Genomic DNA, 72,089 nt, shown 5'->3' on the forward strand with positions numbered 1-72,089 from the left:
AAAAGTATTTATTAGGATAGTCAGAAACTTCAAAATAGATATTACTGCCAATGCTGTCTTCAGTGTTGTCCAAATGTTTCACCTTGTCAAGCAATTTTCCTTTCATTTTTGTTTTAGTAAGCAGTTAAACAGTAAGTGAATAACGGCTTTTTAAAATATATTTGTTTGTCTTAGGTCTCTAGACCTTTTCCAGTTAATGAAAGTCTAGATCATGCAGTGAATTAATGAGTAGAAAAAAAAGAAACCAACCTCCACCTCCGCACACTGTTATCCTGCAGGCGAAGCCAGCCTGAAGGATATTAATTTCAACTAGCTTTGGGTTAAGTTTATAATTTCTAGTTGTAAAATTTAAACTGTAGTAAGTAAAATGATTTTAATGTGAGTTCTGAACATGGTGCACTTGCATGCCAAACCTTTATTTGAACACAGGTGATCACATTTTGCTCACCGTCGTAGCACTGAGGTGCTTAATAGATATGGTCCCCAAATTTTGTGTATCATTTTGCTTTGCCTTTTTTTACTATTGTCTAATTTATGTTCCCAAACTCATATTTAAAAACTCATTAACTTTTCTGTCTGTGCTATCCCTAATCCTTTAGTTCCCATGTACTGTAAGTGAATTAAAATGGATTCAGTTTTTTCTTTTTCATTCTATCTGTGGCTATTTTTTTATCTTTAGATCTGTGTTGTGATTAGTGAGTCTAAGCTTACTCATTTCTCTTGTTCTTCCCACTATGATACATCTCTAATTTGATCCATATGCCAGTTTTCCCACTTTTAGACTACTGTTTCTGTAAAAGTACATCTTAACACTCTTGCTTATTTTTGCATATGCTACTGTATCCACGTTATCCAAGAATAAACTATGCCCATGTAGCACTTTTGAGGTCCATTTAAAAAATATTTCTAGTTATACAAACCAAAACTGAGTGTTGCTTTTGTAGACAAATGCATGTCGAAAGTCATAAATGTACTGTGGGCCACCATAACAGCACTTGGAGAAGGAAAAGATAATTTCTAATATCACTGAATTTCAAGCTTGGCTGAAATCTTGCGTTGGGATTCTACACATCCTTTCAAGATGTTAATCTCCCAAGTTTTTCCTGACCATTCCAGCTCTAACAAAGGTTGTGGTTTTGCTCCCTATTTTTTCAACATACAAATTCAATACTTTCCCCTTTTTTGGTATCTTTGCCTGTTAAATTTCTGTGATTAGAAAATATTAATTAGCTGTCAGCTAACAGATGAATCAGTGGACTTTTTAATTACTGAATGGTTAAACCATTTTCTCTCTTTTTAAATGAATTTTCTGATTATTTTTTATGTTTTTTTCTCTCAATTTTTTACTAGTGGTTTTTTTTTTCCATTTTAATTCTCTGCTCCTTATTCATGAATTTTTATCTCACTTAGGTGTGTAGCCACCTTGCTAAGCACTGAAGCAGTGCTTAGCACTTAGTTGTGCTTCTTATAATAAAAGAAACATATCCTTCTGGATTATTTAAGCTGAATTTGCTGTGGCTGTGATATATATAAACCTCAGTTGTGTAGACATAACCAACTTTCCTGAAACTTTGGGGCATGATTAACCATGATATTCCTTATTCTAGTCGTCTTTATTATGAGCTCTGCAAACATGTAGGCCTTGTTACAGCGTTCATCTGCAAAGCAGGGTAAACACTGTATGTTTTGGTTTGACCTGCCTAGTGGACGAGGGAAAGGCTGTGGACATGGTCTACCTGGACTTCAGTAAGGCCTTTGACACCGTCTCCCACAGCATTCTCCTGGAGAAGCTGGTGGCTCATGGCTTAGACAGGTGCACTCTGCGCTGGGTCAAAAACTGGCTGGACGGCCGGGCCCAGAGAGTTGTGGTGAATGGAGTTCAATCCAGTTGGCGGCCGGTCACGAGCGGTGTTCCCCAGGGCTCAGTTTTGGGGCCAGTCTTGTTCAATATCTTTATCAATGATCTGGACGAGGGGATCGAGTGCTCCCTCAGTGAGTTTGCAGACGACACCAAGTTGGGCGGGAGTGTTGATCTGCTCGAGGGTAGGAAGGCTCTGCAGAGGGACCTGGACAGGCTGGATCGATGGGCCCAGGCCAACTGTTTGAGGTTCAACAAGGACAAGTGCCGGGTCCTGCACTTCAGCCACAACAACCCCATGCAGCGCTACAGGCTTGGGAAAGAGGGGCTGGAAAGCTGCCCAGCGGAAAAGGACCTGGGGGTGTTGGTCGACAGCCGGCTGAACATGAGCCGGCAGTGTGCCCAGGCGGCCAAGAAGGCCCATGGCATCCTGGCCTGTATCAGAAATAGTGTGGCCAGCAGGAGTAGGGAAGTGATTGTGCCCCTGTACTCGGCCCTGGTGAGGCCGCACCTCAAATACTGTGTTCAGTTTTGGGCCCCTCACTACAAGAAGGACATTGAGGTGCTGGAGCGTGTCCAGAGAAGGGCAACGAGGCTGGTGAAGGGTCTGGAGAACAAGTCTTATGAGGAGCAGCTGAGGGAACTGGGACTGTTTAGCCTGGAGAAAAGGAGGCTGAGGGGAGACCTCATCGCTCTCTACAACTCCCTGAAAGGAGGTTGTAGCGAGGTGGGGGTCGGTCTCTTCTCCCAAGTAACAAGTGACAGGATGAGAGGAAATGGCCTCAAGTTGCGCCAGGGGAGGTTTAGATTGGACATGAGGTAAAATTTCTTTACTGAAAGAGTGGTGAAACATTGGACCAGGCTGCCCAGGGAAGGGGTTGAGTCCCCATCCCTGGAAGTATTTAAAAGACGTGTAGATGAGGCGCTTGGGGACATGGTTTAGTGGGCACGGTGGTGTTGGGTCGACGGTTGGACTCGATGATCTTAGAGGTCTTTTCCAACCTTAATGATTCTATGATTCTATGTTTTTCCATATGCAAAACTGTTGGCTGAAGCAAAAGCTAGCTAGAACTGGCTTTGAAGTAATGCCGACTAGACAGTAATTTGTTATTTTTCATTTCTCAACAAAGCTTCAGTAGAAGTGCTAAGCAGGTGACAATATATATCAAATCCATTTTTCTACATTGTGGTATATCTAATACTGCAACATTAAAAAATGGGTTGCATTTTCATGAGCTTCATAGTTTCCCAGACCAGAAAGGACTATTAAATCATCCAGTCTGGTGTCTTACATATTGCATACAGTTAAATTTCAATCAGTTACCCCTTTATTAAGCTGAATCCATTGCTTAATCAACCAACAGTTTATTCTGTAATCCTGGATTGGAAAAATCACAGAATCACAGATTAATTTAGGTTGCAAAGGATGTCTGAAGATCATCTAGTCCATTTCCCTGATGAAAGTATGTCCAGCTTGGGCTGCCTTCAGCTACTTTCACAAGGCCCCAGTCCTGCCCTTCTAGGCTTGTTATCAACTTGTTATAAGACCTTGGGACAGCAGCGGTATGGCTCTGTGGTACTTTACGGGTAGACAGGAACGAACTATGCCTCCATGCTCAGAGCTGATGTCGGCTCTGAATGAAGAGTCTTTGGCTACAGTTCGTAGGTGCCGACTGCGCACAGTGTATTCCACCTCTCAGCAAGACTTCTTCCAAACTTGTAAAACAGCCTGCAACATTGAAAGAGAATTCTGCTTCCAAGACATTTTGGTTGTTTTATTGAATTTTTAGGAAACCTCAGTAGTCGCTTGACTAAGAAGAAATAAAAGAATGCATAAGCCAATGTAAAAATTGTTCTCGAGAATTATTTCCTTGCTGGAGATAAGAGTGAGTTTCTCTTTTGTTAGACAAATACTTTAGGAGAGATTTGTTCCTAAACTAAACTAACCCCTCTCACTGGACAACCTGGAACTTTTCATAGCTCCTATATGGTCATAGTGCTGATGCTGGACTGAATAACATTTTTAGCAGTTACAAAAAACCCTTACATTCTTTTTTTAATTGTATTTTTTTGGGGAAGAGGTGGGCTAAATTCTTATGTGGTCAGACTTTTCTTTGAAAGCATGGTCCTTACAAGTTTTTTAAATTCCGTATCTCCTGGTGTGGTTTGTTATTCTCCAGGTTCTGTCTCTTAAGTGTTCCCTTTCATATACAAGTAATGAAACTAGTTTGGTTTTATCCACTATTGTAAGACATAAAAGCCTCATTTCACCTTTTGGGGATTTTCTCCATTCCGTAAAAATCGACGCTTTATATAACAGTGTTAAAGCAGAAGAAAATCTCTCAACTCTCTTTAGTGGTCCTGTTCTCATTGAGTCAGTGAGCCTTCCACGCCTTTAAAAAACCCTCTACTGTTTGTTGCTTTAGCATATACTTCCTTGATGCTCTCACTTACCAGATATAATTGTGTTTAAAATGAGTGGTTCATTTATCATTTACACTTGAACCTGTAAGGAATTCATACTGGTGCCTCTGGAACACTGTGGTAGTTCTAACAACTGAGACGTCTGTGACTTCAGTTCTGACCTAAGCGGGAGAAAATAAGGTGGGAAGAGTCCTCACAGGAAAAAAAGTATCCTTAGGTATGGAGGGGCATGTAGGCAACTAGTGGATCAGGGTAACATTTTCAGTGTTTAATCCTTTACTTAGAAAGCCTAATCTTGACTGCAACGTTTTTTTCTAATTAGAAGCCAATTTCAGATCTTCACTTCCTTAGCAAGAATTCTTAAAATGGTGCAGTCCCTTGATTATAATTATTTATTCAGACCCTTGATTATAATTATTTACAATAGAGTTTGCAGTGTATTACAGAAGCTCTACTTACAGACACAGTTATATTGGCAGCCCTATTAAAACCTTTGAAGACAAAAAGGTAAGTGGTACCTTCTTTTACCTTGTTCAAGACTTGCTTTTTTTATTATTTTGATAAACTTCTTGAGATTTAAGAGATTCCTTTAGGTGAAATCTTCATTTAGGAAACGAAGGAAAAACAAAAAACCTGCTGGGCCAACTTCCCAGACTTTTCTGTTTGGCAGACTCCAAAGGAAGAAGGTCTTTGGGTTGTTGTGGCTGTATTCACAAAGGGCATCACTACAGGGAATGCTGCATACTCCTTTTCAGCTCTTGACCCTCCGAGAAGAATCCAAAATCCTTTGTTCGGGCCTATAAAATGCAAAGACAGGATGACAGGTAAGTAGCTTTAACTGATAGATGTGATACATCTGGCAGATGTGTCCTTCATCCTACTGAATTAAGCCATTCAGGTGACACTGGCAAAGGATTGCTTACTGTTGTTTTCAATTCTGAAGGGACTAAAGCTTGTAGGACATGCTCAGCCCTTCTGAACACAGCAGGACTTCAAGCATGTAAGTATTTTTGCTAGCAAAATGTGTCTCCATGGTTAGATGGCATTGGAACGTTTTAAGATTTTGAGACGCTAAGGCTTGAACTTATCTACCAATTCCTACCTGTGTTCTATCTTTTCTACATCTAACCTTAATTTTTAAACGTATTTATTGCCATACAGTATGTTCTGTCTTTACTCTTTGTATTTTACTCTCCTTACTAAAACTTAATTCCTGTTACCATAGTTTAGAATTTAGTTTTATATTTCTCGTTACTACCATTCTCACTAGCTGTCATAAACTGTTCTAGCACATACTTTGTATGACAGTAAAATTTGTTTCATTTCTCTCTTCCTTTTGAATAGTTACTTATTCATCTGCCAGGTGGAGCTTTAAGATTGTTTGGCAATTATAGCATATTCAAAATATTTAGTTTCCTCCAAGGTTTCTGTATTGGGTTTATGTGGCAAGGTTTTGGTAGCGGGGGGGCTGCAGGGCTGGTATGAACACACCTTAAGCTATATTCATAAAGGAACAGAAAAAAACCTCAACTATTAAAAAAGTAGTGTCCTTTGTGGCAGCAATTTCTAAGTCAAGTTCTACATTTCATCACTGCAGTAGGTACTTTGAGAGTCAACAACTGTTTCATTGTTTCTTCCAGTATGACTTAATTTTAACGAGCTTGGTGATTTCATGTTATGTTCCCTACTCTTGAAAGTTTGCAAAATGCAGTTAAGAGAACTTCTACATCCTTTAGAAGATTCATCCCAGTGGCAGGAAACTTTCAATTAGGTTTTAAAAAATATGTCAATGAATGGACATGAAAGCAAGTGTTTGAGCCCTTCAGCTTACACTGGAGATCGAGCTTTTAAAAATGCAGTGTTTTATAAGCAGAATAATAATGGACCTACCGTCAAACACTTGATCTGCCAACAACTTTCAAATATTTGCATTTCTTTCATGTCTGAAAACCAAATATAGTAAGACTAAATACCTTACTGTTGTTTTATATTTTGAAAGGCAATGCTGTTTACAGGGTATGGACATTTAAGGACAAGCCTACTGGGCCAAACCAAATATCCATGTAGACCAATATCCTGTCGTTAACTGCATCCATGAAGTGGATGCCTAAGAAGAAGTAGGAATAGGGTGGGCATATACTTTCGCCTAATAGTTTTGCAGACTTTTTGCACCTAGACAATCCTTTTCAGCTCAGGGACTTCCAAAGTCAGATACAGTTTCTGTGTACTCAGCCTCAATGTGCTTCTCTCTTGTGAACCTGCCCAGTCTTCCTTAGAACCAATATAAACTCTGAGCATCTGCAATGCCCTTTGGCAAGGAGTTCCACAGCTCTGTTGCCCATTGCAGTACTCATTTTATTGCTCTGAAACAGGATGCCACTAGCTTAATTTGTGGGTTTTTTAATTGGTTCTTGTAGTTCTTGCAGTAGAAAAGATGATGAACATCTGAGACATAGCCAGCCTTTCCATTACACTCACCATCTTGTACTTTTATCATATCCCTCCATGACATCTAAAGACATCTCTGACAATGTAAAATAGAGTACAGTGTAGAACTGGAGGACAACTGACTGGATTTTAGTTCTTAGAGTATGGGACATTAAAAAAAAAAGAAAAAAAAAAAGGCCTACTGGAACAGAAGTCCCAATTATATATTCCTCCTGGAAAGGTTGGCAAGGAAGGAAAACTTCTTCGTAACTATTGACTATAATTACTATAAAAATTAATAAGTATAGATAATAAAGACATTTCCGGAAACTGAATTACTGGAAAATCTTCTCATCTTTTGAATTTGACAAAACAGTATGGAAGGGGCTTCGTTACGTTACCTTTTGTGCAGTAATTTCTCATGGCACAAAATCACATTAAAGCTAAGGCTTTAGCTAATCTTCAACAACTCTAAGACTGAAACTGAAAGACTAAACAAACCCAACTCATAGATTGGCTTCATTTGACATTAGATGTGTAGCATTTGAAATGCTGATGTCTTTTTTCAAGTTAAACACATTAAAATTGAAAGAAGAGACATTATCATCTTTAACATATATGCAACAGCAATGAAAAGAAAGCAGCTGCTGTTGTGGATCATAGTTACCATAGCAATGCATTCCCATAGTCACTTAGAGATTCATTTATAATAATAGCGGCTTTAGTAAAGAAGAATGCAAAAGTTGCCAATAGCATTCATGTGGTCTCCTGTATTCCAGATTTTCACTGTTTACAATAACTTTATTAACAAATGGACAGTCACCACTGCCTGTGAAGGAACACGATAAAGTAAATTAGAGGGTTCATTTTCAGTTCCTTTCTTCCAATCTGAATAATTACTTGTAAATAATCCTTTGAAATCAGTAACATCAGACCCAGGACAACTCACTAAAAGTCTAAGCCAATGTCCAGTCAATGATCTATTAATTTTGGTGCAGTCTTATCAGGTTCATACTTATATAAAATAATACAAAAAGAAGAATAACTTTCAGGGGCCCACAATTTCCACGCCATGAAAATTCTGATTACTATAAAATAAAACTTGCAGACTGATCATTGAGTGGCATATAGGAAGAAAGGAAAAAAAAACAACCCTAAACCCTCCCAGAAGACAAACCTGAAAATCCACGTTAAGCAATGATACATTTAAATAAACAGATGTATCAAATGCTATACAAGACTTACACATAGAACTAATTGAACAAAAGCAAGCTACACATAAAAGTAGCAAAATTCTGCACTGAAAGAAAAGATCTTATGTGTTTATGGTAAAACTACTGTGTGAAGTTTGAAGATGAAAACAAATAATTGTTTTCACTGAGAGATTTCAAAATTTCCACAAGAAACAAACTAAATAGACTTCACAGAATAACATAAGCACTGTCACCTTATTGTTACACCAATATAAAGAACATACTGCATGAAATCAGAATAAAAATAGATGTCGACTTTAAAGGACAAAAATAATGACCATCCTTAACCTATACTTGAAGATGCAAAGGAAGAGAAAGGAGACCTTAAAAATACTTTTGCAGATTTTGATATTCAAGTTCACTGCTATAATCAGCAAATGTGCGTATCATGATGATAAAGCACATTTGCTAGGACGTTGGTTCAGCAAAGTAACTTGTAACATTACTCAGCTGTTCAAAGCATGTAATACTTAGACAGCAATTAAAAGGAAGAAGAAATTGAGGAAAAACGCCAAATTACTCACGGCAAAAATTCTACAGAGCCAGTGTTTCTGTGTTATGCTGCTGCATGTACAGTATGTTACGTGCATAAAATTCAAACCAATTAAAAATTTGATGATTACTTATAAAAAATGTAACCTTCTTCCTTTTTTCCATTTTTGCTTGCACTCTAAGCAGAAATGAGTATTGTACATAGACAATTTAAAACACCAATTTACTGCAATTGTTTATTGGTTAAAGAAGGACACTCCCTCCCACTTCTCATATGACAGGTTAACCTAAACCACCTTTTAGGCGTTATTTTTCCAGAACCGCAATACTAATTTCATTTTGCCGTACAGTAAGTGGTACAACATAGTAAAATAGATTTTGAACCTGCAGAAGGTAGAACACACAACAGAGGTTATGCTACATGTCCTCAGACAACTGCAAACAGTGTCCCTCCCTCCTGGTCTCTAAGATGACCGGGATAGATGGTTGGCTGGATAGATGGTTTACACAGCCCAGCCATATATCCAGATTTCTTCAGATATGTTCTCTTTTCTGACAAGAGATCAAATTTGAAAGATGGCTGATGATATTGAACGTTTGCCGCAATCTGTGGATATCCCCCAACATAATAAAGATTCAGAAATCTCAGGCATGCCCAACTGCAGCCATTCCTGTGACACAGGCTTCTGAACTATGTGTAGGCAGTCAGTCTGATGCATGTGAACAGAAATATGTAAACTCTTGATTATAAAGGTGGAGAACTTAGAATTGTTCTTCCTGGCACATCTTTCAGACTTGCCTGGTTAAAGTGACAATGATCCCTATCTTGAAAGGTGATTCTGTGATTGGATGTGGGAATGAGTCTCCAGACAATTAAAAAAAAAGAAGGATGGTCCAGACTATTTTGCAGTGTCTGCAAGGATTTTGAGATAGCTGTCATTTTGGACAGCTCCTCATTCTGCAGTTTGAAATAGAAGAGCTCAGACTCAAGTGCCCTAGTAAGCCAGAGTCTGTTATCAGACCTTAACATAGAGTTGCTGGATTATCTTTTCATTCTAAACTGTTTAAATTCTGGGTGGTTGTTTGCTTTCTCATGGAGAGAAAAGGCCTGGATCTATTCAAGTCTTCTTTCAAATCAATATACTAGATAATTTAATGTTGTGTAAGACGTCTCTGTAGCCATACAGTCTGTGATTTTCATGAAGCCTCTTGATGCCTCTGAAAAGAGTAGGAATATATTATGTCCTCTTACGTTAAAGGTCTATGCATTACTGCAACACAACATTGTTACGGGAGATGTAAAAAATCCATATATGGAGCCAGCAATAATAGGTAACTGTTAGAATGACCTTCATAACATACAGCAAACTGAGACCCTATTGCTGAGCTACGGCAAAGAAGCCCTCTGTAACTAACCTAACCTGCTATACATCAGAGAACTTCACACACTTGCGCTCCACTGATGGTCTGTATTTTCATTCCAGTCACTGGAATCTTTGATGAATTACATTGTCGTATATAATGAAGTCTTCACAGGAAAACTACTGTAGTTTATTTTGAAGCTTGGTCACAAGAAGGCAAGTCTAGAAAAACAGGAAATGCAAATATTATAGTGCATTACCTCGTTTATTTTGCATTCCCCTGCACCTTGAAATGGATTCCCCTTTTCCCTTGAAATGGATCATTCACAAATCATGCTTTTTAAAAGTTATAAGACACATCTGTCATTCTCGCAGAATTAACCATTTTTTATTCAGTTGCTCTCCCTTCTTTGCTTTTACGTACCAACTTTGCCTCAGCTTTTTTTTTTCACTTTTCAGTCTTCCAAATGGAATCAGTTGCATCTTCCTTTCAGTCTCCTTTGTTTCTTTAAGCAGAATTTGTCAATCTGTGAAACCAAATTAGAGCCACACTGTATAAAAAGGTAGCCTCCACCTTCCTTTATCCCTCAGAAACAACCCCCCAGTCTCCAATGAATACCAATGAAACCTGAAATTTATGTAACTCATATGCAACTTTTATGTAACTTGGAACAAGTTTTCTGATCTGTTTAGCAACAGCAGATTTATTTATTTGTTTATGGATTTGCAATGTCAAATGCTTTAAGAACACTACATTGTTGTTGGAAAAGCATATTAGTTAAACTATTTAAAAGATTCTTTGTACTTTAAAACGACGTTTTCATCTAGTAAATATTCTCTTCATATTCAGAAGGATCAAGTTGTTTCGCTATAACTGAGCAAATGAGAAAGCCTGAGAAATAAGCAATGTAGAAAATAAACATTAATTCAATATATTTGTTTATATTTGGATTTGTTAGTGACTTAATAAGTTACAGACTAAATATTGTTAGATGAAAAAACACTACCAGCATGTAAAGAAGACCAAACATGTCTGGCTACTGACTTTGGAGTTTACATCCAGCAAAAAAAATCAGTTCAGCTTTCAGGATCTATTGTTATTATCTGAAACGTGGCATCAAGCAGTGTGCCCACAAATGAAGACTTAAGGATGACTGTATGTATTTGTTATGTGTATATATTTATTTTCTAACAAAACCAGTGGTTTGTAGACTAGAACTCGCTGATTGGATGATTCGTCCCTACAAACAGCGTTTGACAAGGCATGTTGAATGAGATACGGTCATGCCCGATATGCACCAAGAGGCGCAGGCTCACTGTACGCATTCAACAGCGACAAAATCTCAGTACGATGGATTCTTTAAGCTGTTTTTATACATATAAATGCCAAAACACTGTACATAGGGAGATAAGTACACGCTAATGGAAAAAGACAAATGCATTTCCAATATTCTAGATACTAAGCGCTTAAATTTATATATCATGGAAATGAAATAACTGGAAATTATCCAGTCTGCTACACTTCTTCCCCCAACGATCATATTCCCTACTGCACTTTTGAGACTGAACAGGCAAGATGAAGGTTGTCTTTAACTTGGGAGACTACAGGCTCACTTTAAGAAAAGCAGTAGTGCAAGAACTAAGACTTTCACCTGTTTTTCTTCTTAATCTCTTCTTCCCTGTTCTGCGTTAGTTTTTTTTTTTTTTTTACAGAATGGTTCTTAACCTGTGGCAGGAACATCGACACGGAGATTGTGAAGGCAGTCTGCACAGCACGCTACATTCTCCGTTCAGCTGACTGGATGGCTGCAACCTGCAGGTTCTGCCCTCCAGGTTCGGGATGGGATGAACGCGTTCCGAAGGCCCAGGTGTAGCGGTCCCACCATAAAACCGAGTCGTTATCAAACACACCAACTGCCCGTGCCAGCACTGGAACCTGAACCTGGAAAACCTGCCCTGTGACCCCAGCAAACCGAAGCGGTTTGCGCACCTGTGTTTACCGCTGTCAGTTGTTTGTAAACTACAGTCTCGTATGAAGCGTTTTGCACGAACCTCAGTTCTGTGCTGCTTTCCTGACGAAAAGCACCGTAAACCGGGCACGAAGGGCAGGCCTCCGGCCCCCGCAGGCTGCCGGGCGCCGGCCGGCCAGGCGTGCCGGCACCTTCCCCGAGGGCGAGAGACCGGGTCCCGCACCGCTTGGGCGTCCCGGGCGCTCGGCAGCCGCGGCACCGCCGTGCGTGTCACCGAGCAGCCGCTTAGCGGCAGGTCTGAGCCGCGCTGGCGCCGGTGCCGCCGTGCCAGGCGGTAGCGGCGGTAGCGCCGCGGCGACCCTTGAGGGCGGGCGGCCGCAGCGCTGTGAGGCGCCGGCTGCGCCGGGCCGCGAGGGGCGGGCGGAGCCGCGCGGAGTGAGGTGACCCTCAGAAACCGCACCGGCAGCAACGAGGCCGGGTCCCGCCGGTCGCGCGGCGCGGCTGGCCCGGGACAAGCCTCCGGCAAGCCGCTTCCCGCTGTGCGGCTGGCGAGCGCCTCCGCCCGGCGCCGCGGGGGAGGAAGCGGACAACGCGGCGGCCGCGGCTGCGGGTCCCTCCGCCTCCTACCCGGGCGGTGCAAGAGCCCGGGGGCGGCCGGGGGGGGGTGGGGGGCGAGGAGGAGGGAGGGGCGCCCCGCCCCGCCCCCTCCGACCGACCGCCTCCCGCCCCGCCCCTTCCTCAGCGCGCGCGCACGGACCTCCCCGAGCCCCGCCCTCCTCGCTTCCACCCCGCGCGCGTGGCGGCCCCTCCCCGCGGCTCCGAGGGGGGGTGGGCCGCACGCGACCCCGCCGCGTCACGTGCAGCCAACCGCCGCGGCCGCCGGCGCTCGCGCGAGGCCCCTCCCCGGGTGGGCGGGGTCAGCGGCGGGAGGAGGAGACCGCTCCGGCGGGGGGCGGGCGGCTCGCGCCCACCTCGGCGGCGGCGGCGGCGGCGCCCCTCCCCCGGGGGCGGGGCCGCCCGGGCCGGCGGGCTGCTGGCACCTCCCCCCCCCTCCCCCTCCCCCTCCCCGCCGTCCCCTCAGTAACTTGGCTGCATTTTATCGGGCGAGCGGCGAGGCGGAGAGTTTATTGGTGCCGGAGCTGCGGCGCGGCCGGGGCGGGGAGCGAGCGCGGCGGAGGGCGGGGGGCCCGGCCCGGCCCGGCCCGGCCCGGTTCGGGACGATGCTGCGGCTGGTGTCGCTGAAGTTGGGGCGGCTGTACCGCTACGTGAAGCTGGCGGTGCTGGGCAGCCTGGCGGCGGCGCTGGTGCTGAACACGCACTCGCTGCTGGCCTCGCTGCAGCGCAACGAGCTGTCGGAGCGGCGCTTCCTGCAGCTCAATAAGTGCCCGGCCTGCTGGGGCACCAGCTGGTGCCGCAAGTTCCTCAACGGGCAGCTGCGGCTGGAGAGCTGGGGCCGCCTGCGCCTCTTCGACTTCTTCAACGTCAAGAACGTCTACTTCGCGCGCTACGGGGAGCCCCGCGAGGGCAGCCGCCGCGTCGTCCTCAAGCGCCTCGGCTCCGCGCAGGAGCTCGCCGACATCGACACCAAGATCTGCCGCCGCGCCACCGGCAGGGGCCGCTGCGACCTTCTCCAGGCCCTGCACGCCACCGAGTTCGCCAGCCTCAACGGCGACGTGCGGCTCCTCACCCCCGACGCCGTGGAGGGCTGGTCGGACCTGGTGCACTGCCCCTCGCAGCGCCTGCTCGACCGCCTGGTCCGCCGCTACGCCGAGACCAAGGACTCGGGCAGCTTCCTGCTGCGCAACCTGAAGGACTCGGAGCGCATGCAGCTCCTCATCACCCTCGCCTTCAACCCCGAGCCGCTGGTGCTGCAGGTAAGCGCGCCCGACGGCGCCCGGCCGGCCGGGAGTGCCGGGGCGAGCGCCCGCTCTCCTTGGGGCTGCACAGCCGCCCCCGGCTGGGCAGGGGCCGGCGGGCCCCTTTGCCGGAAGCCCGGTCCCGGCCGAGCCGTCCCCCCCTCCTCCGCCGCGGCCGGGGTCTCCTTCGCCCGCCGCGCCGGGCGCGGGCGGCTGTGCCTCTGCGCGGGGGAGAGCGGGGCTCCTGGGAAGCTGGCCTCCAACGGCGGCGGAACGCGGGGGTCCTCCTCTAGGTCTTTGCCCTAACAGTGGCTCTTACGTAAAGAGAAGAGCCGCGTGGGCTGAGGAGGGGGTCTCCGATTCCCGCTCTGGGCAGGAGGCGTTTCTTTCTCTCACTCAGTCTCACGGTTTTTTTTCCCTTCTTCCTCAAAGGCTCCGGGCGTTTTCCCGGTTTGTCTTCCTCCTCGGTGCTACCGTGCCTCAAGGCTTTAACTCGTTCTCCATCCTGCTTGCCTTTCTCATCTGGGCGGGGAGCTCGCTCTTCTGTTGGGGAGCGACCGGCGAAAGCAGGCAGCTGTTGTGCGGGCAGCGGGCGGGGCGGCACGCTGGAAGGCAGAGGCTTTCTGGTGGATTTACGCCTTTCTTACGGTTGAGTGTTAGGCTTCAGTCCCGCGGCGTCTCCCATAATACCTACGTTCCTAGGCAGCTATGGGAATCGGTGGTTAGTTTCTTAGGGTCTAGTTTAATAGATAGTGGGTGGAGACTTTACTGTGATGCTACTGTGCTTTCCTTGTCAAAAACTGACTCGGGCTGTGTCGTGTTCTTATGTGAACTAAATAGAATTTTTGTGTTCCTGGTGGTAAAAATTAGAAATGGGTATTTCGTCGCCTGAAAATGGAGCGACAAATAAATGAACGGTATTCTCTGTTTTCAGCGGTTACATATTTTCTATCCTTTAGTTAGGAGGACTGGTTATGTGCGTAGACCAGAAATTTGTGCTTTAACATGTCATGTAAATTTTTAGGTGAAAAATTTTTAGGAAACTGTTTTATTCTGTGGCACCGCTCAGTTGCTTCTGTTACATATCTATCTAGATTGGGAGCTTTGCATTTCGGCTCTTAGCACTATCGAGGGAACTCCAAGTGTGCCTCTAGCGTGTAAGTTTGGACTCGGGAATTGTTTCGTCTAACTGCTGGACTGTCCTTGCCTTTATCCAGTGTACGATAAAAAGAATATTTGCAAATATGTTTGAAAGCATCACTGCATGATTACTGTTACAAACATCTGCTGTTTCTCTAGTGAGAGGCCAAGAAATACCTAATGCTAAGAGAGCAAGTTCACCTACTGATTAATTTCTAGAGAATGCATTTATGAACTCTACTTAATTAAAAATATGTTTTTGGGTAGTATGCCTTCTGCCCTTCAGTCTCTCCATATACAGCTCTTGGGTTTTGTTTTCAAAGTTTCCAGTTTGCTCCTCAATGGACTTAGGGTGCAGTATGTCTCTTGCATTTTGCCGTGAAGTTGCTCCTGAGTACAGTGAAAGAGGAAACTCCACTTAAGTGAGAAAATTAAAACCTCTTCGCTCTGCTGAGTATATTTGGAAATTCTTTCAGAATCGATTTGGTTTGGCTGCATTTCATACAAGACTGGTTCCAACGTACTGAGCATAGACCTAGATGGCCAGAAAACAGGTCTGTGTGTTTCTCCATAATTTGCGGGGCCAACGCATTCTTTACAGACAAAGGGTATGGCACAGTTGCAGCATTTTCTATTGTGGGGTGGATCAAAGGCAGTGGGCAGCACTGGTTGACTTAAGAGCCTTGATTCCTGTCAGCTTCTTGATAAGCTGTGGATGAGCCCTGAGGCTGTCAAGCAAATCTGTTGAAGAGATGAAAATCTTTGGACGTGAACTTAACAAGCACTTTGCTCGCCGTTTATCTTAGCGAAGGTGCTGCTGAGAGCAGAGCAGGTGAAACTGGTGGGAAGCGAGGCAGCCTTTACCAGTCCAGAGTGTGGTAAAGTTGTCTTGTCAGAGGAAAAGTGTTTTGCAGAGTGTTGTAAATGTTGATGAATAGGCACATTCTGGAAAATATTTCTGGGGAACTTCAGGCCAGCTTCGTGTGTTGAAACACTCTTAATACATTCTCCTGAAGAGTATTCATCAACTTTGGTAATGGGCACTGAAGGTTTGAATACCTTCCCTCAGTTGGGAAAGAAGTATCTTAAATATATGAATCTGAATGAACTCTTCTCATTTGCATAACGTGTCACATACCTGTACTTAAACACTTAAACACTCCATTCTCAGCCTCTACCCGAGAAACATGTAAGGAACGAGAAACACATAAGGAATGGATAATTCTGTGTTATGCAGGTATTGCAACAGCAAGATGCAAGGCAGTCTTTATGAGAGGGGTGAAGTTACTTTCCAGAAGTGATAACTGACTACTGAGAAGTTTGCTTGTATTTATACATAAGATGTGTAAAACATCTTCTGGTATAGTTTCTGCAGTATTGACGAGGGCAGATACTGGCACGGGAATGAGACCTGTAGGCTTGTTCTAAAAATCGGCTGCTTCCAAGAAAGGAAACCTGCATGACGTCATGGGAAGAATCAGATTTTAATTTTAAGTAAATAAATAAAGAAAAACTTGATGCATTTAACTGATGCTGTCTGTCACAAGAAGGCACAAGGAAAAGCATTGCTAGTTTTTTGCCTTGAGCTTTTCATGAAACACCACTGTGAGTGTTTAAAACACTGTCATGACTAACAGTTTTGGTTTAGAAGCAGAGAGGACTTGTAAATTCTTGGTGTTCCCGTGCATTAAAGTTCTGTGTTCTTTAATTAAGTTACAGGAGCACTGTAAATAGGCACTGAATTTAAAGCTTGATCTTTGATTTATAACAGAAAATTCCCTTTAATCATCTACTAGAGCTAGTAATTTGTGGATTCTAAGACTTTTTGCCAGAGATTGGGATTTTAGCTTGAAGCCTATTTGGAGTATGGATTATTCCTAAAGTGGCGTTGCTTACACACTGCATATTGTCACAACTGACTTACAGCTTTTGCTGTAGGAAGTTTTCAGGTGGGGCTTTAACCCATAGCGTGATACACTTTTGTTACAAGTCTCTGAACAGTAGTAAAACAGCACAGTTTTGTATAGATTACTTACTGTAATCCTAACTCAATATTTGTATTTTTTTTATAGCTTTCTTGTTAACCTTCTTTATCCACATTTGTTAAACAGTTGGGTAGGTGTACTCAATGAAGAATTCAGCCCCTTTTGCCATTTTACTTTGTGAAGCAAATGGGAGGACAGCGGCATTATTACTCGGTACAGCTTACATCTTTTCTGGGTATTAAAAATATTATTTTTACTTTTCTCGAATCTCACTAAACTAATCAGTAATTAAATCCTCTCACATTTTTTATCTGAGTTCACATTTGAATGAAACAACCTGTATGCGAGGGTTGAGGAAAGAATTTTTTAACTTGAAGTGTACAATGTTTAAGATTTAATTTCTGATAGGTTTGGGTTTTTTCCTTCCTCTTTCTAATACTCCTTTCGTGCAATACAGGCAAATACTTTTTAGTAAAATAAGTTCTGATCTGTAATCAAAATTTGATACATCTAAACCAATGTTCTGTGTAAATGTGAACAGCTTATTCGGACAAAAGCAACAAGAAAACTTGCTGCTGTTCCCTTCAACTCATTTAATGGAAAACAGAGTATTTTAAATAGGAATCACCTATTCCTATAGGGTAGGATCTATGTATGGCATCTGATTCATAATTGAATATGATGACTATGTGCGTCAAACACTTTGCAAAGATAGCTTGGCCAAAGTTGCCTTGTGAAGAAATAGCAAAATTTTAAAAATAAATTGGATTAGACTGAGTGCAGTGTGAATATTCACTTCTTGCAGGATTCATAGAACCGGCATGGATGTAAGTAGATTTATCCTCACCCTATGACTTTTTATAAACCACCCACCTTCTAGTTTGTCTTTTAAAAATAATCGTAGCAGAGAAACCTTTCTTCATTTTTTTTTAACCATGATGTGTGTTCAAATAATGGATGTTATTCAATTTTATGAAGTAACATGATTAATTTTTATCTTCACTGGCAAATAGAAACATAAACTTACTGTTACAGAATCAAAAATGTTTGCTGCCTATTGTTAATTTCCATAGAGGCTAAGATTGTTGTTCAGTCTTTGACTCTTACAAAAATTCTTCTTCTTCTTTTTTTTTTTCCTCCCCTCCATTCCTAACAAGATTTTTTCCAAAACCAAGGCAGTTCAACAGAAAGATTTGGGGAAATAGTTAAGCTTTCTCTAGACATACCTTTTATTTTCCATAGAGCTCCTGCACTGACCTCTGTCAGCCTCCAGGTTTCCTATTTAGAGCCACTGTGGCTGTCTCTTAATAGTTTTTGAGCTGCTGTCATTGTGCCACCATAGCTGCTATGCTGTGAGCCATGGTATGCAACCATGCGTCGTCCAACACATGGAGGCCTGTGGCAAAGTTTTAAGTTTTGTACTTAAACACAAAAAACCCCTGCAAAACCAACAACGCCCAAAAAACAGGGCAAAGCGGAGAATTCCTTGTTCTGGGAGTTGGGGAAACTACAGTATAACTCACTACTGCTGAAGGAAGAAATTGTTTCTGGATAAGAAAACTTTTTTTTTTTTCAGTAAAGTGGTTGTATTTCTCCTAAGATCTTATGGTTAGCTGTGAAAGACAGATTACATCTGTCCCGGCAAAACTGAAACATAGGTTCTATTAATTGTTGTGGCAAAAGTGCACCTAGAGCTGGTCTTGCAATGCTCAGTCTTGCCTTTGTGCTGGCTATTGTATTGGTGTACAGTACCGCCAGATGCACTATTAAAATGACTGTGCATTTGCTTTGTTTTCAAAGCAAACTTGAAGTTTGCACGCCAACTTTGCTATTAAAATAAAAGTAAATAAAATGCTTGCAAGTAATGTGGTTTTTTTTTTTCAAACTATAGAAGGTTGTCTGTGAATTATATCCAGCCTGCATTAATGCAACTTTGTCTTGAGCTGTAGCTGTTAACAGCCTGTTTAAAATGGAGATTCTTTAAAGAATGATGGTGAACGTTTATATCTTGTATGTAAATTACAAGTCTCAGAGACTTTTATTTTTCTGACTCTAAGAAAAATTCCAATACCTATATGGAAAATAGCAGTATTTCTGCATTTTTTTTCAATAGATTGCGTAAATCATTGCCCTTCCCTCAGGTATGCATTTAGCTTTCTAAATACTTAATGACTTTATTCTTCTCACAACTTCTGATCATTGTTATTCCTTGTGGGGAGGAAAAAAAAAAACCAACCCAACAACAGCTGTATCTCTATTCCTAGTATAAATACTCTGCATGAACAGTCTGTTGCCACATAACCTAAAATTCTTCTGGTTTCTCTTCATGTCATCATTGGTGTTTCTGTTTGGTTTTGTTGCAGGAAGAACAATAATTGCCATCTGGTAAACATATATTAAAACATTAGCTGTGATCTTTTTGAAACAATTTCTTGCGCTGATTTCACTCAAAGTAGCAATTTAGCCAAATGTTTTACAGAATTATTTTGCTGATCCATACATAACTCAGTAAGAAGTAAATGGGCAACTTTTCTTGCCTGGGATTTCTTTTTTCTTTTTTTATCATACACACTGTTCTAGTCATAGGTTATTTTCTGTAGTTCTATTCTAAAGACATTGTCAGAATGCTATCCAGTTTTAATACTTGGTGCCTTTTAAACTTTTTCTTCATTACTCAGTTTGGTGTTTCTGATACATAATTGCTATGCTAAATACCAAGTAGTGGATTTAAGGCAGTTATCCACACTACCTGATGTGTCTTCTAGTGGACTTGTATTAAGTCCTGGCTCATACAGATATCAGCATTTTGATGTACTAAGTAGTATTTAGTGTGTAGTATTTTAAAATGTTGAATATTTTCCTCTGATCTTCATAAAGAAGTTAAAACGTAGTTGTTAAAGTTGTTTATAGTCATGTTACCTCCAATTGATTGGAGGCTTTTTAATCAAAAATTGATTATCTGCAATTTCATATATTATTCCATTTTAAAGATTCACTGTAGTCTGCTGCAGATGATCTAAATCATGACTTCCTCCCCACTCCAAATTACTCCCATGCAGTTGGACTATTTTTTTTTTTGAAAGCTCTTTTTTCTTCTTGCAGTAAACATAAACTAGGCTTAACGAATGTCTAGCGCTACGCTATGGGTAAATGGATTTTTTTTTTTCTTTTCAGGTCTTAACTTTTCTTAGAATTCTTTTTTTGCACAAATCAGTTGACTGACACCTGTAGAAAAGATAATTCAGAAAGCAGGGGATTTAAAATTCAGGTGTTGAAGTGAGGCTTTAGTCTTTCTTGAATCCTGTTTTACATATTTCTAAGTATGGTGGAGAAAGGAGATGAATTTGTTGTCCATCCCTGAATTTCTATTATGCACCTTTAAAAAAAGAAATGAAAAATTATTGTTTTGTTGAATTAAAATTGAGTAGCCTTGTGTTACGCGAATATTCCACTGATTTGATTGTATTGAAAATCGAAGAGTTATTTTTTGCAGTGACATACAGTATACATATTAGGCCAGAACTGGCTCGTGGTTGTCATGTTACTGTATTTAATTACGTTACTGAAATGATCAAAACCATTTTCATCTTCCTTTCTGGTGAAACCTTCCTAAAGTGACGACATGTAAGTAAGTAAAAGGAATGTTAAAATAGTGTAGAAATTCTTCAAGTTATTGTAGGGTATGTGTTAAGATGAATGTCTGTCTTAATCTAGAGGCTGCTGAGAAATCACTATACAGACTTAAATAGAAATCCTCCTGATAAATTGTAACTGAGCAGTTTTCAGTAACACAAAAAAAAGTGTGTTCCCTCACACTCCAAACCTTGAAATACCAGTGTTGTCCATTTGCTTCTGGTATGTCTGATGTAGAGGGGGAGCTGTATTTTACTTTCCTGAATTAAGTAATTGAGGCTTTCTTTTAGTCTCTTTGATTTTGCAAATTAACTTTCAGAAATAAGAGTAGGCAATCTCTACTAGGACTTCTTTATAGTGTTCTATTCCAGACTCATAACTAATGAGAAGTAGATAATGATCATTTTCATCTGTTACAAATCTAATCTGAACAAACTTTTATGAACTACAAACTAATTTGAACAGGAAACAACCAATACAACATTAAATTTTCTATACTATGGTTCTTGCGTTTAATCATTATTCATTAATTTGTTTGGAGAAATGACATACCTCTGCTAACATTGTGAAATATAACTTTTACAGTTCAGTTGTTCAGCTTAATCATTGAGCGACTTCTAATTCTGAGTGAGTTTATATTTAGAGTTGTCTATGTATTTTTGTCCTATAGTGTGTCAATTAAACCTGATACGTACCTCTTGTTGGCATGAATTGTATGTGGTAACTGGTTGAAATGTAATAAAACTGAATAAAAGTCAAATAAATGAAAGAAACATAGTTGCAATGGGAATACTAATATTTGGAATATTCAATGGAATCCACTCTTCACTCTGTGTGTAGGCTATATATTTGTATATACTTAACTTCTGTGGGAGTTTTCTTTGAATGCCAAATGAATTGGCATATAGTTGAGAATGAAATTGTTTTTGTTATACTCACTAGCATTCGCAGATAGGTTTGAATACATATCTTCTAGAATGCAGATCAATTCCTGACAAAAGAAGGCATCTGCATTTAGGCTGTGCTTTTTAACCTCCTTTGATCTGAGAAGTTTCATTGTAAAATCTGATCTCCAGGTCTGCGTGGTTCCAGAGCTTTACTTACTTGCCTTGGTGACTAATACAAGTGCTACTTCTGTTTACACTGCAGAATCAACAGTACTCTGAGAGCAAACTAATTTTTTTTCCTTTTGTGGAAGAGCGTATTATTTAAATTCTACTTGCCATGCCAGTTTGTGCCTGGGCAAACACAGTGTAATAGGATGATTTTGGTGAAGGCATCACAAAGTGTAATTTTGCCGTGAAGGTCTTCAGGATCATAAGGAGTAGGAAGAGAAGTCCCCAGTCTGTTTTACATATGTTTTTTAGTTCCATCGTATTTAAGGTGTAGCTCTTTGTTTGTTTGTTTTTAGATGGAACTCACTTTATAGAAAAATTGGTAGTGACATGTAGCATCTTCTATAGTCGTTTTGAATATGAAAAGCATATTTTTTTAATGGTACGGTGAAACAGTAGCTCAAAGATGTCAGTTGTTACTTAATCAAGTCCAAAAAAAGCCAAAACAGTTTATTAGGATGAATTTTATGTTTGATTATGATAAACTAATATTCTTTTAAGTGTTTAATTCAAAGGGGGTTTGTGTTATTGCAGACTACAATAGGCCTTATCAGCTTCAAGCTGGTGAGTCTTCACTGCATGATCTCATTCACAGCTCTGAACATTCAAAACCAATGGCAGATTTGTATATCTTCTCATGTTTAGACAGTTGGAAGTGAGGAAACAAATACACTGATAGTGTGTTTTTATGCTTCAGTGAAGTGATAAATTCACCCTATTAATTCTCAATATTTATTCCGAGACTACAGTGTTTTTTTTTTAAAAGACATAAATGCAGTATTATTCTTTCAGGAACAAAGTGTCCTTTGTCCATTTGACAGGGTTGGCTTAGGTTTTTAAGCCTTGCTTAGAGAGATACCTTGTAGCTATGCTAATTAGGGCAACTAAAATATTTTTTTGATGTACGTGTCACTGGGAGTGGAGTTAGCAGAAGTTTTTGTCATATTTATTGTTTTCCATCTTTCCGTTAGAGGATTATACATACTGCTCTGTGAATAGAGAAGGATAACAACTTTAATGAGGGAAAACTTACTAAGCTACCTGTTTGTAGTTTTTCATATGCATTACTGTATTTTAGAACACTTTTAAAAGCCTAGTTGTCTGTGGTTTCCATGGCATTTGTGTGTATATTCACAGACAAAATGTGAGTGGGTGCATCAGAATTGCAGATTCTTTTCTCAGATAGCTGTTTCTGGTTTTGAACAACAGCTTGGTTTTTATCTTAATGGTCAAATGCACATTTTTAAGTCTTCAAATAGCATATTCGAGTACAAAATTATCTAATTAAATATTTATACTACTAATAATTTGAGAATTAAAATAAAAACTATGTTATACATTACAGAAATCTGAGATTTTTGACAGCTGTCTACTAAGCTTTTTGTTTCTAAATGCAAGTTGTTAACGGAAAACATGTTTAATGACCATACAAATTTGTGTTCATGTCTTACTGGCTTTCAAAATTTTAGTATGTGAAGGCAAAAAAATCCTCATGGTAAGTTAGCTGCAATTTCATCTAGAAAGATGCTTTCAAAATAGAATAGTAAGAAAAGTTACAAATCTCTGCTTGCAAAGACAACAGATCTGCACTTCAGTTAATATTCCTGTCCAATTCACCGGGTGAATATAAAACTGCTGAATGGGGCACTTGTACATATTTTTATCCCCTCCTTCGGCTACCGACTTGGGTAATGAAGTGTAGATGTGGCTGTTACGTGCCAGTTGGAAGGGAGCCAAAACAGAGACGTTGTTTGTACATGTGCAGATGTTGGCAGGATTCCCTGCACTCCTGTTGTCAAAAGATCTTTTTATTGCCACAGAGTTATAAATATATCTGTGTTACAGTATGGCATGCAGATATTTTACTAGTGCTGTTTGGGATGTTCACTTCTTAATAAACCAAACTGCTCCTATAATTTCTTGTGTGAAATGAAATTCAGTGTACCCAATGCAGGAAGCATAATAGATGTGTTTTGAAGATCAGTGTACCATTGTAACTAGTGCTGTACTTTCAAAATCAGTTTAATCCATTACATGAATCCCTGCTGCTGCTGCTGGAAAGGAAAGGTCCTCTTAGCTCCTTTCCTCTCTTCTGCACCTGGCTACTCAGGCCTTCTCCCTTCCTTTTGTCAGTAGTAGCATGATGTGGTGATGTGATGAGCTCGATCAGGCTGCTGATCCAGCTGAATGCCAGCCCAGCAAGTACCAGCTGCATTGCTTTCCTAATGACATGAAGGAGGGGACTGAAATGAGTGTGCTTGATGGCTTGGGAGGGATGGACACGTTCGCTTCCAATGGTAGCATGGCCTTTGCCAGGTTCAACTGTTTGTGGCTGAATTTGTATTTGGAAAGGGAGGCAAAGGCATAAGCAGAGCAGGACTGGAATATAGGAAAGGAGAGGGGTGGAAAAGAAAAGGAATGGGGTGGTCCAACGTCACACCTAAATAAAAATATTCAGGTATCATTGCTGTGGCAATTGAATATATTGCATTGAGTGGTGGTAAAATGCAGCAATATGTTATGCACAGTTGGTGAAATCAGTTAAACCTGTGTTTGTCGGAAAATGTAATTGGGTAAATTTTCTCCAATTTAAGATATAAATTTGGTTTTATAAGATATGGATAAAGCAGACTTGCATGGGAACAGGGCTGATAGGTACACGCATTTGGACTTCCTCAATACTAAGCTGGATGGCTTTTTCCTGATAGATACTGGTAGGCAGTATTTTGAATTTTCCTGTATGCCCCTTGATCTCACTCACTGGAATGAAAAACATTTGCTTGCCCAGAGTTCTCTGGAGGTTATGCCTTAGCACCAGCTCCTGCTTGCTTCTTTTTGAGTGAAATGACATGTTCCTTTGTAAATAACTAACTTCATTTGATGGTCAGCAGCCATTTGCTTATTGGTTTGTTTTGATCCAGGACTGAATACAGTAATGATAAATGTGCATGAAATCTCATTTTGGTGGCGTTTATTCATGCCACAGGCATGAGTTTTCATTACGTTGGTCTGTTTGTAGAATAAGTAAGGAACACTGAATTAGCACACACTTCTTTTATTGGAAGGTTGCTTTGCTAACCACAAAACAAGCAAAAGAACCCCAGCCAACTTCTTAACTGTGGAATGTATCACTTGACTTGCCCTGAACTAGTGGATATTTGCCCCTACTTACCACCTTCATAAATTGCCCTCAAGCCTACAGATAAAAAACTGAAGTCTGGATAATGTCATCCTTATCGCATAGTAGATTCAGTTAGTGAGAGAGGTTTAGTTCTCAATTATATGTTATCACAGCTTGAAAATACTGGTCTCAAAACCATCAAATTAGTTCTGTATCATCCTCAGGACTTTTTATGACCAGATTTGTCTATGTAGGTAGATCAGGTGATCAAATTAGAGTAGGACTCCAGACACTTAGGCACCCCAAAAACTTTGAACCTGTTCTGTTATTAATATAAGGTCTGGTGCCCTTTTGACCAACCAAGAAAGGTGGTTCTTTGCAATGGTAAACACAGTTATTTCCCCTAAAATTGTCTTCTACATTTGCCGTGTTAGAGGTTAGCTTAATGGCTTTTGCCATAAAGATGGCAAACTAAGTCAACAGTACATATTAATTTCTTCACATGTACCATATAGACAAGATTGGCTATGTAGAAACTTTGAAGAGTCCTTGAAAATTCCATAGAGGATGACATCTAGCCCCCTCCCCTAGAATAGTCTGGGATGGATGCTCAGCTTCCAGTAGGATCCAATTATCAAATAGTGTTAACACATAAACAAATGGGTATTTTTATTGTGTCAAAATTATATTGAAAATACTAAATAATTGTAAAACTGTAGATGAACAAATTGCAATGTTCTTAAGTGTTCCAAGCAAGGACTGTTGGAAGCTAGGTACAAGTTAACCTGGTACTCAGCCTTCATTTTAGACACGGTCTCAATTAGGGCCTCCGTAACATTTTATTAAATGCTCCTATGGCAAGGAGCGTGCTTCCAGAGCAGAAACTTCGATCCTGAATCTTCTCTCCCTGTCTGAAAGGCCTTTAGAAGAAGGATGGAGATGAGCATGCTGTAGGTAGGTGAACTGGTTTGCTGGGCTGGAGACTCTCCAGTTCTGTGCTGGAGATGTAAAGTGGGAGCCATATGGAGTGTTAGAGTGACATTCTCCAGTAGCAGCAGCATAGAAATGCAAAGGCATGCCCAAACCTTTTCGTTACCTTTTTTTTTTTTTTTTCCCCCCCCTTCTCCTGGGGGGTGGAGGCAGTGTGGTCTGGACTCTCAGTAATAACTGTTCCTTTTTCCTAGACACCTCTGTATAGTTTTGTACTTCTTCAGATGATTCAGAATGGGTGAGAAAGGAATTGTAGCTGCCTATGAATTGCTGGGAGAAGTTGCACCATGGAAGCACTTGTGTTGCCCATCTATAAGAGGGGCTTTGATATGCTTCAGTAAACCTTTTTGTGATTGAAGCAAATCTATTTTTATTTTTTCAGGGTTTTTTTACTACTAAATTTGAGGTCTTAGTGTGTGAATTGAGTATAGCTTTAACTTTGTTCTTTGCATTTCAAGAATAAGTATTAATTCTTGGGGGTAGATCTGGCTTGCAGTTCCTTGTGTATTACAGCGCTTCCAGTGTTTCTGACCAACATCAGCATTCTGACCTTGGCTTAGCATCAGCTGATGCCTAGTGCTTAAGATAAAATGATCAAAACTTTGTTATCAAAGGAAGCACAGACATAGGCAAAATTAAGGATTATTGTAGGGGAGGTATGGGTTCTAAGGCTATGGTGATTGGGTTTGTAAGCACTCAACTTTTCTAAATTTTTTTTAAGTGGGATGCATACACAGATGGGTGAGTGCTGGGCACCTCTTCCCTGACTGGTCTCGTAGTTCAGATCTGTTCTACATGATGTGTTTCCTTCCAGCGTCTCTTTTCTCGATTTACTGTAAAGATTTTCTACCATCATGGATTCCAGGGAGATATAAAGCTTCCATTCAGACTGAAACCCACCAAGCCGCTCAACCCACATGTGGTAAAACCTTTGCTACATCATCATTGCAGAATTGATTATGATTTGCTTCTGGTGACACGATAGCAAAGTAGTGCACGAGGAAGGAGCGTGTGCACATAGTGGTGTCTCCTAATTGTTAAAATTAGCCTACGTTGTGTTCTTAGAAAGTGCTGACTCCTATGCATTTGGGGCTTCTTAACTTAATATTTTTATTGTTTCTTCCTGATGCATAGTATGGAGGATACCTTTTAAATGCTTGTCTGTTCATATTGAAGTCTTGGGGCACATTCAGCACAACTGAAGTAGGAAGAATATGCTGGTGTGTTTTTGTTTTTTTGTTTTGAATTGCTTGTAGTATGTTAACTTCCACGAAAGCTACTATTGGAGACAGATTTTACTTTTGATAAAAACGTTGTGTGGCTGTGTGTAATAAACACGCAGAGTATGTATGTAGCAATTAATCAAGAGGTAGACTGTTAAGGAGTACTAGAGGCATAAAAAAGCCTAAGCTTTCTTTTATAACTTAATCTGTTCTGTAATCCTTTCTGTGAGAGATCTTCAAGTGAGAGGATCCTCAAAGGAATCCAATCAACTGGGGAAAATGGGAAGGGGGGGTGGCGGGAAGAAGGATGTGTCACTTTAAAGCGTTTTCCTTTAGGTTATTAAAAAAATTGGTTTTAATTAAAAAATTCAGATGCAAAATTATCTTGGTGGGAAGTACACTTGCATTAGTACAACAGATGTGTATAAAACACCAACAGAAAAAGGTAGTTGGTGGAATTGTGCATGTGTATCTGAAAATATATATCTTTCCCTTTAGTAGTCCAGCAGGGCCTCTTGCTCACATAAATATATTTTGTGTTGTTTTTTATTTCCCTTCAAAAGTTAGAAGTATATGGAAATGTCGTGTTGATGGGTATTTACAGGTGTCTCTCCTAAATTTTATTGAACAGCCTTTTAAAATCTAAGCTGTTTTGTATTAATGAAACTTTTAAAAAATCTTTTTATATACAGAGTTTTCCATCTGATGAGGGTTGGCCATTCGCAAAGTACTTAGGAGCGTGCGGAAGAATGGTGGCTGTCAATTACGTTGGAGAAGAGCTGTGGAGTTACTTTAATGCACCATGGGAGAAACGAGTGGATCTGGCCTGGCAATTAATGGAAATAGCTGAGCAGCTGACAAATAATGACTTTGAATTTGCACTCTACCTCCTTGATGTCAGCTTTGACAACTTTGCAGTTGGACCGAGAGACGGGAAAGTTATCATTGTAGATGCAGAAAACGTTCTGGTAGCAGACAAAAGGTTAATCAGACAGAGTAAGTCTCTTCTCTCTCTTTCCCCTCCCCTCCCCCCATGTCTCTTGCTTCTTTCTCTGCAAGCACAGTATTTAAAGTATGTGTAGTTGCTAAATACCCATTTTGTTGGCTTTATAACTAGACTACTAATTAACAAACTAATTAGCTTTCTTCTGCAAGTAGACTACTAATTAACTTGACCAATTTGTCAATTTTACAAAGTGTTGAGCTTACCTGAACTTGATTTACATATACTTTTAATCTCTGTAATCCTGTTTAAATGGAGAGGTAGGAGTGGGAGGAGAGGGTTGGACGTTGGACGGGTTTGTACAGATAGATGGACAGATAGACAGACGGGCTGACTTGTCTACCTTAGCTAAGAGAGAGAAGTAGGTTCCTTTCGTCTTTTCCGGACGTCTGTAAGGACAGAAGTCTTGGCATTCTGTTTTCTGTGAATGACAAGACAGTCTTACTGCCCGCTTCGCCTTAGTTACATGGCCTGCCTCTGGTTCAGTTGTTCAGGTAGGTGCTCTGTGATAATGGAACTGAAGGAATGAGTAATTTTAGTGCTGTTTCCAAATGGGAATAGTGAAAATTTGTTCATCTGTCAACTGTAAAAGCTCAAAGCAGCGGCAGCAGGAGAGATGTTTGACAAAGTGGCATTACATGGGTTTATATTCCTTTTGAGCTTATAAGGAAAACTTTACAGACCTAAGGGCTAGAGACGTTGAACACGAAACCCTAGATTCTGCCAAAGTTCGTGGCAGTAGGCCAAGTGATTCCAGTTTGCTTTGGGTGAATGGATTTTTTAAGCTTTGCAAATAGACTTCATATGCTTTGCTGCTGAATTAACTTTGAGACTATATTTTCTATCCACACACTTTTCTACATGGAAGTATGTTTTTTGGGTTTTGTTTTTTTTGTGGTGTGGGGTTTTTGGTTTTGGTGGTTTTTGTTTGTTTTTTTAAAACAGATTTATTATATGTTCTCAAGCAGCTTAGATTAAAGTTATCTGAGCCTACTAAGAAAACCTTTTAATGTATTGGAAATCCAGTACATCTACTGCAGTACTTACGGGCCACACAAACTTTCTTTTTCTTTTTTTTTTTTTTTTTTTCCCCTTTCTTTTTCCACCCTCTTAAAATAATATTACTTAAGACTTTGACTTTTGGAGCATGTCTGAATTGCTCAGTCACAAAGATGACCAAATGAACTCTGAAAAAGTTGATGTGTACACGGAATAGGAGCAAGTAGCATCTTGCAGAAGCTGAATGCTGAAAGGGTCACGCTTACATCTGTTGTCTACGATTCTCAGACTAATTTGGATCTAACTAGGATTTTGCTGCATGATTTGTAATCTAACAATTAATCAAGAACACAGAAAACAAATGAGGACACAAGAAAGTTCTGAGTCTTTGTATAAACTTGACATTTAATACTGATTTCATTAATCTCCTGGAAAGTGTCATTAAACAATCTCTGTCTAGAGTGATTAATATGCCTGTTTAGGTATTTGAATATGTACATTCTGTCCAATTGCACTGTACAGTAATATCTAGTTGCACTCTATGTGGGTATCATAGTTGAGTTTGCTGAAGTCCTTTTTTCCCGTTCTCCTTTGCTGTGTTTTTTTTTTTTTCCATTCAAGTTTGCTGGTAATTGTACAAATTTTACATCATATTTTTATATTTCTAGCAGTCATCCCTCAGTACACTTTTTTCCTAGTCTGGCTTGCAGTGCACCATAAATGAGTAGACCGATAGTCAGCTCAGTGACTACACAACACAGATAAATTTTTCTTTGTACATCACAGTGCTAAAAGAACTGAGACTCCATGGTAAGGACCTCTTCTCAAAGCTGGCAGTAATCTAGAAACTTAAGATGAAAGTTTTCTAAAAAAAAAAAAGTAATAACTCAGGAGATCTCGCACTTAGTAACCTTTTACATATTATTGTATAAGATATTTCCTATAAATCAGGTTTTAAGTTAAAGAAAGCTTTGCGACACGGCCACTAGTTACACCTTCAAATTTTGATAACCTTTTTAATATATATTAAAGAAGGGTTTATAATTGTACGTAAATGCCATTTGTTTTGTTGAATTTTTTTTTTTTTCAAAGATTATATGTAATGCATCTGCTTTTTTATATGCATTTCTTGGTTACTACCATGTCTAAAGTAAGAGGTTGGAAGATAACGTTTCAGAAGTTTATGGCAATTACTTTGCAATGTGGTGGTTTGTTTTTTTTTCTTGTTTTGTTCTTTGGTAGACCACTTGCCAGTATTAGTTCCCAGGGCAACTGGAGAAACCAAATCTATGTTGCTAAAATAAATCATGTTGCTTGTTTGTTATTCTCTCCACTTCAGCTGTGAATCATTCTCTTGCACTTGTTTGTACTACATTTTTTTCCTCTGGATATGTGCATGACTGTAGATTTCATGCGTTTAGTGTGCTGTTTTTTCTGCTTCCCTCTCTTTGCTATCTATTTTACCCTCTTTCTTTCTTTCCCTTATTTTTCGTATTGCCAGGACCATTTCAGCAGAAGGGTATATCAAACTGTCAGATGCAATCTTAGACTAGAACATTTAAAAGTTCATCTAAACAGAGTTGGTTTATGGTTTAAATATCAGCAGTTTGCTGTGTATTGAGCTTCTGATTGTATTGAGACACACACATGCTCTTTCCTCCTCACTTTTTTTTTTACTGTCTCCTTATATTTCACAGATAAACCTGAAAACTGGGATGTATGGTATGAAAGCAAATTTGATGACTGTGATAAAGAAGCTTGTCTGTCCTTCTCGAAAGAGATTCTTTGTGCTCGTGTCACTGTGGACCACAATTATTATGCTGTTTGTCAGAACCTTTTATCAAGACATGCCATGTGGCGTGGCACTTCTGGAGGACTACTTCATGACCCCCCAGCTGAAATTGCCAAAGATGGCCGACTCGAGGCCTTGCTGGATGAGTGTGCCAACCCAAAGAAGCGATACGGTAGATTCCAAGCCGCAAAAGAACTGCGTGAATACCTTGCACAATTGAGTAACAACGTGAGGTAGTCCACAGTGAAAATTTTTTTCAACACTGGCTAAAACACTATTGCAAAGACACATAGAAAATCAAGTTTTGAACTTACGTATTAGAGAAAATTAAAAAAAAACAACCCTAGTTTATCAGTTTTCTAAATACCATAAAAATATAATTTTATGGTGTTATAATGTTCCTTTGCAAACAGAGAAGGTACTTAGTGAATTAAAACTTGAGCTACTATTGACTCTCCTCCCTAACTGTTTAAAAGGGAGTAGGTCAAAAAAGACTGTGATAGCTTAATTGACAGCTTGTGTGTCAAAGGGTACTTTACATAAAACTCCATTAGCGTCACAGTTTTGTGAAGCTGATGTTTTTACTTGGAAAGTCAAGTTAGACTTGATGGCCTGTTTTAAAGGCCTTTTTCCTGACATCATTGTCTCATTTTTGTGTTTGTTTAAACACCCTGAAGTGTCATTTACATACAGGTAAATCTAGTTGTCTGCATTGTTTCAAATTTAACGGGCTTTCATGTTAATGCTGTGCAGTACATTCCTACTGTGAGTGCAGGATTCCCATGTTTACTGTCTAATTTTAGGGGGGTTTACACTGTATTTTACTATGCTTAGACATTGTGTATTTTTATTTTTTTTTTAAGATCATCATAAACTCAAATGTCATTTGAACTAACATTCATTTGATGTCTTTTGTAGTTCTGCCATTGGAAATATCACTTAATGTAATTATTGTACAAAACTTTTACCCTTCATGCCAGTATATACATATGACTGTTTAGCAGGAAATCGCGGTATGACCGAACTCTTATTTTTAACAGAGATAATTTGAGAATTGGAGAGAGACTACAATAAAAAGATCTGTATTAATTTAAATTGGGGATAGAAGCTTGACTAAAAATAAAAATTAACTAGTCCAGTGTAGTTAAGCATAAACCAAAGAAAATGGTTTTGTTTAGTAGTTTCTAAACAAATAGTAAAGGAAAATGTTATACTGTAGTGAAGCTAATAATTCTCAAAATTCAAATTTCAGTGGTCCTTGGTTACTCTTTGACGAACTTCTAAAACTATGTGCTTATACAAGCAGAAAAACCTAATTTGAATAATAATGAATAATAATAATTTGAATAATAATAGTAATAATAGCCGTTTGTTTTACATCATTCCCAATTCTGTTGAATTCAAGTGTAACGGAGTTTACTGAATATTCATCTTTTGGTTTACCAGCTAAATTGATTAAGCTGTCTTCACTCTAGACACCTTTTCTTGAACTGTTGGATTATTCCCAGTGCAGTTAAAATTGACTTGCTGAGGTTTGTGTAAATCTAGAGTTGTTCTCATAAATTACAGTCTTTATAAAAACCTCAGTTACTGCTACAAGAACTCACTTCAAAGCTTGCTCCTCATTTTTTTTTTTTAATTTATTTATTTATATATTTTTTTTTTACAACTACTATAATGCTTCATTTTCCTGAGGTCTTATTCATAAAAAGATATTCTTAGGAAATGTATGCGTATTACTTCTTGTAACAGTAATGAAGGAAACTAACATTTCTTAAATGCGTGTATAAACCAATATTTTGTACAAGCTAAAAAGAATTCTGACCAAGGTAGTATGTGCTACTTTCAAGAGCAAAATTAGTATGCCTCTCATACTGCATCAAAAGCCTGATGGAAACTGTTGCTTTACCAAATTGCTGCAAGTGCAAGGTGAAGAAAATAGCGAACGTACTGACTGGCCCTTCTTTCTCAAAGCTCGAAAAATGGAGCCGTATAAAGATGCAGAGTGCTTTTTGATTTCTTAGATGACTATATTAAGGATACTTTAGAATTCGAAATTCTCACTTTGTCATCTTTGCCTTTGTAGTCCTCACTTGCTCCCAGTCCCTTGTCTCCTTTTCTGAAGTTAGAATGCCCAATGCAGCTTTTAGTTTTCATTTCTCCCCTCCCCGCATTTGAAAACTGTTTTACATGCTCGCTCTGGCACAAGCTGTCAGAGAAGTTTCATGTTATTTTTCATCATAAAATCCACTTATTTGAAGAAAATAGGCTAACCCTCAGACTAGGTAATACTACCCTACCATAAAAGCCTTGACTCACTAAAGTTCATTTCTAAACATCTACCACGTTTCCCAATGAGCGACTGGAGTATGATTGTTAAAGTAGTAAAAGAAACAAACACTGCCAGTTCTGGTTACTACTCGAGGTGGTTCTGTAACTGTCAGAACGTCCTATCAGATTTGGTTTGGGGTTTAGTTCCCTCAGAAATAAGTTACTAAAGCCGATTATAAAAGGAATTTGGAACTTTAAAAAAAACTAAACCACTACAGGGGAAAAAAAATTGTGGAAAGCAATAAATCTTGTTCCGTTTGCACCTATCAGATGTTTATTGTACAATAACAATTTATATTTTTAGTCATTGCCCATTATTATTGATGAACACGGTGAAATATTTTTGAATGAGATGTTTGGGGGTTGTATGTGCATTACAATTGTCCTTTTGTACTGTAAGTTACTGTTTGATTGGAATATTTTATCAAAACTGTCTCCCTGTGCCTTTATATTACAAGAAAGTTGTTTCTGCAACTTCTAATGATATTAATAAAGAATACTTTAAGAACCTCATCTCAGATATTCATTTTCAGTTCAGTCTTTTAAGATTGACTTAGTCTAGGATGCATTAAAATAGACATAGAACTAGTTTTTGTAGTGTTGCAGAATGCACCGTTGTCAAAAGTGACCGACAGGAATTTTTTTCCCCCCTCCTTCTTTCTAGCAGACTGATCCAAAGTATGAATGATCTGTCAGGAATCTTTTTGTTTTGGAGATTATCATAAGTAGGATTCATTTTCTTAAAAACAACTTGATCAAGCCATATCTTTCTGTTCTGTTAACTGAAAGAAAATATTTTCAAATTAAACAAGTTTATATCTTCTCTCTTTGTTGTTTGAGAAACTTATTTTTCCTTGTATGTAGAGTCATTTATATTACTAGTACCACTGTCTCTTCAGTACAGTATTCTAGCGGTTAATGTAATATAAATACATCATGACTTTTGATGTTTCTCCTTCACTCTGGATTTTTCAGTGAGCATGTGCATTTGAAACTAAGTCCTGCAGTTATACTAGAGGATATATTCCCTTCTGACTTTCTGAGCCTGTGTAAATAATAGGAACAACTGGTCTCAAAAACACTTGGATTTTTAAATTTTTTCAGTTGCACTCCTGCTGCCTCAACTTCCATCTCCAGGAACTGCAAACATGCAGATTGAAACTTGTAAACTTTCCAGCGTGCCTCTGAAGTCAAGGTTGTTACGGTCTTAACAAGAAACCAGCTACATCTTTTCTTTCAACAGTTTCCAGAGTATAGCATCGTGTGATCCTGGTTGCCTTGAACTTCAAGACGTGCTGTATCTGGTACTTTCTTACCAGGTGATTTTTTTGTTGTGCGATACTCTCTTATGAGACACTTCAAATATGTTAAGCTTTGTACGCTGCTCTGATTTACCACAAAGACTAGGTTAAATGCGATTTTTCTTTACATTTATTAGAGTGGAGACCTTGGCTACCTTTAAAAGGCACTTAAATGTTTTGGTTCTCTCCAGTCAGTCTAATGTTTTTGTAGAAACCAGCAATGGTGCTTTCGTGGGTTCCTGTTTTTCCATATGACGTGTCTGAATTCAGTACTAACTTCTAAGCTCCTTTGTTAGTTATCTATGTTGTTTGAAACCTGTGATTTGGAGATTAGGATAGGCTGGACTGCAAACCTCTGTGAAATGCACGTGTCTGGTGAGTATCAGAGAAAAGTTCTATTAGGGAAGTGTATTTCTTAATTTGAAGAGTTGGTGTGCAGCCTGCTTAAACCACTTTTGAAATTCCTCATGGTTTCTTTCTACCTCGCAGTCCTCCCAAGCCTTTAAAAAGCCAGTCCATCAAATGGAAACGTCATTAGTGTAGATTTCACCTACTTTTTTGGTTGAAGTTGCAATATACAGACCTGCTAATTTATTTGATAGCCTTCAGTTGACTAGTTCACTCATTATTAGCATCGCTGTTCTTTCTACTTTAAATGTCTGCCAGTCTTGTTTTCCGTTTCCTTACTTCCAGGTCATGTTCAAAGATGTACAACTAGTTTAAATAGACCTTTATCTCCTTCTAGTCTCATTTTAAGGTGTGTTAAAGAAATTTTTCCTGCGCTGATTTGTCATTTTTTTTAACGTGACTCTCCAGATCCGACAAGTGTCGGTTCGCCTGGGGTACTTCTAAGCATCAAATCTTTTTATATTTCATACTGAGTTTTGTGGACACGTTTCACTGTTCTTCCAGGCAAAAGTCTTTGGTAGTCTGGCTTGTGCTGTACGCTACGCGAATGAGCTCTTGCCAGATGCAGAGAGGCCCGGTGGCTGCTAGATGTCTTCGTAGAGTGTGCACGTGATGTTAGGACAATGAAGAGTCTGTTGTTTTGGCAGCAGATGAGTCTGTTGTTGCCACGCAGGAAGTATGAGAATATACCTGTTCTGTGTGGTTCAAAAGCTAGACAAATTTCAGGAGCGTTAGTAATGAACGTTTGCCACGAATACTGACTTGCATGTTCAGGTCAGAGCAGGAAAGTTCTGACTTTAAAAGAAAAAATATCTAAGGTTGTTTTTTCTATTTGGTGGGTAACTCCAGTCTTCTGAGAACAGAAATGTGAAAGCAGAATATACTTCAAAGCAAAATAGACTGTTTAATATACAGCTTGTGTTCAGATAGAAAAAAGAGCATTTTTTAGGTCAGAGTTTCAAATAGCTTGTCAAAGAATTTTAATACACATCTTTCTGTTCTGAACACGATGCTTTTGTACATGCTTAAGTTTTACTACGGATTCTAGCTTTTGATATTATTAATGGAGGCTTAGCGCATCCATTTAATGTGCCCTTGGTGTAACTACAGATTCCCAAATAGATGCCCTGTATCTTTTTAAAGGAATGGTGTTTTCAAAATTCAGCGCGTTTTTATTTTGTGCTTTTTTCCTCCAAAAATAATTCTGAAACTCCTCAAAATAGTTGAGCAGCTGATTTCATTGCTGCCAACCATTAATGCAGTTTAATTTTGACTTGAAAGTTCTCATCTTCTTTGGTTGTTCAGGCTGGGGTAGGAACGTCTGGTTTTCTGTAAAATCTAGCAGTTCTCAGTGTGTCACCTGGGCCTTAATAGATATTGTTTCCTTGCAAGAAAACTTACAGTTGTCTCTTTTTGTGGGGATTTTTGGCAGTTTCATATATTAAAAATTTTTCTTACTGTTGCAAATTAACTTGCGGTTTCACTGTGGGAAGAAGGGCCTACCTCCATCTGGAGAGAGCACGAAGAAATAACAGTCAGAATTCTGAGGAAATAAAAAATCAAGGGAATTCTTTGAACTCGCTGACTTAGTGCCTCTCGGTAGAAACTTAGTATACCAATAATGGGCCTAATTATTTCGCTTCTTGTAGAATATCAAGAGCAGTTCTAGTTGTTTATTTAGATACACTCATTTTAGAAGCTATACGTTGAAATGGTTGAGCTTAACGTGCTCGTGCTTGCTTTCCTGAGGGTAAATTTAGAGCTCTGGCAGAAAGCAGACGTAGTTGTCAACAACTTCTAAGAATTGCTCTCTTTAAGGGAGCTCTTCCTTTATCAACAGCCAGCACGCTCTGAACGAGCGGAGAATATTTGTACGGTGAATGCACAAAGTTACAGGAATGTGGCAAAGCATACTTCGGGTTTTAGTTTCTTTGAAAATCCTCTCCCGCTTGTTATCTAGTTCTTATATGGAGCATTAATCAATATACTTTAAAAAAAAAAAGTAGATTTCTCTTTTAATTTGCTTACTGTTTTATAAAAGTTGTACATGTGAACACTTTTTTTTTTAAGTCTGGCAGCTGTCCCTTCATTTGTTTGAGAGGAACATCAGACTTGACCAAGGATGGAAAAACGTGTTTCTTTCTCAGACTGCAGCCTTACATTCTTTGACTTACATGCTTTTGACTGTGTTTGTTTTTGTTGGTGGTGATGTTTTGTTTAAAAACTTCCTGGTTTACAAAGGAGGAGAGCTTGACAGGGAAGATAAAACCAGTTTAATAGCTATCCCTTCAGCTGTTCGCCTTCCAGTCCTTCTCAGCTGTACACATCGTTACAGTTCTCCCCAGTCTTTTTGGCAAATACTATCAGCTATTCCATTACAATATTTTTTTAATTCTTTTTCTAATTACTTGCAGTGCTGTCATTTTTTTCCCAAAGGCGTTATACAAAACTTTATTATTAGAGTTTTTGTTAACATTTTTGTTCAAAGAGGTGGTATTTTGTCTCTGCCAAATAGTAAAATTATGTATACATACGATATTAAATGATGTTTCTTCTTTTTATATCCTGTTTATTTTCAGTGTAATCATAAGTACAATCATAGTGTAAATAGATCGGATTTGCTTTCTACTAACATCATATTTTTTCCTTAATAAATTAATTGGCAATTGAAACAAAGGGTCATCTCGGTCCCCGTTCCTTTCAGGAAGGTGGGGATTGGGTGAAAAGAAACTGGCTAATGAAAAATTGTGCTATACTACAAAAGCATGGACCAGTATCTAGTTTTATAGGGCATATACTTGCTATGATGTACACCTGCCCCGTCACCAAATACACACACTGTCAGAAACCTTTTTTTTTATCAGTTTTGTAGAAATTCTTTGCTTCTGGACAGAGCTGTCTGAATTGATAAATGTTTATCATGTATATGACTGCATTATTCAGATACTTTAACAGCAAGTAGGAAGAAAACAAGAGCTCGGGAGGTCACTGTCCCCTGAGCGTAGCCGTCCTTTCGCCGGTACTGCCTTCTGCTGTGTCTGCTGGTACGGGGTTACGTCTCTCCTACCGAGCAGTCCCGTGCGGCAGGAGCTGATCAGCAGGCTGTGGCGTTGGTGCCAAAGCCTCTACATCTTCGCTGCGTACGTGTCTTGAGATTTTGCTTCAGCCTAAATTGAGACTTGTCTCCTGGACTGAACATCTTCGCTATGTTTATGCTCAATTAGCAGTTTGAACTTGTGTGTATCTGTTAGGGCTTGGAAGACCTTTGGCGTGCACGTGGATAAGAGCTTCTGGTTTAGTTTTCGCTGCAAGGAACCTGGTTCACGTGCATCGACGCTGCTCTGCCACCAAACCAACACCTGGAAGTGGGAAGATGATCGAGAGATTCACTTCAAATCCGCTTTACTTCTCCGAAACACAATGTTAATGGAAACCCAGACTTTAATAGCCAAATGTGTTCTCCACTAGACAGAGTGAGGATCCTGCATTGACTGAACTTCCTCCGAGTTCTTAAGTTTATTTATCATTTATCTATTATTTTTTACAAATGTCATATTCAAATTTTACCTATATATACAAATGTATATACATACATACATAAATTTAATTATAGAAGTATATAGAATGAGATCTGTATGTATCTACACACGTCTATATACATATATGTACACATATGTATATTTAGCATAAGCTGCTATTGCAAAATTGTGATTGGACTCCAAGTTCTCGGCTAAGACTGTTTTACTTAATGGAAGTGTTTTACTTGTGAAAAGCGTGATAACCTCATTTCCCTGCTTTGTGTCTTTATCTGAGTCACTTTGATCAACAGATCTGATGTCTTAAGTACCTAAAAACTGATCTTACACTGGTGTTAATCTATAACCAGCTATTGTTTGGAACAGACTAATGATCTTCCTATTCTTATTTGAAGTCATTCTTAAGCAAGTTTTTTGATTTCTAATGTGATAACTGAGCTTACACGCCACTGTTATATTTTAGTGCCTTACTGATAAGGAACTGTGATTATTGATTGTTTTGATAATTACGAAGGTGTTTGTTGTCTTGATTTGGAATACTAGCCTCACAGACTTTTCGATGTCTTGTCAGTAATTTAAGAGAAAGATTGCAACGCTGACTTTTAGGTGTCCAGCAGTCCTCAACAGAGCCCATCGCGGGAATTCTGAAATGCACCCACAAGGACCCCATCTCTCGTCATTCACTACATGCAGGAACGAGGCAGGCTGTTTCCTTCAATGCCTGGATTTTGGAGGCATGAGAATATTCCTGTGTGTTGGAGCAGCCGTAAGCCCCCCGCCCCCCTTAAGGCTAAAACCTTGTGAAAAGGAGAAAACACATTCTTACAGATGATTTTTTTGTTACATCTTTTTTTGTTCTGCATTATTCCATACTTGTCTGGAGTTTATCTGATTACACTTCATGAGACGTATCTAATTATGCTGCCTTTATAATGTTAAAATCTTGCAAAAGTCACTTTTTAGAAATTTATATTGGTGCTTTTTTAAGTAGAATTTTGTCATTTTAATGTGCTGTATTTCCATAAATAAGCAGTAATTGCAAACACTTTTGCCAAGTGTAACCACATTTTTATATTATGATTTTTTTCTAGACACTTTTTTCCGTATTTGGGCTAGCGGTCTATTTTGTGCATTGAACTTTGGCTGCCCACCGAAACCATCGCTAGTATCAGACTTGGATTTACCCGGGAGGCACTCTCTTTCCCGTCTGTTACCACTAAAATTGCTGTGTGGTATGGGTACAATTGCAGTTACACTTGTCCCGTCCTGGTTGGAGTAGTACCTGTCCTTGGTCTCTAGCACTGCTCTTTATTAGTAGATTATCAGAACTTCTCTATTATGCAAACAAATAAACCAACAAAAGTGTTCTGTTGCTTAGGTACCATTACGTTAGCCACAATATGAGGTATATTTGTGTGAATTAAAGGTACCTGGGACTGCAAGAAGTACTTGCACTTCGTGCATGAGAAGTTTCCATAGATGCATTGCCATCAATCTTGTTTTTAGCAAATATGAAAATATCACAAAGATACTCATACGCTAGCTGATTTGGAGAAAGATCAGTTCACCAGCCTTAGACTACAACCTAGCAGAAGTCCAGAAATTAGAAATAGCGGTTTGAGGAGTGAAACAAAGAATGGTATCGCTGCGTGGAAGAGGCAAGCACAACCTGGGTAAGTAAAGCATCATAAATTATGTTGGAATTTACCCATACACAATTTTTTCTCACTGAAAAAGAGAAATGCTGCGATTGGGGTTTCTGTGTCTCAGCAGAAAAGGCGCGTTGCAGGAGTTCGGGGTGCTGAACAGCAGTGCTGTAAGGTGGCCTTGGCTCAGCAGCGGAGAAGCCTTAACCACCAGCGCTCCTCTGGACTTCCTCGCTAGTCTGGATTTACGGCTATTCCTGCGAGATGCCAAAGCCCCAACCATGCTAGGGTTTGTATCTCGGCAATGAGCCCTTCTGTTGATCAATCTGCTGTGGCTGTATAGCAAATTGCTGGGGTATGTTTTAGCTGTGACGGGTGGTTTTCTGTCAGTCAGTATTCATATAGCTCACACCACAGATCCTGCAAGTACCATGTCGTGTCAGACTTGCGTTCTGATCATGACAAGCCAACAGGTCAAGCATCAGAGAGAGGAAAGAAAAGAAATATATGCATGGTACAAATGGAAAACCTTTATTTTTTTTCTCTTTGTATTAAGAAAACGTAGAACAGGTCTTTTATAGATGTGGGATGAAATAATTAAAAAAACCCCAAAACTTTATTAAACGGGACATGATTTTCGTCCTAGAGATTTTTACAGAATACATAAAAATTAATCAAAAATTGTTCAAACCGGCTTTCTCTGTTACTAATTGAGCCTATTTTAGATACAGAACAATGTTCAGTGGATCACAGGTAACAATTTTTGTAGCTCGGACACGTTGATCCAGATATGCTGGATGTGCAGTACTAAAAAGTACTGCTTGCATAGTGTATATTGTGTTGTGTACTGCTGTGCGCTGCAAGCGATGTACTGCTTGAATAATTTTTCCACAGTGTTTGTGTTAAAAAAAAAAACAAACCACAAAGGGGCTGTTAGTTGGGATCCCGTTGAGCCCGTGCCTGAGCACCCGAGCAGTAACGTACGCATGTGCAAGTACCCAAGAAAGTCACCAAGGTAAAGCACAGCAGTTCCTTAGCGATCCCACACTTCCACGTGTATCTGTGGTGAGATTGTAGGACTCTTCTCTAGCCATCCTATTCCGGGATCCTGCTTCAGGAGACCTGTATGACCTATGTCATCTTGTATGACGGTATCATACTTCTTTTTTTTGCCTCAGTCCTCTTTGAAAATGTGGTACATAGACCGAGGTGTCAGTCCATATAGAAATGATACCTGAATTCTAACCTGTATCTCCAGCTATATAAGCTACCACAGTGCAAAAGTGCCCTTCGCATTCAGCGGTCTCTAACCTGAACTAAAGAGGTGAGTTAAAACACGGGGAAAAGCGCTTAGTAATTGTGGAGCAATGGTATCTTTGGATTATCTGGCAGTTCCCAGCGAAGTCAATGGTTCGGGGCCAGGTACCTGGCCACTGGGATGGGCTAATGAACTGCAGACGTGGTTTAAATGGCTGCTGGCAGTACTCCCCTTAAGTAATAGTAATAGTGGACTTCTGGGTCAAGGAAGGTAACTTTCAAATCAAAGATGTACTGTTTTGACTTGAAGACCATCCCTAACAAGCTTTCAGATTTGTAGTGGTTAAAGAGTTATTCCAGCAAGAGACAGACCTTGTTATTCTTTGGCTTAACCTTTCTTAATTTTTAAGTCTACATTTTGAAAAATGAGGTACCTGTAAGTAGGGAGTTCAGATGATGGAAACGTAGCCTTGTGTGGTCATTTATGCCATTAGTTTTTAAAGCAGCTTTTAAAGCTTTTTTAAAAAGCCAGCTCAGATTGCTGTATTATGTATGCTCCAGAGGAGCCCACGTTGTGGACAATTGAATTAGATTACCAGATGCACTAGTTTGTAGCATTTCACAATAATTTTAAATACAAGATTTAGGATTTAAAACATGCTTTTGGTCTCACTTGTACATCATGTGATTTGATTTACCGTTTTATGATTATAGAAATGAGCAAAATTTATTTAAACAGCTCTGAATTATGCTTTTGATGGGCAAAAATGAAGTGTTAGGAGAGAACATTTGGTTTTGAAGAGAAACAAGAAAGTGTGTCTCTCCCTCCTACGTAATATTCTTAAGGAAAGCCTCTGATGAAAATATATAAGGGACACAGGATCCCATTAGCAATGTTTTCCTTTGTGTATCAATTTTTTTTTAAAGAATATATAAAAATCCTACCTAATACTTGGAGGTGTAGGAGATAAGGGTTTAAAGGGGAACTGTAGATGACTACAAATACTGGTGCAAGCACAGTGGGGACACTAAGAGCAGCTCTGATCAGGGCTGTGACGGTTACAGTCTCTGAATGCCTAAAGTCTAAGGCCTCGCCTATTTTTAGTAGTTGCCGTGATGTAAATTTAAATCAGACATTGGTGGGTTGCTCACAGGGTGGAGGTGCCTTCTGCAGAAGCGCTTTGCCTTGCTAATGATGTCCCTTCCAAAGGGCGGGGAAAAGAGCCTCAGAAACCATTTTGCATCTGTTTACATTCGGTCGTCTTAGATATTTAAAGTTTTTCTTTTCTGTTATCATTTCCCATCTTCCCTTGCAGAGAAGGTAAAACCTTCAAAACGTGTACGATTAATTCAAGGCTATTTCTTAACCTTAGGTTGGGTTTGGAAAGGTAAAGGAGGGAACCCATGTTACTGTTTAGATACCAGATCAGTCACGGAGTGGGGAGGAAAACTTGGGCTGCATAAAAACTGCAATTAAACCAATTACCTACAACAATGTCTTAATCATCTTATTGATAATTCAGAAATACTCATAATTCATAGTCTTCCAGGTGGAGAGTTTTTTTCTATTATGTAGAAGTTATTAAAAATCAATATTAAAATTTAATATTCTTTGGCTAGTTCTAACTTGTAGGATGAAATGTCAAGGCACGTGGGAAGCTGTAGGCTGGGGGTACAGGCAAGTGGCTGGAAGATGTGTGAAAGAACAGGACTTGGCTGTCCGCTAAAGGCATCTGGGAGACTTACATAGCTACAAAAGACCTTTTGGTAATTTATAATCACCATGTTATGGTGAGATTAAGAGTCTTTTGATGTAACACAGGAGTGTGTTACAGTAAATAGCTAGTAAAAAATCTCATTCCTGCTGTAGATTTAAATTAATATTGAAAACATTTCTCAAGTCACTTCTCCTTTTACAGCTTTGTGGCAGATTCCCTACAGACAGTGTGCATGGGGAAGAAGGTGCTGCACAGTCCCAACACGGTACCTTCTTAAATCCACCCGTTTCCGTGAGGTGTTCTGTCTCTGTCTCTCTAAAAATGCTGGGGATAAGTTGAAAATGGTATTAGTTGTATGGTATCTGAGCGATAAATGGTTTCTGAGCGCATGCGGTGATTTAGGAAGTATTGCAATAAGCTAAACATAGTTGCTTAGGTTAGAGAAAGCGGGCTAATTGAAAATACACCATAGCAGTGGGGTTGTAAGTCAAACTGCTCTTACTTCACATGCATTGTAGGGCGAGTGAACCATGTCTAAAAAAACTCACACGCTGGAAAGTCATCCAGAGAGAAGAGATTACGTTTAGAAGAGCTTTTGTTCCCAGTGAGCTACGCGTGGTAATTTGCATTTGGTATACAATGATATCAGCATACTGAATCGCAGGAAAAGCAGGTATTGGGGGGGGGTGTCAGGATCTGTTTTTAAGATTTCTTTGTGCTCAATATTTAGCTAGAAGAAAAGAAATATAATTAGAAGACCATGAACCAGGGTAAGAGTTGTTTCTTCCAAAGGAGAAACAATGAGGGGAGGATGTCTGCTGAAGTAGACCCTCAGCCCAGGCAGCTGAGAGATGTCCACGGAAGGAAATCTCTTCAGCAGCCCATAATCGCCCTGAGTTCCAGGTAGATGTTGATCTTTTGTTCTACCGATTTCCGTTTGGTAACTGTTTTCTGCTTTGCAGTCAAGAGCCAGAATAAGTTTGACCTATGCTTTTCCTTACCTAGTGACAAAGGAGTCTAAGGCCAAGTGTTGGTGGACACTGGTTGCTCTTCAGGGAACAAGAAACGTTAGTGCAGCAGCGTGCAGGTAGAGGCAGAACGCCTCACCTCCACAGTGTTTCAGAGTCCAAAGGGCTTGGGATATATTATTTCCTAGTTCAGTCTGACGCCAAGTGCTAGCCTGCAAAAGGAAGCCTACGGTGGCGGGTATTAGCCAGCGCGCCTTTGCCAGGTCCCAGCTGAAGAGAAAACGGTGTTTAACTCCGGGAATAGCCGTATGTCTTGGAGGTTCCTTCGCAGTTACTGGGGCTGGACTGGGTCCAGTTTCTAGGCAACTTGTCTTTCACCAATATCTGACCGTCTATCAGCTGCCGTAATAAAAAGGGATACTGAGCAGTAATTCGTAATGGCTGAAATGTACGGTCAGATGATTCCCCTACAAGAAAACTACTCAACGTAGTATTCAGATCATGTGTTTGCAATTCAAAGATCTGTCTTATTTAAGGATATATTTAATGGAGGCCCATTCTTCTCTAGCCTTTTGATAGGGCCTCTAGATTCTTGCTACTTGTCTTAGGTAGCCCTGGACGTTTGTAGCGCTTTGACAAACCGTGGAGGGAAATGAGACAACAGTCTACAAATGCCTTATGGCTTTTGTGATTTTGAGTAGATGTCCAAGGTGTCAGTAATGCTTTGAAGTAATTTGGTCTCTTAAGAAAAATGTTGCGTGCATTCAAGGGCATCAAAACCAGGCAGTGTTTCTAAAATTTATATATTTCATATTTTGAGTACAATTTTGGGGTCAAAATATTCACAGGTACCCTTTTTATTCATCCTGGTTCGTACATCTGCAAGTTTTTTTTCCCAGTGTGTTTGGGAGTGTTTTAATACTTACAGGCCACGTTTCCAAAGCTGAGTGTGGAAAGTGGTAGCATTTATCTTACTTGCTGAATGTGCTAAAACTCCGTAATATTTAACTACTTTGATAGTGTAAATTCTAGACTATATCCTCTTAACTGCCAACTTGTTTTCCTAGTGAAAAAAGATAGAATAAAGTAATAGGTGTGTTAATTGCCAGTTAAATAGTACAGCAGGCTATGGCAACCCTCTCGCTTCCTCCTGTTTGCTGTGCATAAAGTCTCTGTTTTAATAATACCGTGTGACAGAGGATCTTTTCATTACAGTTAACCAATGTATAACAGCAAGATTTCTGTACAAAATGAGATTTTGATGCCACTTTGGTTTTCAGCGGAACAAAACAATGCCTGGAGAAATTAAAAAGGAAAAAAGAAAAAGAAAGAAAAGAATCTGAGACCATCTCGCCTACCCGCCCTCATGGACAGTAATAAGATGCAGAGTGTTTAAGGTTTTTGCCCTGTTATAGGAACCCAGGGAATGTTCTCGCTCTCAATCAAGTCGAGCATCGATGTGGCCATGAATCCTTGAAAATCCCCGGAGAGATCTCTCAGAGTAAGTATTGAATTAACTCACGTCCTGACCTGCTATTCCACCCTGTCCCAGAGAAGTCCTTCCTCCAAAAGTCCTTGGGAGACAATGCTGTGTTTTGAAGACAGATAGTCCAGAAAAGCAGGGGAAGGGTTCTGTGAACTCTTCTACCAAAAATATAGTAAACGTACCTAGTTCCTGTCTCCTTTCCCCTAGGCAGCACTTTCCTTTTGCTGCTAACGTACGGCGTTGAAGTGCAGTGCAGGTCACCGTGGCTTAGCCAGAGACAGACAAGACTGTCACACATTTATCCCTACTGAAAAGACGCCTACAGCTGGGTTTTCCGAGAAGCAATGTTTGAGCACTAGACCAACACTGTGAAGGCGTACAGTGTGTCAAGGCTTGTGCAAAGTTTTAAAGTCAAAGGGTTGAATTTCCCTTACTGTTGTGCTACCAGTAGGCGCAGTATGTTACCAGAGACTTCACCAGTTTTTGACGATGGTATTTGTAGAGAGCTGTTTCAGAAAGGGGAATATTGATTGCTACTGCACCGAGATCATAAATAGGGGATGCGTGTAATGTTTAAGTGCTAAGGTTGTATTTTAGTATTGTTATTCAAGAACGGGCTCGCATGCATCAAAGCAAAGCCTGGACTTGTTTATGATGCTGTTAGAAATCTTCCTCCGTATGACATACGTACTAGCATTAATAATGACATAATTATTAGTAGAAGTAACTTATATTATGGTAGTGTCTAGGCACTGCAAGGACCGAGCCTCTCCATGAAAGATCTCCATGAAGTAGAGAGGCAAGGAGACAATCTTGACCCAGAGAGTCACAATTTAGGCATTAGTCTCCATGTGGATGGATCAGCCAAAGGTGTGGGAGGAGGTAACAGTTAAACAAACATGGTCAGCGCTGTAAGCTCCTGTCGTAGTTCACCAACCTAACTGTTACCATGTTGTACTGTCCATAGGCATCGTGGCAGCAGGGAACTAGGGAATCTTTCACCACGTTACAATTCAGCAAGGAACGGGTGAGGTTCCAGCAGTGAAGGACACAGAAGAAATCACTGCAGTTGGTGTACAACACAGAGGGATTTTAAGTAGCCTGTTTTGGGGCAAGTCTTTCCCTGAAGGGAACTCTTGGGAGTTGCTGAAACTGTTTAAGTCTGCTAAGCAATCCTGTTGGGTAAGTAAAGTGCTGTATTCAGGGCTTTAAAGCATGCCTGAGCTGTGAAAATCTCTCTCACAAAGGAGCCAATGTTTGAGGTTCGTACTGCAACATGTATATATTTATTTATTTGTAAAGCATGAAAGAGGAAATATTTCCAAGCTTGGAAGGAGAGAGGCATAATAATGTTGAAGCCTGTTTCCCTTGCACGTCCCGGGTTTCACAGAAGGAAAATTCAGGTGCGTGGGCTCAGAGGAGTCCAGGAGTCCTCTGAGAAGTGGACTTGAAAATACCTTGCAGATTGTTGTAGCAAATAAGTTGAAGTGCAGAAGAGAGGCTGAGAGGTAGCAAAGAACTGGTTAATCCTGAAATGTAAAATACATGAAAAATCTGGGCTCCGGATCTGGTTTTCAGGGAATATGTATTGCTGGGTCAGATTCTCTAGGATTTTATACATGGAAAAGTTTTACTCCTTCCCCACCTTTCCCCCAGGTTACGCATACACATTTTTCTTCTTAGTTTTTCTTCAGCTTTTACATCTAGGTTCACAATAGCGTGAAGTAAACGCATTTACATGCTATAGCATAATATGACAATATTTGCCTGTACAGAGTTTCATAACGCAAACCTCTGGGAAAAGGTAACTCAGGAGTTCCGGCAGTAACTTTTCCTTGTTCTGTCTTGGAAAGAAGAGAAAGATTTCTTTGTGCTCTTGATTCTGTTTACTCCGGTGCTTTCCTGTCAGCTTGAAAGGATCAGAACAAGTCTGTCCTAAGAAAAACTGGTTTTGAAAGATTAACATTTAAACACTGTAATATTCCCCATACCACAGTGCTGAATGGATTCAGCAAAGCACTTAAACGCACACTTTAAATTGAAGTTTAAGTGAGGTTGCACAGAATCAAGTTTATATTTGTGTTATTTTAAAATGCGTTTGAGGACCATTAAGTGCATGCATCCTTTCAGGAAACCTTTATTAGACACCAGAGAAAATTAATTATGTGTAGATTTGAGGTAACCTTAATATGCACTGGGATTGCTCTCCATTACGTTTTGTTTTTAATGACCAGAATAGAAAATTAGAAACAAATGAAATATTTAGGAAACTATCATTATGACTACATCAAGCTGATCATGCAACTAAAAGGCTTTAATAATAGTGAAAAGAATATGTTCTGTAAATTTTAGAGATATAAGTCTGTATATGTTTCATTTCCAGTTCTTGGATAACAAGCGTGGAAGCTGATGGTTCCGCTTAATTTTGCTTCTCTGCTAACTTAAGTCTAGAATCAAACGAACATTTAAACAAAGGTTGATCTCTTCAACTTCCTCTTACAGTTGGAATAATATTTGAGTGAAGGAGGGCAGTAAATTGAGTAGACTGATTTAATAAAAGACATTAACCTTTTCAGATATCTCTAGTACTTTTTCAGTTAGGAAAGAGCTAATGTATTTATGAAATACACTTGCAAAGGAGGAGCGTAGCTCCTTAGTAGGCGGTGTAGCGCTGTTTGTCCTTGGTTTACAAAAGGGATGCAAAGTTAGTCAGTTGTGCTGCTTCGAATTTTTGAAATTGTCTTTTGAGTAGTTATTTTAAAATTTTAACCTTAGTGAAACTAAAACTTATTTTAACTTGGCGTGATAACAGGGGAATTTTTTTTAAAGTATTGGCTTCATTGAGAGGGAGTCTGAATATCACCTCTTAAGCGCCTAAGTTCTTATACTCTGGTCCTCTATAATTAATGGACAGGCTCTTTCAGACAGTGATTTAAAACCTACTTCTAGAAATATGGATTTTATAATATTACCTAAAAAAAAAGAAAATAAAAAAGGAAGAGATAATAGTCAGGAAATTCTGCTGAAGAAACAGACAAAGCAAAATGCTGGTGCACGGATACCGAATTTATTGGCACGGATTTTCTGACACGAGAGGCATTCATGAATGTGGGATTCTTATTTAATATTTCTCAAATGAGATTAAAAAGGTAAAAATTAAAAGTGATTGTTCTAGTAGCGTGTGCACAGGAGAGCTGGTTAAAATTGTAAAAGGTTCTTCTTCGGTATTTTGAACTTCAGAGATGAATGTTTCCTGAAATGTCACACTTCCATTACATATGGCTCATAACCTTTAAATGTGGTTACAGTAAAACAAAACGTATTTCAGATTCAACACATTAATCCTCGATGAGAGACGTGCAGAGCTGTCATTTTCACCAAGCATTCATGTATGGTCACTGGGGTTTTCCATGGGCCTATTTATTCCACAGAGACACTTTGCCTTTTAGCAGGTAAACACAGATTTTTTTTTTTTTTCTTTTCTCCTAGCAAAACTGAGAAAAATCTGTCCTCAAAGCAAAGCAGCTTTATGCAATCTGTAGTGCTACCCTCTTTTTTCAGTAAAACCTTCAAGGGCTAAGAAACTCATTTTCACAATGCTGCCGCAACACTGTGCTTTTATTTGCAATTTTTTTTAAAAGCATCTCCGTATTTTCTATTTTGGTTTGCAAATTCATTCATAATATGTGCTAGCCCGCGCACCCCCAGCTGTATTCAGTTCTTTGGAAGAGTGGCTTTCCTGATTAGTTTATTAGTTGTTTGCCAAACGTGATGTGTGCAATGGGTCATTAAGTAACATGGCACCGAAGGTGTATTGTTTTTTGGGGATAGAAGCATTCCCAGAAATAGTTTTAAAAGAACAAAGGCAAATTGTTCAGAGGCGGAAAGTCAACGGCGGTTGGATCCCTCTGCCCCTCTGACTTTTATTCCGTAAAGTATGACAGAGAGTCGTTTCTGAGGGAGGAAGGAAGTTGAATGCAGAAACATCTGTGCTAAACCTCTAGCAACGTGGGCAGCTGAGCGGCGAATGCTCCTAACATCAAATAGGCCCGGGCTAGTGGCTGGCGGGATGGGGGAGAGAATGGGAAGAGCAAAAGCCAGAAAACTCCTGGGGTCGCCATAAAGGCATTTTAATAAGCAAAGGGGAAAAAAAAAACCAAACCCCTAAGTGATGCAAAGGCGGTCACTCACCACCTCCCGCCCAGCCAGTCTCTGAGCAGCAGCCACCTTGGCAAGGCAACCCCCTACTTCTCCCTCTCCCGCCAGTTTTACTGCCGAGCGTGGCACTAGGTGGCATGGGGTGTCCCTTCGGGCAGTCCGGACTGCGCCCCCTCCCAGCCTCCTGCCCGCCGCCAGCCCGCTCCTGGGGAAGCGGAGTGGGAAACGGGGGACGGCCTTGACAGGGCGCAAGCACTGTTCAGCAAGAGCCAGAACGTCGGCGCCTTGTCAAGCCTGTTTCAGCCACAAATCCGAACCTCAGCACGGTACAGGCCGCTGCCGGTTCACCCGCTCCCGGCCAGAGCCAGTACAAAAACAATCCAGGTGGAACCGCGACAGAGAGACTCACAAAGGCTGCCGTTAGAAGGAAAAACACGTGAGGACGGTATTTCAGCTGTTTATTTCAACAATTTGTATTTAGTTTAAGTCTCTTGGGTTTTGGGGGGTATATCGTCTTGTTAGGAGAGATGATAAACTGATCTCAAATGACTAGTGGTGTATCGAACATGACCTAATTATAATGAGGTGAATGGGAAATAGAAAATTTTCTGACTGGCTGAGAAAAGCTCTGTGGGAAAGAGGTTGTCTTAACCGTGGCAGGAGGGGATGAATGGAAGTTAACTCTTGAGAGACTGCTCCAGGCACTTAGATAATTGGATGATAGGAGCTACACTGGAATCCATACAGAGTAATTCAGATTGGCTTGAAGTCATTAAAAGGACTAAATCCACTTCAGAGCAGCAGCGTGATTTTGACTACAGTTTCTTTGGAGAGCCCTGCAGTGAGTGAGCTTACGTCTCTCAAAGACGGACAGATAAACTAGTGCCCACAGTACTTTTCTGAAATGGATTTGAGTTTTTAGCAGTTAAAATTCTCCCCATAGAAATTAACGATTACCTATTACCTCAGCCACCCCACAGGACTGTGCTATTTTTTTGAACACGAGGTTCCGTGGGCTGCACAGCTTAGTATTTATTTCAAATTGTCTGAAATATGTCAGTAAACAGCGGTGGAAAGTGTAATCTTGTACTTCGAGTCCCCCAGATGATACGCACTTCCACCTAGTTGCATGATAATAAAAATGATGGCAAATGGCCCCGAAGACCCGGCAGCTGGACCGAGAGAACAATGAAAAGCAGCGGCTGTGCTGGGCTGTGTTTGCTGCCAAGTCCGTGTGTTGTTTCAGGATATAACACGGCAGAGGAGCTGCAGGAACGGGGCAAAAGTGACTTTCAGTAAAAGCGTTGCTCGATTTTTCTGGCCTCTGTTGTTTATCAGCTAAAGGTGAAAAACCTATAATCGCCCAAAGGAATTACGGTCTTAGTCTTAAGCTCTCGAGATCTCTCATCTTAGAAGCTTTTTACTTGTTTTCAAGAGTGTGGCCTGAAAGAAATAATATAATACATAAGAGACAGCATCATTTTGGAGTCATTTGGGGGAGAGAATATAGAGAAATTGGTTGCAAACGCCCCCCCCCCCCTTTTTTTTTTAAGAATACAGAGTTCATAATACCTAGACTTTTATTGCTATTACAATAAACAGCACTAACATGGCAAACAAATTATTTTTTCTCTTTTTATTCTGATTTTGTAATAATGGTATAGATACAAAGGTAAAAGCCAATTGCACAGAATAACTGCACATTCTGAAAGGAATTTTGATAATTGTTAATATTTTGAAAAACAAAACCAGAAATTGCTGGAAAAAATGAACGCGCACTCTAAATTCTCACAAAAGTGTGTTTAATTTATCAATTATGGACAATTTAAAGCACCTATATACTTATATTTGAATGCACTTCTAGAACCTATTGTATTATCATTATTATAATTTCATTGTGATGGTTTGATTTCAGTGTCACAAAACTTTGGTTTCAATTGTTACACATGTAAGGGAATATAAAATTAAATGGTAATATAAAAATTGATTCTGATAATTTCAAATATGGATATGAAAAAGCAAGGCTGGAAGGAATGCTAAATACAGAATTTTGAAAGCATTCTTATTGTGACTCACAACATTGTCTCTTTTTCAAATGTTTTTTTTATATGGTATTCACAGACTGGAAAATCTATTTTCTTTTCTTTAGCTAAGAGAAACAGGTTGTTTCTTAAGGTATTAAGTGAATTAAACTTGTTTGCTGTGGACTTTGGTATACCGTAAGCCCCAGAAGTTGGTTTCCTCTGCTTTCCATCCCACTGCCGGACAGGGACAGCCGTGCTATGGTTAGGAGAGAAGAGTGCTGACCAGTCAAATAGTTGCTGACAAGCAAAAATCTTTAATGGTTGAATTCTGCTCATCTCTTGGAATGTACTAATTTGGGTCTCTCTTCTCAATGCAAGTTGACAAGAAACCTTGAGGAGTACAATTAAGTTTGAAGCCACAGCTCCTTTTTCAGAATTGGCTGAAATCAGCCAAAGGATTAAAACCTGTCTTGACAGGCGGGGGGGCTGTGTAAGCACTGCCTTCGTGGGAAAACAGGCGAACCCTACCCCTCCACAGGTCTCCTTCCTGAACCACCCACTGCCAATCAAAACCTCGTTCCCTCTGTGACTTTTTTTTTTTAATTCTTTGCTCCACCCCCCCGCCAAGTCTTTAAGTCTTTGCCAGGTCTGAAGCATGGCAGCCAGCATGGCTTCACCAAGGGCAAGTCCTGCCTCACCAACCTAGTGGCCTTCTCTGATGGAGTGACTACATCAGCGGACACGGGAAGGGCTACAGACGTCGTCTATCTGGACCTCTGTAAGGCCTTGGACACGGTCCCGCACAACATCCTTCTCTCTAAACTGGAGAGGTATGGATTTGATGGGTGGACTGTCTGGTGGGTGAGGAATTGGTTAGATGGTTGCATCCAGAGGGTAGTGGTCAATGGCTCAATGTCCAGATGGAGATTGGTGACGAGTGGTGTCCCACAGGGGTCTGTATTGGGACTGGTACTGTTTAATATCTTCATCTATGACATAGACAGTGGGATCGCGCGCACCCTCAGCAAGTTCGCAGATGACACCAAGCTGAGTGGTGTGGTCAACACGCCAGAGGGATGGGATGCCATCCAGAGGGACCTGGACAAGCTCAAGAAGTGGGCCTGTGTGAACCTCATGAGGTTTAACAAGGCCAAGTGCAGGGTCCTGCACCTGGGTCGGGGCAACTCCTGGTATCAATACAGGCTGGGGGATGAAGGGATTGAGAGCAGCCCTGCTGAGAAGGACTTGGGGGTACTGGTGGATGAAAAGCTGGATGTGAGCCAGCAATGTGCACTCGCAGCCCAGAAGGCCAACCCTATCCTGGGCTGTATCAAAAGCAGCGTGGCCAGCAGGTCGAGGGAGGGGATTCTGCCCCTCTACTCTGCTCTGGTGAGACCCCACCTGCAGTACTGCGTCCAGCTCTGGAGCCCTCAGCACAAGACAGACACGGACCTGTTGGAGCGGGTCCAGAGGAGGGTCACAAAAATGATCAGGGTGGTGGAACACCTCTCCTGTGAAGAAAGGCTGAGAGAGTTGGGGTTGTTCAGCCTGGAGAGGAGAAGGCTTCGGGGAGACCTTCTTGCAGCCTGTCAGTACTTGAAGGGGGCTATAAGAAAGATGGGGACAGACTTTTTGGCAGGGCCTGTTGCAACAGGACAAGGGGGAATGGCTTTAAACTAAAGGGGGGTAGATTCAGACTAGATATAAGGAAGACATTTTTTTACGCTGAGGGTGGTGAAGCACTGGCCCAGGTTGCCCAGAGAGGTGGTGGATGCCCCATCCCTGGCAACATTCCAGGTCAGGTTGGACGGGGCTCTGAGCAACCTGATCTAGTTGAAGATGTCCCTGCCCACGGCAGGGGGGTTGGACTAGATGACTTTTAAAGGTCCCTTCCAACCCAAACCATTCTATGATTCTATGATATAAAGCTCAGTGTGTTTTATAAACTGGACATTGTTTCTATTCAAACAGAAGGAAAGCTCTAATATTTTAGTTAGTGTTCAGAACAAGATTTTTGTCTTTTCTTGCTTTACTTTGATTTTTTTTTTTTCCCTTACCATAGATCTGTAAATATTTTTTTTCTCTGAACAGAAAAGTTGTTTCTGGTAATGTCTTAGAATATATTTGTCTCCCCTCGTGTCTAAATGAGTTCTTCCTTATCCCGTATTAGAAGTACCACAACCTCTCCTCTGCAAAAAGCACATTCTGTAAGAAGTTAAAAACAGTAGGAAATCGAGCTAAGAAGCAGGTGCCAAATAACTTGACTGTACTTTTCACAGTTATGAGTAATCTGCACTTCTCTTTCCTAATGCCTTGACTAAAAAGGCTTATTTAGTGTGTGTGCTTCACACTGTAATGTAGTGCTTCATTTCCCTCATAATTTCTGAAGCTGGGAGATAAAATAATGTTTTTCTGGGCCTTAGCACATTGCTTGATCTTGCAAAGTCTATTTCATGGTCTGCTAGATCCTAATGGAGATTGCTAGTAATGACATAATATTTATTTATATAAAAGTAAATTTACTGCCAACTGTCTAAAACTTACAAGCAATTGAAGTAACAGGTTATTTTAAGTTTTTAGTTCATTTTAGCAGTATGTAAGAAAAAATATATGGACGCCACAAGTTCAACTCCCTAAAAAAACCCCAAAATACTGTATGTTTCGATGTCATGGTATCAAGATATAGTGTCTTTGCAAACTTTTAAATGAGGCTGTATATTAATGTTTCTGTTGGAGATGCATTTATGTTTGGAGCTTCCGCTTCCCAGGCCGTTAAAATCATTTGGCAATAAATGTTACACCTCATTCGGTAAAATCAGATCAGTAATCAACCTTAAAGCTTAACCATATGCAAAAAGATGGGGAACTTCCATAGATACTCTTGACGGGCTTTGAGAATGACCTTGATGTTAGCTGTGTTAATAGCATTTCTAACGGAGAATCTGCAGTAGGCTTTTTGCCTAGAGCCACAATGTAAATTACTGCTGCATTGCAGAGTACGGTTTAATTGTTCAAGGGAAGGGGGGGAAAAACTACCGTTCTAAATTCCCGAGCGGGACCTACGGTACATCAATGAAGGCCAAACTGAAAAGTCCAGTATGACAATATAGATGCTGTACAAACCAAAGAGCATCAAAAGAGTTTTCTTCCCCCACAGAGCTCATTGCGCTGTGTACACCATCTGGGATTTAACTTACAGGATGTGTCCTTTTAGTATGCACATGGAGCTCTATTTTCAAGCGGTGGTGATGTGAATGCCCCATTTCTGATGTTTTGAGGATGTTTTGTTTGAAGTTGCCAGTGTTTGGGTGGTGAGTGGTTTCTAAAATCGGATTTCTGATTTGAGGTCATCAAAATCACATTCCTTTTGCAAACACGAAACACGTTATAAACAACTAGACATCCAAAAATCTTTGTATCAGCCCATGTATGCATTTACAGTAGGGGGAAAAAGAATATTGGGAAAGATCTATCTGTTGTTCACAAGGTTAGTAATTGGATTACATATTGATTTTAATTTCAATTTTGTATCTATAGAACAGAGTGATAATGTAATGAGTTCAAAGATTTCATGAGTTCAAGTTTGAAATAGTGAAACCATGGCTTAATTTTGTAGGTCATATCAAATCTGTGCCAATAATTCTTTAGGTGATGGCACATTATGTGTGCACCAACTACTTTTAAAGGGGTAGGGACTCTTAAAAATGTCTGTTAGCTCTGTTTTATTAAAACCTTCATATGCAGAGTGCTGGAGACACTGATGATTAGTGGCCTCAGGCAAAAAGGAACACTGTGCCTAACTTTCAGAAACCTCTCCAAGTTATCTAAAATAATAATTTTTCCACTTATTTTCTTTATTAAAGATTCAGGATCACAGGGCTTTCCAAGGCTATGAAGCTGGCAGTCTTTACTGCACAGGAAGGTTTACTGAGAGATTTAAGTTTTACAATAAAAGCATATCAGATGGTTTAAAATATGTACGCTACCTTTTCCTGTGAATTTATACAAAGCACAAGCAATGTGGAAAATAATGTTTTTAAAAGGTTGCAAGAGAAAGTTTATAACAGTATGATGATGGAGCAAAAAATGGCAAGCTTTGCCAACGTTGCGGGAGGTGGGATTTTAGGTTTTGCAGTGGTATGCTTTATCTTCTTTTCTTGTTCTTTTAAATGGTGTTAGGTTGAAGTTATACAATTTTGGTTGCTTATTTTTTTTCCTGGATAGAGCATCTGTTGCTTTTTTCCCTGCTTGGTTAGTTAACTTCAGATAGGGCATTCGAGAGAAATTGTGCTTTCACTTATACCAGTCTGAATCTGGAATAACTAATCTGGAATTTGGAGTAACAAATTGCATTCATATGCAGTTAGTCTAGAACTAGATGGACAGAAAAAAGAGAACCTAGCTACAGTATTCATTGATGAGCAGGATGGAGACGAGACTTTAAAGACGGAGCTTTTAATTAATGTCCAAATACTTCTATTAAATTCAGGTTTATGTTTTAGGAAAAGGTTTAAAATACAAGTTCAGGAAATAAGTTTAAGGGAAAAATTCTCTTTGATTTGCGCATATGCTGCTGGGGGAGATACCCCGTGCTCTTTCCCTGCCTTTCTAGCAGTGAGAGGCCAACATAATAAACAGGAAAGCTTCAAGAGAGCAGCTGACCCTGCAGGTTCGACTGTTCGCTGCTGCACCCTCAGCTCTGTATTCCTGCTGTTGTCCTCATTTAGGTACTGGCAAACCTGCAGTTGTTTGGTTAGCCAGTTCATGCAGCTGAACTGAAAACTCATGAGAAAAAACCCATGCTTTTCAGCTGCTGGATTTCTGAATCGGCTCCATGAACCAGTTCATTTTGCAGTTGAATTCTAGTTTGCTCTCCGTCACTGGGGGAAAAGATGGGAGGGGTTGGGTAGGACACAGGTCCTGCACTCCTGGAGCCAGCCTGAGGGAGCACAGATGGTTGGCTAGGAGTTATAATTAGGTCTCTTCTGGCCAGTTAGTTTAATGTTATCTGTGGTTTAGGAGATGGTAGTCATTCCTAAGATAAGTAGCAGCGTGTGCCTGTGTGCCCGGAGTGGCTGGCTGCCTGTCCTAGGATGGCAGGGTGGGTCTTGAAACAACATGTGGTTGGCACTCTGCCTTTTCCCCAGAATGGCTTCTTCCACTGAGGATAGGCTTTTACCCTGCATCAGGAAAAGCACAATTAAAGCTGCAAATCAGCTAAAAGTAGTTCACTTTTCTTGAATGTAGGTTAATGCCAGAACAGATTTATTTTGTGTTGTTTTGTGTTTTTCTTCTGAATTTATAAAAGGACCAGAACTATCTGTTCTCCAGGCACTTCAATCAACGAAATTAAAGCACAGAAAACTGGTGAATAAACACTATAATCAGTGTAGAAAGAAAACAACTAGTAATCACAAAATACCTAATTCAGTAGCTATGCAGAGCCAATGATTAATTAATACCACTGCATCTGTGGCACGGTCGCCCTTCAGCACTTTTAAACCACGGTACCAAAAAGCCTCGCAGCGTGTCCTAGGGGTCAGACAACTGGCTATTTCAAGTCAGTAAGGCAGGAGCATAGTAAAGGTGCTGAAGCAGCTGCTTCTTATTTTTTTTTCAGAGTAGGGCTGGCCTTAGGGCATTAGCTGATTTCAGCTGCCACATTGCATTTGGGGGCCTCTCAGCTAGGCAGGTAGCAGATCTGACAGGGCTTAGGTCAAAAATTGGACCTCGGAAAACTGCAGGTTACTCCTACGTGCTATGAAACACTCGTTGAATGTGTTCATGGTCACTTGCTCTACTTCAGACTTTACATAAATTCCCTCTGAGCTGCTGTCTTGTCCTATTTCATTCTTAAGATGAATATATGCCCTGTCTTGAGGCTTGTAGCAAGCTGACCAAATGCTGACTGAAGAAGATAATGTGGGCAGAAGTTAATAAGTAATACAAAGAAGAGATGTTGCTGTGCTTACCAAAAACATGCATGACTGACTAAGCATATGGGATCATCATTAGAGGAAATACCACGTATACTGTCTAAAAGGTATAGCAGTACCACTGACATCATGAAATTATTTAGGCTGTGTCTTTTCCTGAGTTGAAACCCAGCCTAGCGTTAAAACAGCCAAGGCTCTCATCCATGCTTGTGGTTTTTGGAACAATAAATGACATTTCAGATTTTGAGTTTGTTTTTCAGTAGAGCCATCATCACCGTGATAGCCAGCTCGAAGAGCAGCACAAACCTATCAATATCAGTAGAGACTGTACAGACACAACTTTGTGTGCCGAAAGGTGAGCGCTTTCCCAGAGGTCAGTTGTGAGGCACTCCCTCCCCACTCCAATATCAGCCAATGTCCCAGTGTGGATCTAGGGTACTACACTGACATTAAATTATTGAATTTCTAACTTCAGCTGGATAAATTACTCTTTACTTTCTGTGGAAGGTTGCTATCTATTATTAAATGATTCAACATCTGAAGCACCGCTTTGCAGAAGTACTGCTTTGCAGTAATAGGCAAACTAGCTCCTGTACAATCTATAAAACCATTCTTAATTTTCCTGGATGAAAGTATTAAAAAGTAAATGATTAATAATTTCTCAGCATATATCTGGATTTTTTTTTTTTATTTTAAGCAAGTGGCTTAAATATTTAGAGTGTAAAATTAATAGGTCAGATCATACTGAAATGTTAGACTATCAGTTCTAGAAACAAAGTAGTTGCTGTATTGTTTAAAATGTTAAGTATAGATTTTATATCTGAAATAGGTGCTTTTCAAAGTAACAGAAGTTAATATTTTAATTGAAAGGGGAGAAAAAGAACTTTATCTGAAAAGAGTATGTTCTAGGAACTGCAGTACTGTACTCTGACTGTTGTTTTACTAAAATACTGTGTAATTCAAGATTCTTAAAAAAAAGGTATTTTTTTAAATAGTTTAATCAGGTTAGGTTGATTTTTGAGCTCAGAAAAACACCTCAGTGTTGAGAGGCAGATGGAATTACAGACCTGTATTGGAATAGAGCTAGTATGGTAAAATATTAATAAGAATGATTTTAATCCACTGTGCATTGCCAAGAACCTTTAGCTTGAGAGAAAGCTGTCACAAAGATGTGATGTAGTACAAGTGGTAGCTGGAATTGAGAATGCCAAACAAAATTATGTGCAAAGCACAACTGAAATGACAATTCTACAATGGTATCTACATGTGTGAAACCCAAATTGAAGGTTATGGATGAAATTCAAAACAACAGATCTGGGACTGGTGTAATTATTATGCTGAGCTATTATTGTAAACTCTTCATTCAGCTGATCCTTCCAAGGTACCACATATAATGAAGTTTTGATGCTCTTACTTAATTTAAAGCTGCATGCTCATATAGGTTGATTCTTCTTGGCAATACTGCCAAGTCTTGTCGAATCTTAAAAAGGAGCAGCAGACTTTAGGAAGGTAAGGCGTTAGATGTGAGTACCTTCAGTGGATCTTGATGGATTTAGAGGGTTTTTTTGAAGTGTAGAAGGAAGGTAGTGGGACACCGTGTCTCATGATTCATGGGGATGTGAGCAGATGAGGTACACGTGACCCTCAGCTGCGTAGAGAAATTGGAATGTGTGTGCATCTGAGGACAGCACCTGACCGAGATGCAGCCAGGTGAGACATCCCTCCATTGCTACTCGGATTCAGTGCTCCGCTGTAATTCCCTAAGGTACCTAGCATGGACTTCGAAGCATTTGATAAATTGGGAATATTTGGGCCTTTTATGATTCTTGTACTGTTAAACCTTGACAGGCACTGGGTTAAATTCTACTCCGTTCCATTCCACTGTCTCCACTACCAGTTTATACATTTGTTTTATGATAATTCCTAGATTTGTCAACTGATTTTGAGGCCTTTCCACTCAGGAGACTGCACTTCTGTCCAGATACTCTGTAGCTTGCAGAGTTGGGCTGTGTTTTAATGGTATAATAAATTCCAGTTTAGTACTCTTAGTACTGAAAAATTGCTATGGGCACATGGCAAAAATGCTGACTGTGTAAAACCCTTTGCAGGTTCTGATAAGTTTTTAAATTATTGACAAGTTAACTTTGTACCAGTTCATTGATGCTGAACAGGTATTATTTGTCTTTTGTAGCCAGACTAATCTTCCATAAAAGTGTAAGCCAGCCTGAATTTCAGAATTTCTGCTTTGGCTAACTTGAAAAATGCAACTGTATGAATCCAGGTTCAGATCCACACGCTTCTGCATAACGACAATGACTACAAGAGAACACTTCCAGCACTGTGTATGTCAAGGTCTGTAAGCAACGCTGAAAACAACAGATACATTGGAAGCTGAAATTGCTATCTCATAATCTTATGACAATAATTTTGACATAAAATTATGATATAATTTAATAAGTAATAATCGCTCACCCCTCAAGTAACATGGGAAATGACAGAACTAAGTTTAAAGTCTTTTGAAGCAGAAACACCAAAATAGTGATGGAGGGGAAAAATTTAGGAAGTTTAGGAATGGTTGGAAAAGCAGTTTGCAAAGGTCACCGGTACATTTTGGTTTAAAAGTAACTTGCCTTTTCTGAGCACAAGGAGGAAGGCAGGCAGTATGAATGCAGGTTATGTCACTGGTTTGATAAGGTCACAGACAACTATATCAGTGCAAACTGCGGTGTGTTGCAGGAGGCGCCTGGGCTGGCACTTCTAAGGAGAGCACCGCTGTTAACGCCAGCGTATTGTGTAATTACTCTCACAGATCCTGCAAGAATGTTTTAAGGTGATTGAATCCCAAATGTGGAGTTGTGACTAGTGTTTAAGTAAGATCTCAGTTTACCTTTGAAATTTGTGTAGCTGCAGCTGGCTGGGAATGGCTCACTTTGAGCGTCCATGTGTTTTTAAATGGTAGATAGGAAAACAATTTGGACTGTTCATTTTTAGGCCACTATGAAATACAGATGCTTATGGCAGACAGTAATTTCTAGAGGCGTATTTTCCTTCAGTACTACTATACTTATCCTATAAAACTTACACCTTGAAGAACTCATCCTTTTCTAGTTGCCCTTGTCACATTTTCTTCCCTGGTATAATTTAGCTATGTAGCCTAGCTGCAGTAGTAGGGCTTCTATTTTTCTTCTATTTTGAGAAGTGTGAATGTCCTCCAAAATGTGACTGAGCGGGACTCCCATGCAGATAAGATAAGAGGCCTGGTTACATCCATGTTTGGAGGAAGAAGTAGTCTTAGCAAATAAAAGAAGTCTTCCTAAAGTAAGATCTTGTAAAACACGACACAGCAAGTTGTTAGACCTCATGTTTGGCTACAGTAATGTAAGAGAACTCTACAGGGCAAGGAAGTTCAGATATTGCTGCCTTTGGCTCCTCCTAATTGCTAAATTCCCTTATGTTCATCAGAATTCACTAGTAGTGAGAGGTTGCCAGTTTTCATAGAATCATAGAATAGAATCATAGAATCATTGAGGTTGGAAAAGACCTCTAAGATCATCGAGTCCAACCGTCAACCCAACACCACCATGCCCACTAAACCATGTCCCTAAGCGCCTCATCTACACATCTTTTAAATACCTCCAGGGATGGGGACTCCACCACTTCCCTGGGCAGCCTGTTCCAATGTTTCACCACTCTTTCAGTAAAGAAATTTTTCCTTACATCCAATCTAAACCTCCCCTGCCGCAACTTGAGGCCATTTCCTCTCGTCCTATCGCTTGTTACTTCGGAGAAAAGACCAACACCCACCTCGCTACAACCTCCTTTCAGGGAGTTGTAGAGAGCGATGAGGTCTCCCCTCAGCCTCCTTTTCTCCAGGCTGAACAGTCCCAGTTCCCTCAGCCGCTCCTCATCAGACTTGTTCTCCAGACCCCTCACCAGCCTCGTTGCCCTTCTCTGGACACGCTCCAGCACCTCAATGTCCTTCTTGTAGTGAGGGGCCCAAAACTGAACACAGTATTCGAGGTGCGGCCTCACCAGGGCCGAGTACAGGGGCACGATCACTTCCCTACTCCTGCTGACCATGCTATTTCTGATACAGGCCAGGATTCCATTGGCCTTCTTGGCCGCCTGGGCACACTGCCGGCTCATGTTCAGCCGGCTGTCGACCAACACCCCCAGGTCCTTCTCTGCTGGGCAGCTTTCCAGCCACTCTTCCCCAAGCCTGTAGCGCTGCATGGGGTTGTTGTGCCCCAAGTGCAGGACCTGGCACTTGTCCTTGTTGAACCTCATACAGTTGGCCTGGGCCCATCGATCCAGCCTGTCCAGGTCCCTCCGCAGAGCCTTCCTACCCTCGAGCAGATCAACGCTCCCGCCCACCTTGGTGTCGTCTGCAAACTTACTGAGGGAGCACTCGATCCCCTCGTCCAGATCATTGATAAAGATATTAAACAAGACTGGCCCCAGAACTGAGCCCTGGGGAACACCGCTCGTGACCGGCCGCCAACTGGATTGAACTCCATTCACCACAACTCTCTGGGCCCGGCCGTCCAGCCAGTTTTTGACCCAGCCCAGAGTACACCTGTCTAAGCTGTGAGCCGCCAGCTTCTCGAGGAGAATGCTGTGGGAGACAGTGTCAAAGGCCTTGCTGAAGTCCAGGTAGACCACATCCACAGCCTTTCCCTCGTCTACTACGCGGGTCACCTGGTCATAGAAGGAGATCAGGTTGGTCAAGCAGGACCTGCCTTTCATGAATCCGTGCTGGCTAGGCCTGATCCCCTGGTTGTCCCGCTCATGCCTTGTGAGCGCCCTCAAGATGAACCGCTCCATAATCTTCCCTGGCACCGAGGTCAGGCTGACAGGCCTGTAGTTCCCCGGATCCTCCTTCCGGCCCTTCTTGTAGATGGGTGTCACACTGGCAAGCCGCCAGTCATCCGGGACCTCCCCCGTTAACCAGGACTGCTGATAAATGATGGAGAGCGGCTTGGCGAGCTCCTCCGCCAGCTCCCTCAGCACTCTCGGGTGGATCCCATCCGGCCCCATAGACTTGTGAGCGTCCAGGTGGCATAGCAGGTCATTGACTGCTTCCTCTTGGATTATGGGGGTTCATCCTGCTCGCCGTCCCCGTCTTCCAGCTCGGGGGGCCGAGTACCCTGATGATAACTGCTCTGCCTGTTAAAGACTGAGGCAAAGAAGGCATTGAGTACCTCAGCCTTTTCCTCATCCTCAGTGACAATGTTCCCCCTTGCATCCAATAAAGGATGGAGATTCTCCTTGGCTCTCTTCTTGTCATTAATACATTTGTAAAAACTTTTTTTATTGTCTTTAACGACAGCGGCCAGATTGCGTTCTAGCTAGGCTTTTGCCTTTCTCATTTCTTCTCTGCACGACCTAACGAGATCCCTGTACTCTTCTTGAGTCGCCTGCCCCTTCTTCCACAAGCGGTAAACTCTCCTTTTTTTCCTGAGTCCCAGCAAGAGCTCCCCGTTCAGCCAGGCCGGTCGTCTTCCCTGCCCATTCTTCTTACGGCACATGGGGACAGCCTGCTCCTGCGCCTTTAAGACTTCCTTCTTGAAGATCGTCCAGCCTTCCTGGACCCCTTTGCCCTTCAGGACCGTCTCCCACGGGACTCTCTCAACCAACGTCCTGAACAGGCCAAAGTCCGCCCTCCGGAAGTCCATGGTTGTGGTTTTGCTGCCCCCCCTCCTTACTTCACTAAGAAGCGAGAATTCTATCATTTCATGGTCGCTAAGCCCAAGACGGCCTCCGACCACCACATCTCCCACCAGTCCTTCTCTGTTAGTAAACAGCAGGTCGAGCGAGGCACCTCCCCTGGTAGGCTCACTTACCAGCTGTGTCAGGAAGTTGTCTTCCACACACTCCAGGAACCTCCTAGACTGCTTCCTCTCTGCCGTGTTTCATTTCCAGCAGACGTCCGGGAAGTTGAAGTCCCCCACGAGAACAAGGGCTAGCGATTGAGAGACTTCTGCCAGCCGCTTATAGAGCGCTTCATCTGCCCCTTCATCCTGGTTGGGTGGTCTATAACAGACTCCCAGCAGGATATCTGCCTTGTTGGCCTTCCCCCTCATCCTTACCCATAGACACTCAACCGTACCATCATCACAATCGTTGAGCTCTATACAATCAAAACACTCCCTAACATACAGGGCCACCCCACCGCCTCTCCTTCCTTGCCTGTCCCTTCTGAAGAGTCTATAGCCATCCATTGCAGCACTCCAATCATGAGAGTCACCCCACCATGTTTCTGTGATGGCGACTAAGTCATATCTCTCCCGCTGCACAATGGCTTCCAGCTCCTCCTGTTTGCCGCCCATGCTGCGTGCATTGGTGTATATGCACTTGAGCTGGGCTATCGATTTCGCCCCCGGCATCGGCACGCCACCCCTCGGCTCATCTCTAGCGAGCCTGGTTTTATCCCCTTCCCCCTTCGAACCTAGTTTAAAGCCCTCTCGATGAGCCCTGCCAATTCATGAGCCATGATCCTTTTTCCCTTGTGAGACAGCTGGACTCCGTCTGTCACCAGCAGGCCCGGTGCCATGTAAACCTCCCCATGATCAAAAAAGCCAAAATTCCTCCGATGGCACCAGCCCCTGAGCCACGTGTTGATCAGGTGTGTTTTCCTGCTCCTTTCAGTATCCTTCCCTGCCACTGTAGGGATTGAGGAAAACACTACCTGTGCTCCCGATCCTTGAACCAGTCGCCCCAGTGCCCTGAAGTCCCTTTTGATCGCTGCAGGACTTCTCTCTGCAACCTCATCACTGCCAGCCTGTATAACCAGCAGCGGGTAGTAATCAGAAGGCCGTACCAGACCAGGGAGCTTCCTAGTGATGTCTCTGACCCGGGCCCCAGGGAGGCAGCAGACTTCCCTGTGGGATGGGTCCGGTCGGCATATCGAAATCTATTTTGATAGATATAACCAGAAACCTGAAGTGAAAGGTGAGAAGACTCTAACATGGAGTTGTTGTAATGGCTAATGAAATCAGAATGAAGGCTGAATGACATTGATGCCTGTATGACAAACACTACTGGGTCAAAATCTAAGCACTACTGTACCCCAGGAAATCGCAGTTATATTTAGGAGAAAGGAAAAAAAAAAAAAAATAGCAAAGAAGCCTGAAACTTGCCTGTCAAGTTGCATTTCTCTTACTTATGTTTACTCTTTCACTGTTGTCACTTCAGTTTTTCCTTTTCTATGCGTTTCTTTCTTAGCCTTGACAAGACAGGCAATATTGTTACATTGATGCATTAAGATAGAATAAGAAATTTAGAAAAGTATTATGTAAATGGTTGTCAGCACAACTTCTCTGGTGTTCTTCTAGACTTTTAGTTAAAATATTAAGTACTGGAAGCTCCTTGCTAGATCTTACCTCATAATTTAATCTACCTGTTTATCCTCTGGGCCACAGCACCGGTATTTTGTAGCTGTTCCTTTTCTCATTTCCTATGACTTCTCTTTCACACTTGGACTCTTTCATGAAAGAGAAATCAGCAGAGCTCTTCTGCCCATAAGAGGTTGTCCTGCACATGTCTGTCTGTGGTGACACGTGTCAGTCTTTTGGTTGTGGCGAACCCTACTGTTTCAGCAATCTGTTTCTAAATAAAACACTTGGATAAAATTCTTAGAAGCAAAAAGCAAAACGCTGATGCAACAGAGGATACAATGTGGGGCTCCCAAATGAATAAGTGGATTTGCTAAAAGTTACTTCTTCATGCCACTGCCTGCTCATATGCCCAGCTTAGTTTTAGGAAAAGACGTTAGTTTAGAAAAAGACATCTATTCACAGTGGCATTCAAGCATATATTTCAGTGCTTTACTGAGTCACAGTTTCAGTGATCTGTTTTTCAAATTATACCAAATTATATAAATTACTCACACATGGCTTTGGAGCCTAAGTCACCCTTCTGAGATGTTAGCCTTGTAAAATAAACAAGACTAAACTCCAGAGGGAAGAAAACCCACATTCCTTTTCTATATTTTGGGCACAGGATTCTACTGCAGCCAAACCTTTCTCGTCCAATAAAAACCCATGCAGTGAGTTCAAGTGCATATATATTTCATTTTTCTCTAATATGATCTTGGTGATTTGAAGAACTTAGAATTCAGGCTCCTCATCTCATGGGAAAACTTTTATAGATATTACTTACTTGTGGCGGAATGGCAGAGGCCTGCGGGCCAGGAGACCTGAACACATCTCTTTTGCCTCTTGTAGGGGAAAGAAATGTGCTTTCACATTGGACTTTTTCTTCTAGGATGGAAGTGGATCTGAAACCAAAATGATGCTGTTGGAGATTTCTTTCCTTGAAACAGGCCCTTGAGGCTATCTTTGCTTGTCTGAGTAATGAACCGGGAGTTGCACCGGACTCTTAAGCACAACCCTAAGTGTTTCACTGAAGAGGTTTGGGATTAACCACATGCTTACAATCGAACAGGTGTTTATTTGCTTTGCAGTGTTGCCAGTCAAGGATCATCCCATTCCAATACTTGCCTTTTATGCTAAAACATGACTACAATACAGTTCTTCTCTGACTCTGACTCTTCCCAGTTAGCCAAAATGAACACTTTTAAATCCTTATCAACATAATGAATCTCATTCTCATACAATGCAGGCTTTTATTAGAAAACTGTAGTCATATGTCTTTTCTTACTCAAGGCTGATGATTCTGCAAGTATAGACAAGACGAATGTGCGTCATTCTCTCTGGGATTCTGCGCATTCCTTATTTCTCACAGCTCCTTCACTTTTAGGATGGACATTCGTTTAATCAGAGCAGTCCTGCCAGTCATACTTAGTCATTTTTGGAGACATAACCTTGGCTAGTAATTAATTATGCTCTGAATTTTTTAATGACTTCAGGTTCAGGACATCTTAATATATATTCGTCTCTTATATCACATATTGTACCTATACCCTAGTCAAACATAAATTATTATCTTTAGTAGGCTGATATTCATGGCATGCTTGAAAAGATGGCGGAATTCTTTGACGCTATGATCCTGTAAGGTTAGGATCCCTATCAGCTCCTGGACTAATGGCAAATTATATCTGATAGAACTGCTCAGCAGCTTATAACATCAATGCTTTCTGTGCTTTTTATCATCAAATCCCTACATATTGTGTAAGGTAAATATTCTTCTCATTTGTCAGAAGAGCAAACTGAAGAAGAGCAGCGATGTCATTTGCAACAGAGCACAGGGACTGGAGTAGCAACTTTCTGGTTGTCTCAAGCCAGGAGTCACACTTCAGTCCTTGTTCCCCCTTTATTTGCTGGAGGAATTCACTGTGCTAACTGGTGCATTGGTGCAGAAGAAGCAGCACTAAAACTGTCCTTGTTTTCTGCCCACCATCTAGTCAGGGAGCAAGCAGTCTGGCAGCAGCTGCTTTCCTTCTAACTGCAAGCAGACTGCAGCCTTCACAGGAGAGTTAATGCCTTTTTCTTCTTCTGTGGGAGTTTATCTCAGTTTCCAACCTATGAATATAAACATCAGTTGGGAAAATGAAAGACTTTCTTATTGATAAGCCATGAAATTAAATTCTCCTTTGATCTTTGCTGGAAACGATCATATACGTAGGTTTCTCTGTTCAGGGAAAATGGAGCATTAGTTGCATTAAACATCTAGAAAATAAAACAAAAGCCATGACCATTTTCCTAGGGAATAATGGTGTCATGTTATGCTTTATCAGTATAATTTATCTATGCATTGTGTAGAAGGTAAATCCTTTTAAAAGCTATTGTGAGGAATGATTAAATAGATGAAAAGTGCCAGTATTAAAAGCAATCAACAGAGTTTTTTTGTCAGCTGTGGCCAGATCCAAAACCTGTTGAAGTCAATGAAATGCCCTACGCTGATTGAAGCTGGCTTTCATATCGCTCCATATAATCATGAGTAAGCTGCATGAAAGCTGTTGTATTGTTTTTCTCTACCATGTCATATAGTAGGTGAAATATTCAGAAGTTAGAGCAAGAATCAGAGAAGGTTATAAACCAAATCTCACTACCAGTCATGTCTTAAAGCCAGATTTTGAATGCATTTAGATGCCTAAAGATCAGCTAAAGAACCTACTGGGCCTTTCAAAATTATGCAAGTGCTTTCCTGCATGATCAAAAGGACTGCAGGTCTGTGCATTGAAAGCTGGCTGTACGCTCAAAATCTGGCTCCTAGATAAGTGTCTATTTGATTTTAAAAGGGATATTTAGTCATTAAGTCACTGAGGTGCCTTTGCAAATGCTACCCAGAAAAACAACTTCTCCTTCTAGAATATCTTTTAGATTATCCGTAACTAACTGCATTATGCAAACTTCAGTCAAACTAGGACCCCTGTCTCAGCTGTGAGTGGTCAGCAATGATTCTGGAATAAATGGCTATAAAGTAATATGACCTATAAATCATCCAAAACAGAAATTGTTTGTTCTATTTTGTTAAGTACAATTATTATGCTGAATGAATTATATTTTGAGAAAAAGATAAACAAAATATTTTAAAAGGTCTGGGAAAAAGACTGCAAAAACATATTAACGAGAAAGATATTAGTGTCACGATATAACAGAAAATTTGCTGGCTGATATGTGAAGCAGAATAATTTGTTTTTCTTCACAACAGTTTTGACTCATGATACTGACGGTAACAGAAACATATCTACAAAGTCAGTGCAACTTAGAAGTTATGTAAATCCAAATTTTAACTTGTCTCGGAAAATGTCCTGGGAAAAATCTGTATCATTTTTAAGAAGCAAGCAAAAAAGATAATGTTGCTTGTACATCTGGGGTGGCATTTGAAGGTTTCTAGAAGTGCTTTGTTGGCTGAGAGCTGAAAATTTGGAATCTGTGAAGCCAGAGTGTGTAATACAATGCTACCATTTGTGGAAACTCTGTTTGTGTGTTATCAGATATTCCCAAAGGGCTCCTGGGTATAAAGTTTAAAGTTAAATAGTGAGTCGATGTAAAAGCAATTTAGTGTTTAAAACTGTGGAACGAGGAACAAAAGCTGTCAAATGGCCAAGATAAATGCAGCTCCCTTTTGGTAGTCATTTTCAGGCGTATTCTAGGATTTTGTATACTGTCTTCAACCCGTAATTTATAAGATGCAGTTTAATTGTCTTTGTCTTCCATTGTGGACCTATGCAACTAAAAGATCTTTGCTTCCAGGCAGTGTGTAGAATTTACTACAGTCAAATTAATGACTCAGGCAACATTAAAGACTCTATAGCATTATAATGCTTTGTATATCAAGAACACTCTATTATTAGTCAGCACAGTTTGTATTTAAGCTTTCTGAAATTACTTTATTCTCAGGAGAAACCGTTTTACAATGGAAGCCTGATTTTTCAGTAACCAGGCCTACCAGTGTGTACCTAGTAAACCTAGCATAATTAATGCAATGTAGTTTACAAAGATGATACACACATACATTGTCAGGCATATGGTGAAGGTATGAAATTATATACACTCATTTTATTGTACTCAGACATTTCTGAAAGTACAGTCATTCTCTGCAAAACCTGATCAATGAAACGGAGGCTCTCTTGCCACCATCTCAAATTTATAATCTTAAAAATAAGCAAGCACTAGGAACAGCACTGCAACCCCCAGCTACCCACAAATGGCAGCTTGTCTACTTGAAAGGCTAGTTAAAAGGGTTGAATTCTGTACAGAGTCTTGATGTTACCTGTTAGCATTCATCAGCAACAACTAGATAAACACAGCATAGTTACTGGGAAAGTGAATACAAATCACCTCCGCTAGAGAAGGCTAGTCATTAGACCTCAGAAGTAAGGAACAGAACTACTTTTATACTGATTTCCCTTTTATCTTTTTTTCTTTCCTTTGAGGAAGGAAAAATGAGAGAAGACCACATTCAGTAAACGTGGAACTAAATTTGCAGTGACTGTTAACTGTAAAAAAGCAACCAGCTCTTGTCCCGTGCTGTCAAATGTGTATAGTATGTTTTACTGTTGTCAGTATAAACAACTGCCTGCTCAAGTTCATTAAAAATAGGTTTAAAGCCTCACGTAAACCTTCTGTTTCTCACATGCAGAATCTTAAATGAATCTTGAAGAATCCTGCTGAAATCTTGATCATTCATTTCTTAGCAGCTGAACAGCTGTTGACTGATGGCTGCTGGAAGCTCTGTGATGAATGGTAAATGGCTTGGATTAAGAACTGGCTAAAAAATTACAAGGCATAAGGAAAAATAAACAGCCAAGTCTTTATTAACACCAAGGGAAACAGTGCAGATTGCCCAGAGATAGCTGTGGAGGTTGCCAGAGTCCCATATAGCTATCAGTAACCTCTGTGGGCTTTTCCACTTGAAGGATGGCAAAGTGGTGAAAGTTACCCATAGTTTGAGAGCTTTTTGGCTGGGGAAAATCCAAAGGTTTTGCTCCCACAGAATCTGAACACCAAATCTGTAATTTAAATCTGTGGTTTAATCTGAGATGTATCTGATTTTCATCCATAATCAAGCAACAGAAATGCAAGTGCCTTTTGTCTTTTCTGCATCCATTATCCATAAGGAAACTGAGAAGGGCCAATCTTATGGAAAATTATCTTGCAAACTATGGAGATGGACTTGTAACTAAAGCACGGTAATCTCCGCGGTCTCTTATTCAGCCCAGGCCAGAGGATATAGCTCCTCTGATGCACCGCTTTCCTACCTCGGGCACAAGAACAAACATAATATTTATGTTTAGCAGTGGCTGACAGCATTGATGCTTGTGGCTGCACTGCCGTTATCTTTAGACTTTGTAGCAGAAATGACCTACCTAATATCCCAGACATCCTTTCCTTAAGGGTAGGGTAGACCTGGATGTCTCTGAAATAAAATGATCACATGTATTATCTAATTCTGCAGGCAGCTGGAGGGAGTAAATTTGTACCTCCCAAAACGTTCTCCTCTATGTAGACTGAACTATGTTGACAGGAACCACTAAAAGCTACAATGTGATGCAGTTATTGCTCAGCTGTGTGAAGTAACATCACAAAATGCTTTAGAACGGCAAGTGAAATACATAGTTAAAATTTTAGAGGAAATGCTTACTTCAAATGTAACATACTTAGAGACTTAGCTAAACTTTGATTTTTCATTGTAAAATATGCTCTAAAATCTTTAATAACTTCAAAGGTTGAGGGCTTCAGTTTTACAGTAGCAAAATGCCGACTGAGCCTTTTCTCAGGACGAGTTCAAAAGCAAGAGCACAACTTGCTTTGATCAGAGACATCTTCTTAATTATATTATGGTTCTAGCAAAGTCTGCACTGCCTTGATAACTGCAACTGGCAAATTTTACCCTTCCACTCCTCCATCATACTATATAAAATAATCACTTTCCACATATAACTCATGAGTTAATAAATTATCTCTTACATTGCATGGCCTTGCCTCTGATCGCTGATTAGAAGATCAAGGTTTTCAGTACACTGGTGGAAAGCCTTCCATTCCCACACATTCTGACAGAAAACAGGAAGGGAAAACAGCCCTTCCTAAGTTTTGTGTATCTGGGTCAACCACTTCAAATTTCTGAAACCTGTAAATTACAGAACGTATTTTTGTTTAATTTAATAACTAACAACTATGCTCAAGTCTCATAGGTCATGGCCATATTCACCAACAGACAATTAATTACGTCTACGTGAGAAGGGAGAAACTGAAGCCTGCTGAGAACAAGAGAACAGAAGACTGCTATTATGCAATTTAATGCCCCTTACTGGGACTAAATATCTGCCAAGGGTCTGTCTGCTTTTATAATCTTTACAAAAACCACAAAATACTCCACCTTTTATGATTGTGGGTTAGGCGAAAGGAGATGCTGCTGAACTATTGATCTCTTCCTTGCTACAGGTCTTCTGCAGGTGAGACTGAACACAATGAAAGGCTTTAGACAAATTGGATTGGGCCCAAATCCTGCCAACTGTGCCAGAGGAGAAAGGATGCAAAGCATCACAGATCCTCACGTAAATAATGAAGGTCCCGTAATTTGCATGTGTTAGCACATGTGTGTGTCTTGGATGTCATCTGTGCTGATGACAATTGCCTGAACTGTCCACATGGGACCTTGTCACTACCTTCCCTGCCCCAGCCTGTTACTGTGTTTCTACCTACCCTGTCTCCAGTCCGTTCCCCTCGTTGTTTTCATTCCTTCCCTTCTAAATTCTATTCTGTTTTTCTATTTTCTTCAGTCTTTTGTTACTATACTTTTTTTTCCTTCTCCCTGTCTCTGTCAAATCTTTCTAACTTGCTGTCTTTCCCAATTCTTCCCAGCTCTTTTCTTCTGAATTACACAGCTCGCTCTTTTCTTCAGTGCCAAAGCTACAGAAAACATAGGAGGAGGAGTTTCTCTTTTCTTGTTTCTCAAGCATGGTGTTAAATTACTCATGACAATTGTGCAATTACAGAAAAAACGTTTCTTTAGTCCAGGCTAGAAATTGCATATTCAAAACATTTTACTGTCAGGCTGTACCAAAAGCCTCAACAGTTCACGTGGGAACTGAAATTTTGGAGGCTTATATCTTAACCAAATTTGGGAGGATTTTCACACCATGACATCACAGTGATACTTTCCCTCTGCCAAATTTCAACTCCTTACTCTCTAGCCTGAAGGTGTAAAAAATTTTAAATGAAAATTTTCTCTTTTTTTTTTTTTTTTTTTTTTGGAATAGTAAATCATTC

The 72,089-nt window shown here is 40.5% G+C and overlaps 1 protein-coding gene and 1 long non-coding RNA gene across 2 annotated transcripts; one reads left to right on the forward strand and one right to left on the reverse strand.

Annotated features, from left to right (window-relative positions):
• Nucleotides 1-8,676: 8,676 nt before the first annotated feature.
• LOC143161773 (uncharacterized) lies at nt 8,677-11,939 on the reverse strand. Its single transcript, XR_012995593.1, has 3 exons — nt 11,868-11,939; nt 10,240-10,342; nt 8,677-10,037 (listed from the first exon to the last, which is right to left on the reverse strand). It is a non-coding gene; the product is annotated as an uncharacterized LOC143161773 (long non-coding RNA).
• Nucleotides 11,940-13,005: 1,066 nt separating this feature from the next.
• DIPK2A (divergent protein kinase domain 2A) lies at nt 13,006-33,487 on the forward strand. Its single transcript, XM_076341009.1, has 3 exons — nt 13,006-13,659; nt 27,541-27,844; nt 30,548-33,487. The coding sequence occupies exons 1-3, from the start codon at nt 13,006-13,008 to the stop codon at nt 30,877-30,879; spliced, it is 1,290 nt and encodes a 429-aa protein (XP_076197124.1). The 3' UTR covers nt 30,880-33,487.
• The last annotated feature ends 38,602 nt before the right edge of the window (nt 33,488-72,089 follow it).

The sequence above is a fragment of the Aptenodytes patagonicus genome, chromosome 6 (genome assembly GCF_965638725.1).
Source record: "Aptenodytes patagonicus chromosome 6, bAptPat1.pri.cur, whole genome shotgun sequence".
Taxonomy (NCBI): Eukaryota; Metazoa; Chordata; class Aves; order Sphenisciformes; family Spheniscidae; genus Aptenodytes; species Aptenodytes patagonicus.

Bases quoted from the DNA above. Each gene is read 5' to 3' on its own strand.
- DIPK2A (XM_076341009.1), top strand. From the start codon at position 13,006: ATGCTGCGGCTGGTGTCGCTGAAGTTGGGGCGGCTGTACCGCTACGTG. The intron at 13,660-27,540 runs GTAAGCGCGCCC...TTTTATATACAG, and splicing joins CCGAGCCGCTGGTGCTGCAG to AGTTTTCCATCTGATGAGGG. The intron at 27,845-30,547 runs GTAAGTCTCTTC...TATATTTCACAG, and splicing joins CAAAAGGTTAATCAGACAGA to ATAAACCTGAAAACTGGGAT.